Genomic DNA, 72,089 nt, shown 5'->3' with positions numbered 1-72,089 from the left:
CGCCGCCATCCCCGGACGCCGACCATCATCTAAGGAAGGAAAGGAACAAAGTTATAGAACTGTTCAAAAGACTCATTAGACTTACCTGTCGGACTCTGCCAGTGAAGTAACTAGGCAGCAACGAGCCCGCAACAATCAACGCGCCCCTGCGCTGAAAGCAGGAGTAAGTATGCAAATGTAAATACAAGTATCATGCCCTCCTCCCTATAATCACATGAAAGCTGGTGTTTAAATCAATTTTAATATCATGCATTATTCAGGAGTCATATGTATTTATCTGTCTCTTTGCCATAGTGGATTCTAAATAAACTCTGTTATAAACAATATATTCACATTGATGCCATAACTATCCACTTTCACTCTTGTTGTATGAACAGTCAAATCATTAAAATATACTTTTAGAGATGTTATGCTCAATTCATCATATTTCATGAAGCACTATCATTACATACAATGATTCATATTGAATATCCTATGATCTATTCTTCAGACCCATGTATTGTTTCAGCACAAATAGCTTATATCAAAATAGTACTTGGTTCACAATTATTTGTAATTATTTGTTACATTGTGTTCAGATCAATTTGTGAACAATCAACCTACATTCATTAGTTAATTATAGTTATCCACTGATTTATAATTGGAAAGTTGATAAGGTTACTTGTTAAGTCTATGTATAAGTATATGTTTCATAAGTGTGTTTCCTAGGTAAGATACTTGAGAAAGCAGTAGCCACGCAACTCCTCCAACACATCAAAGCCAACAACCTACTTTAGTCCTACCAATCTGGCTTCAAACCCAGATGCTGCACAGAAACGGCTAACATCAAGATGTTTGATGATGCCATTCAAATCCTTGATGATTGCCATCCTTTCCTCTAATGCTTCTTGACCTCTCAGCAGCATTCGACATAGTAGACCACCAGGCATTCACCGACAATCTACATTGCTTCATGGGGATCAGCACAATCATGCTCAGCTGGTTCAAATCATACCTTGCTAGTCGCCACCAGTTTGTATAAAGGGATTTCTCAAGATCACCAACCCTACCCATCATTTGGGGAGTCCTGCATCCTCTCTCTGTGATCTTCAATCTTTACATGGAACCTCCACATCCACCAATACACAGACGACATGCAGCTCTACCTCAAGGTGTTCTCCCTTGAAATCATTCACATGCTCAGAGCTTGCCCCTGATTGATCCAGCCATGGATGTGCAATGCTCACCTGAAGCTCAACCCATCAACAGTGAACTCCTACAGCTGACTAACAACAACAGACGTCCAGACCTGGCTCTCTGCTATGCACCTCAAGTGTTTCACACCGCAGCTGGTCACTGCTGCCAAGCACCTTGGGTTCAACATTAGCAGGCACCTGTCCTTCAAACCATGCATAGCAAGGAAGACAAAAACATTTCAGTACCAACTTTCTCTCCTGCTGAGAATAAAGCCCTTCATCACAGAAAACAACTTCAGATCTGTCCGTGTGTAAAACAAACTCACATTAAATAGAAATACAACTTTGATCTGAGTTTTTATACTTGGAGGCATACAGAGGTTTTACATTTCATGCCTTTATGCCTCTTATAGATATGAAAACAAACTCACATCAAAATGTCAGACATGTATCTGATGTGTGTTTTCATACTTACAGTATAGTGTACATGTAAGAAATGTGCATCGCCTATATATACGTGTACAGTTGGTATATAAGATACACATTAATTCTGCACATGTGTGATATTAAGGCACATCTCAGAATTGGCTAGCTTAAATTTCACAATTTTATCAGTGCACCAAATCCTGATTAGATGTTGGTGCATACCAAAAATCTCAAAAAATCCAAGTGTACAGTTTTAAGATATTTGGTCCAAAATTGTTTTAATTTCCCTATTGGGAAACCGCATGTTAAAGCTGCACAAACCACAACCAAAACAATATATATTTTCTTTTATGAAGCCATACTTGAAAACATTCTGAAATGGTCCATTTATGGGGTGATGCCTCACAAATTTGCTGTGGGAATTTTTCATGGAAGGGTTTGAAAGTTATTAAGAAATGTCACTTTTGGAAACTCAACAGACAACTTGTCTTAGCCTTAACTATATCATGTGCTAGCAGAATGTCATTTTAGAAATATCATTGGGTGGTGGTCGCTGCCCTATCGTTAAGATGAAGACTTTTTAGATAGACTATTCCCGAAATTCTAATGCTAATAACCTTTGACTCGCTATAGGGACTTTGATGCCATTTCTGAAAAACAAGATGGTCATGGTGCCCTGCAAACTAGACCTTTTGGGGTAAATTTATTAAAAGGTGTAAATGTTATGCAGAACACATAAATATGTTATCTTCAGCCAAGCCCCATACCCCCATTCATTTTGCCATAGCAAGAAAAGTGCTTTGATTGTAGTTAGAAGACTGTTGGATGGTTTTGCACCAAATAAGAAACAACATGGGTCCAAAGAGCTGTAGATGTGCCTTTTGGTGAGTGAACGGGGTGCTCCCTGCTCTTGAAAGACCTTTATATATCTCTCTTGCAGCAGAGCGACTGAGAGACTATTTCAGAAATGAAAAGTCACCTTTTTTTTGCTCGATGTGAGCTATTCCTGTGGGAATACAGAGAGAAGACCCCACAGATGTATTAAAAACCAAATTAAAAGCCTATCCCCTCACCTCTGAGTAACCCTCTTAAACTACCTCTCATCTGCCCGCTAGTCTCTAACCAGCCTCAGTGCCTCACTTCCTCTGCCTCCAGTCCAGCACTTCATGCTCTCATCCTGAGCACAGCTGGACGTACTGCCTACCAGCACTTATAAATGTCCAATGTTGGTTGTCCTTAATCTATGTAGGTCCACTTATGTGTTGCCCCTGCGGGTGACTGTTCCATTTACTCCCCTCCACAACCTGGTCAGAATGTCCCTCAAACTCACTCCATTGCAAGAAGCTCACTGTTTCAATAGGATCAAATAGGATTTCTAATCTATTGTACATTCTTTTGTGATCAAAAGAGAATTGTTCCTTTTGAAGATGGACCGTGAGGTAACGGTTCCCACTGGTGGTCCGACGTTGGATCAATATTTCCAAACGATCCAGATCGGATTCCATCAACCATGGATGAGGGATGCAGGGGGTGTGGGAGAGGGGTAAGGAGGTGACGGCGGGTGGGTTGGGGGACAGAATCTTCACTGAGACTTGTAAGGGTGCACGCACGGTTGATCGACATATCAATATGATGTTAATTATGGCTGAAGGCTCCTCTAAAATGTATGATGAAAAATGGCAGTTGATACACCCGGCCAAGAGAACCTTAGTACACAGGGAATTCTGCAGGGGAAAACTGGACATTTTCTTCCTACAGGTAACGAAATATGCTCAGGGAGAGGAATGGAAGCTCCTACTGGCGCAAACAGGGATGGAATTCTGGGAATCTGGACCTCAGAGACGAGGTGGAGTGGGGATACTCATCAGAAAGGGACTAGGCTTCACGATCTCCATGACATGGGGGGATGTGGAAGGGCAGGCCTTACTTGTTGCAGGCACTGTGAGAAAGGTAAGCATCATGCTTGCTACCATATAATGCCCCCGATATAGGTCAAGATAGATTCCTAGCCAAGACAGTACCCAAAATTATGTTAGAAGCCTCTGGACACGTCCTCCTAGGGGGCAACTTCAATCTGTGGGTGGACCCCAACTTGGATAGGAAAGTGGCTAAAATTGAAACGAGGGACCCACCGAAGGAGGCCCTGATGAGGTTGAAAATATGTTTGATATATATGGGTTGAGAGACACATGGCGGCAACTCCACCCAGAAGATTGTGGGTATACCTTCTACTCCGCCCCACACAATACCTTTACTAGGATTGATTACATATTCTTAACAGAGGAAATGCATAATGCTACTATAAGGTCGTACATCATCCCGGTCGGATCACGATATGGTCACGGCTGACATTGACTGGGATATCTTGCCTAGGAAAGGAGGCCATTGGGGGTGTATTGAGACACTATGGAAAGATCCCGTTTTTAAAACGTAGATAGAAACTGATTTACTCAATATATTATGTAAGAGGATTCAATTCAACACTACAGCTAAGTCAATGCCTAGGGCCTCATTACACGTTGTGCGGTAATGGAACACCGGTACTGGTAAGGTTTTACCGGTACCGTTAATTCCCTAAGCCAATCACGACCCGGACCCACCGCTATCTGCGCACCCGTTAATTACGGTGCCACTAATAGCGGCAAGGGCGCAGGCGCGCGACCCCCAGGCCGGAATTAGCACCATGGCGCTAATACCAGGCCATCACAAGCCATGCGGACATGGTATTAGCGGCATGTAAAACACCCAAAAACCCCTTACCGGCATGGCGCTAATAACAGCATCGAAAAGCACCCGTTAAGAGACCTGAGCAGTGTACCCATCAACTACAGGTGGACACAAACAGCACAGGTGCATGCAATGGAGACAGGCAGCACAAAAGAGCACACCACACCCCTACCCACACCCCTTCCCACACCAAGATGGCCCCAATAGCAGCAGCATGACATGACAGCCGTGACTACATGATAGCAGTGCAGCACCAACAACAACAGGCCACACCAGAGGTGACCCGTAACATGTACCCATTCCTCACACCATACAGGCAATGCCAGCGATCCACTGAGGAGGTGGCTCCCAACCCCTGCACGGAACCCACAGAACCAGCAGGAAGAGGACAACAATATTGCACATACGTACCTGCGTCGTGATAGAGCTGGCAGTCAGACTTCCAATGACAGTGCTCCGCTGCCTAAGCAGCCTGTGTGAGGCACTCCTGTACAGCCGTGTCAAAGTGGCAAAGATAACCAAGCCATGTGTAGAGCACCAAAAATGTGCAAATGACAGAATGTGCCAATGCCACCTGAAATTGACATGCAACCACCAGAAGAGCATGATGGGGATGTGGATGAGTACGGGTGGAATGCCCCGGCAGGACATGCAAGAGGCAATGCCAAGAGGGCACAACGATGTGCGTCAGCATCTGATTCTGAAATCCCATCAGGCACAAAGGTGAAAAAGCATGGACGGAGATGGATATTGTTGCCCTGGCGCATGTTTGGAGTACCATAAAGGAACCTGTCCGAGATAAATGACACATACGCAATGATGGAGACCACGCTTGGGTTTCAACTTCAGAACAACTGTGTATTGAACAGAAATTGATAATAAATGCAACACCCCATAACACCCAAATGCACCCTTACTCCCCTCCCCCCATAACACCCAAATGCACCCTTACTCCCCTCCCCCCCAAAACACCCAGGTGAGTCTCATGGTGTCTATGATGTTTCCTGCACCACATGTGCCACCTGCTCCTTGGTGGAGCTAAGAATCAGGGCCCCCACCGACATCGGGTTGCTGTGATGCGGGGCGCCTCAGGTTGCGCAGTGAGCGGCGAAGGGGGCTGGTCTGCTGGGAACTTGCTGAGGAGGAGGTTCCCGGTCGATCCTGTGTTGGGGGTTGGTGATGCTGCTCCATGATGTCCCCAATACGTAGAATGGCCTGGCGGAGTTGGCCCATCTCCTGGCATATCCTGTCAGTGCAGGCCTCCATGGCCTCCTTTGTTTGTCCGGCATATTTTTGTAGGTCATCCCTCAGACGGACTGTCTCCGCCACATGCTGGGTGACCAGCGCAGCCATGTCTTCCTGCCTCCGGCTGATGGTTGCAAGGTCTTCCAGGGTGGTAGATGCCGCTGGGCTGGAAGGCGCGCCTTGGTCCATGCACCCGGCATCCGGTGAGGACAGCTGAGGGCTCCATGCACCTTCTCTGGTGAGGGTGTCATGTGCTCCCTGGGTAGCAGATCCGGATGTTGCCCTCGGACTCCCCTCAATGGACCATGTTGGGCTGGGGTCATGGATGAGTTGTTGGACGTCGATTGCGTCCTCCTCGTCACTGGCCGGTGCGGTGGCTGCTGCCTCCCCAGTGGAGCTGGTGGCTGCGGAGTGCGTGCCCTCCGTGCTCATCTCAGCAGTGATGGGGCACACTTGCGTGGGTTCGGCTACAACAGGTGCCGTGCCCTCAGGCTGTGATGCAATGGTGCTCCTGCTGCCCTTGGCCCTCTGCAGATGGACTGTCCTCCCACTTCCACTGGAGGTGGTGGCGGTGTCACCCCTCTCATGCATTCTGGCTTTTTTGGCTGCTGGGGGGGTACGTACTGCGGTGCTTGTCTCTCCAGTGTCCGTCGGTGATCCTGTTGAGGACATGAATAGGGTACATCATCATTAATGGGTCTAGGTGCCTCATGCTAAATGTTCACTTCATGCTGCTCTATGCTTTGGGGCCTATTCATCAGTGATTCTTGTCATGGGGATGTCGGGTTGGTCATGCATAGATGGGTCAGTATTGCATGTGTATATGGTGATGCATGCATGCATGTATGTGTGTGGTAGGACCAATGGCCTAGTCATCGACACGTGTTTGGGGTACCCCCTCACCCTTCACTGTGCATTGTTTGACGTATTCACTCACCTCCATCCGATGAGATGGCCACACCATGCTCCATGTCTCCGACCCCCTCTATGGCTTCGACTCCGATGGTGGAGGCACATGTCTCCTCCCACTCCTTCATCTTCAGAGGTGATTCTGCGCCTCCTCCTGTGGCCATTGCAATGTTGCGGTTGACCGAAAGGATATTCCGCACACGTAGCCGGAGGTCGTCCCACCTCTTGCGGCAGTCCTTCACGCTGCGGGTGGTAGTGCCCACTGCACTTACTTTGCGGGCTACTTCGTCCCAGATGTCCTTTTTTTTGATGATCGCCGCACGGCGCATATCATTGGCGAATACGACCTCCGCATTGGCTGCAAGTGTGCTAGTGAGCATAATGAGCTCCTCTGGTGTGAATTTCTCTTTCCGCTGTCGGTCAGAGGATTTTTTCGGGGCCTTTGACATCTTCAGGCAGTCCTGGATGGTTTCTGGTCAGAGTTCTCCGGTAAGATGTCCTGGATGCAGAGGATGGCACTGGATTGTGTTTTTAAAGATGGCCGCCGTTCTCTTTCCCGTTCCTGTGCGATGACGCTATTTTCGGTTCCGCTTTTTAACGGTGTCCGCTAATAGCGGTGACCGCTACTAGCACGTTGCGTGAGGGAGGAGGTGCTATCAGCACTGTGGTCGAGGCCGGTAATGGGCATTTTGTGGACTTTTGCGGCATGGCGGTAATGACATTTACGGCATGGCGCTATGCTCGTGTCCGCAAACTCGTAATGGGCCACTATTAGCAGTCTTTGGCGAGGGCGGACGTGCTAATAGCGCCATGCCGTTAAATTCCGATTTTTACCGCACAACGTGTAATGAGGCCCCTAGTCTGGGATACTGAATGGAAACCCTTATTGATATATCTTTATGTCCAGTTCATGCGTTCTGGATGACTACCCCTATATAACACCCCTCCCTTGGAATCCCCCTGACCCCACTGAGCCAAGAAGTAGTTCTGTTTTGCAAGTTAAAAGGTTTATTTGATAATTTAAACAATAGATATATATATCACGCTTTATATTAAATTAATAATTGGACATCACACTTAATCCGATATGATAAAGATTAACAACGGAGAATCTGGCACTAGCACACTTGTGAATAGGAACGGAAGAATAAGGTGGTAGAGAATACTTTATATAAGTTCAGATGGATGCAATGTTGAATGAAAAATGCAATACAGAAAATACTCCATATGATTTCAACAAAACAATGTAATCACTTTTCTCTGGCAATCCCCTCCCCCCCTTTATGCAATGCAAGGAAATGGAAGGAAAGCACACAGTTCTCAGAAATGCAATCAAATGTAATTCAGTTCACCCCAGCAAGCTTAGAGTACAGATCGGAGTTTTAAACACAGGCCCAAAATGCTTTTATATGTGCTGGCAATGAAGTGAAAAATATGCTAAAATGCTTTTAATTCCCTCTAGGAGGTTCAGGGTGAGTGAAATATACTTGGGATGAGTTCAGGCTCACTTTAGCAAGAATCTAGGAGTAACTAGCAGGTTAAACGAATTTTTGGCAAATGAAAGCAAGAAAACTGCTGTTTTCACACGTTGAGAAATTTGCAAATCGCGGCAAAATTCACGAGTGCGCCGGGCGCGATGACAGAGGAACTACAAGGACAATCACTATCGTTTTGGGGTCCTAGGACAGGCTAGGATCTCAGCTTCCAGATGAAAGTTACTGCAAGTCTCTAGGACAAACGGTCACGGAGATATGAGCGATTAAATAAAGGTCGTTTTCAAATTTGAAATTTTAAAGTTCAAAAAGACAAGTGACAGCTAGCAACTAGAAAAGGACAAGCGACAGTTAGGAGGCAGTTCTACTTAGATTAAAATAGATTGAATTATATTATTTTAACTAAGAGATTGGTTCTGCACAGTCTTGCTAGGTACTCACACTATATTCTTGAATTACATCGGCCTCGCCACGGATCTGGTCAGGTTTTAGACTGGACTCTGGTCTGGTCTCTGCACTTCACAGTGATCTGGGTCAGCTCTCTCTGGTTCTGCTAACAGCGGTCTGATCTGGGTCTGCTCTCTCTCTGGATTCTGGAGATTGATGGATTTAAAGTCTGGATCTTTCTGCACAGCTTTCTCTAGAGATTGATGGAGGTAAAGTATGGATTTTCCGGCAGAGCGTCCCGCAGCAGATGGAAATGAATGTCCCTATCTGTCCTGTCTGTCTGCTTTTATGTGTTTTGAAAATGGGTGTGTGTGCAGCATCACTAAGCTCTACCCCTCTCCACTCGTCATTGCCCAAGCTTTCATTTCTCCCCTGATTGGGGGAGCTAAGTTGTGTCAGAGTGATGTCATTTTACAGCCTGCAGAAAGTCCACTCCTCCTGTCAACTTGCACACAAATCTAGATTTGAACCAAATACATATTTGCAGAGGTACATATTGTTTTAAAATTATATGCACCCATCATGCATTACAGGAGTTATACCCTGTCCAAATCTGCTCTTCCTGAGAGCTTGCATTCAGAAATGGCAATATTTTGCACTTTTTAACTGGTTTGCAATACCGGACATTACCCCAAATTCACACACATGTGCGCAAGGAGTATGGACATTAGTTGATGAAGTGTCAGATTTTTCACATGCACACATTTTGAGTAATATCCTCTTTTCCGCTAAAACCCCCCTGAACATACCACCGGGTCCTAACACGTCTTCAAATGTGCACCGAAAAATCACAAGAATTATGGCATCATTTAAATAATTATGACAAGTCCGTACTATGGGTTATTCATCTTTTTCTAAAACCATATTCTGGCTGGCAGGGGTGTGTCTTTTCAGGTCACATGGTACAGAAACCAGTCTTTCCAGTTTCTGCCAAGCTCAGAAACCCTGCCCCTCCCAGCTTCTGCCAAGAGGAAGCTGTTTTACGACCTCTGCAATAAACCATCTGCCTGGGTGAAGGGGGTTGCATTGTTCAGAGCTCCTGTATTCTGTGGGGGCTCCCCTTAATTCAATTATCAGAGAGATGGCATATCCTTAGTGTGGCCAGCAGGAAACAGCCAGGCCTGGGAAGTTACTTGTGAATCAAGTTTCACTCCTGATGGGGGTAGTTGCCAGGCAAAATTGGAATCTCTTTAAGCCAGTTTTTAGCCACATGTCATTTCTGTTCTCCAGTTTTCTGCATTCAAATGACTAACAATTTTTTACATATGCAGCTAGAATGCTGATTCTAAGTTTAAAACTATGACATTTAAACAATTGCAGCCTATGTGACACTCAAAAGTAGGTCACTCATTTCTTTTAAACATTTAGATTTTTAGTGTCTTTCAGTCCAAATTTACTTAAACTGCTGAAATCCACAGCTCAGCCAGTCTTGCTATAAACCTTCAAGTCACTTCAGAATATAACATTTCATCCTCTTTCCAGATTTTGTATGGCCACAAGACTTTATTCTGCCAGATGTCCGCTGGTGTTCAGTGAGATTTTTGGATGTGTTGCAAATAGGCATTTTGAGCTTGTATTCAGAGAAACAAAAGGTGATTTTAAAGTGCGGTTTTTCCTTTTCACCGGGGAAGTCTCCAAGCTAATAGTGTGGGAAGCGGGGAAAGCGACCTGACAAGGAGTCCTGATTAATGAAGGGGCTAGCAAGAAAAGGGAAAGAAACCTGCTCGAAAACCAACTCAGGAATGAGATTTGTCACCTAGACAGGGAAGCGAGGAAAGATGAAACTGGGAAAGCAGAAAAGATTTTGGAGGCAAAGAAAAAGAGGGAAGAACTTTGCCTTCTAGAACACAGACTGATAACACATAAACTACAGCTCCTAAAATAGAAGTTCTATGAGAAAGGGGACAAGGCAGATCCGCTGCTGGCGGCCAGGTTAAGTGCCCAAAGGATAGATCAGAAGGTACTGGGAATAGAAAACCAAGACACCTCCCACATCGCAACCAATGCAGACATCCCATAGGCCTTTGCCACATTTTACGAGGTCCTATATAGATTGGAAGCCCAACTCGGGCAGTCGGATACTGATCGATACTTGTCGTCTGTGAAAATTCTCCAGATAACTTTTGATGAAAACCGTGCATTAGAGGGTCCGATAATGGAAGAAGAGGTTATGAATGCGGTCAAGAGATTGTCATTAGGCAAATTCACCGGGGAAGACAGCTTCACGCTGGATTCTATAAATCCTTTCTCTCCTCCCTCCTCCCTCTTATGGTAGAACTCTTTAATGAGATCCTAGATACTGGAAGAGCCCCAGACTCTTTTGGTGAGCCCTTGTCTCGATGATCTCCAAGAAGGTCGGGATCCTAAGCAATGCAGCTCGTATTGCCCCATATCCCTACTAAACATTGATGCAAAAATATATACTAGAATCATGGCAGCCCAAATGGAGACACATATGACACGTCTAATACATTCTAATGAGGTCAGCTTCATACTGGTTAGACACGGAGCTGACACCATGAGGAAGACCCTACCTTTAATGAATGTGTCCCGAATCATGAGGAATAACCCAGCTCTCATCTCGGTCGACGCGGAGAAGGCCTTTGACAGGGTCGAATGTGTATTTTTGAAGGCAGTCCTCCGCAAAGTGGGAATAGGTCTGAAATTTAGGGGAGGGGTACAGGCAATATACACATCACCCAAGGCCTCAGTCTTTGTCAACAGTGAATATTCCCACTGGTTCAAACTAGGTAGTGGAACGCAACAGGGATGCCCTATCTCTGCAATACTATTTGCGCTCTCTGTGGAACCCCTAGCCGAGAAACTGAGAGACGACTCTCAGGATGAAGGACTCAGACTGGGAGCCACAGATTATAAAGTAGCTTTGTACGCGGACGACCTACTCTTGCACATTTTGAACCCCATGTTCTCCATCCCCATGCATCCAACTAATTAAAGAGTATGGTACCCTCTCGGGTTTCAAAATCAATGAGGCCAAATCAGTCTTATTTCCCCTGTATGAGACTACACAAGCAGATGTTGATAGACTCTCCTCTTTGGGCCTTATCCTGGAAAAGGTCAGGATTAAATACTTAGGCATACAGATCATGAGAGACATTACCAAACTCTATGAAGCCAATTTCCCAACCCTCCTCCTAAAGTTCCATGCGGACCTAGCCAAATGGAAGAAACTCACGATATCGTGGATGGGTAGACTTAATGCGATCAAAATGGTATGTCTCCCCTGCTTTCTTTATCCCTTCCAAATGCTCCCCATACGAATACTGAACACCTTCTTTGATGAGGCCAAAAGGGACATTGTGAAGTTCCTATGGGAGGGTAAATGAGTAAAAGTAGCTAATGACACTTTAACGTTGCCTAAAAATAAGGGAGGAACGGGACTACCAGACCTGAAGAAATATTATGAATCTGCCCAGCTTCGAATTGTGATTCCCCACCTCAGAAATTGTGAAGAACCTCAATGGGTCGCAATGGACAATCACTATCTGTCCCCGGAAACGGTCTCAAAATGGTTATGGGTCCCGAGAAAGAAACTAGTACGAGATTAAGGGACCACCCAATACTGGGAACCGTCTGGGAAATATGGAGAGAGAGAAGGGATAAGCAGGGAATACCTTCATGGCAGTCCCCCCTGAGTCATCTATGGGCTCCTGGCATTAGAGAGAATATTCCTAATTTAGACAGATTTCAATCTTGGTTTGAAGCAGGCCTGGAGAGGGTGGGTCAGGTCTGGAAGAATGGGTCTTTTATTACGATTTTGGAACTGGGGGAGAACCTCGGGCTGGGTCACCTCCCTGTCTTCCACTTCCTGCAGATCAAGGGATCTCTGTCAAGGAATGAATGGAAAGATAAAGTGGATAGAGAACTCACCTCCTTTGAGAAACTGCTGAACTCCAGAACAGAAATGAAAGGGTTAATATCCGCCATGTATAGAGAATTGGTTGAGGCAGGGACGGGTTCCACGTCGCACATGAAGAATAGATGGGAGAAGGATCTTGTAGAAGAGATTGACCCAAATATTTGGGCTAGGATATGCAGGGCTGCCCCTCAAGTCTCTATAGCTAGCCAATACAAACTTCATGTGATCAAATTGCTACACAGATGGCAATATGACCCCCTCAGGCTCTCTAGAATGTTCCAGTTACTAAACCCACTATGCTGGCATAAATGTAGTGGAATAGCTGACTACTGGCACATGTGGTGGGGCTGCCTGAGAATCAGGGTCTACTGGAATGAGGTCTTGGGGTGGATCAAGGATCTCAATGGAGTCCCGAGGTCTGCAGATCCCTTTTTGGTTCTCTTTGGATTCGACCAATGCGAAGACGAAAGAGTAAAAATCAAGGGCCTAGCAGCCCACCTTTTATTAGCTACACACGCCACTTTAGTCATCAAATGGAAGCCCGAACAAACACCGGGCAAGGGCGAAAGGATTAATGTAGCATCAAACATATGTGTTATGGAGAAAAATCACAGCAACCCTGCATGGAAAATCAACCCAATGTGACATGTTGTGGGAAGACTTTGGGCCTCATTACGAGTGCAGCGGTAGGGGGTTAATGGCATCGGTAAGGATGCTGGTGCCGTTAACCCCCTACTGCTGCATTCCGAGGTCCCTTAGCGGGTCCTGCTAAGGGCGGCTGGTAAAACCAGCCACCCTTAGCTGGACCCGCTAAGGGACCATGGAGGTAAAAATGGGCCTGCTATTTGCAGGCCTGTTATTAGTTCCTTCCACATTCCCATTGAGCCCTATGGGGGCTCAAATGGGAATGGGGAATGGTTTTCGGAATGGGGACTTACCAGGTCCTCCAAAGTTGGAATGACCCTGTAAGTACCCATTCCGAGAACCCGGACACGACTTTCTGCTAATAGCACCATGGCTGCCTCCAAAGTCGTAATGAGGCCCTTTGTCTGTAAGTACATGCCGGTAACTAATCAGTAAACTGTGCAGTGAAACTGAAAGGTGGTACCCTGCCCCCTGGGGATAACACTCTAATCTGTTTTGTTGGAAAAGACATATTATTATGGCCCAAGGATTCTATGTCCGAACAACTTATCGGATATGTTATATTGTGCACCAAACAAGTCTCTACTCTCTATTTCTTGAAGATATATTTCAATAAATTAAGAAAGGGGGAAACATAATTTGGGGAGGAGGAGGGCGGGAGGGAGAAAAAGTTTGTTTGATTAAAGTGGATGTTTTCCTCCTTGGGGGGCGAAAATGTTTCATACCGATATGATCCACTGGATCTGTTTATTGTAAACTGTTTTGTAATGCCCCTTTTCATACCTTGAAAATTTCAATTAATTCAAATAACAACAATAAATAAAAGAGCATTGTTCCTCCTGTATATAAGTAAAGAAACTAAAGAGGTAAACTGTTCTAGTTTCCCTATAGCCATGCCTGCCCGATGTCTGCCTGATGTCTCAAAGCTCTTTACATGTAGAAACAAATGTTTCTACCCTTGTAAACTTTTTATTTGATTCACAGGGCCTCATTACGAGGCTTGCACTCCCATAATAAAGGGTGCTGGTACGGGACCAGCACCGTCCATTGCGGGATGCCTGATTATGAGGTCCTCTAGCGGGACCCGGAACAGACGTCTGGTAAAAACAGGCGTCCTTTCCGGGTCCCGCGAGGGGACCAAGGAGCTAAGAACGGGCCCGTTATTAACTCCATCCCCATTCCCATTTGAGCCCTATGGGGGCTCAAATGGGAATGGGGAATGGTTTTGTGCATGAGAAATTACCGGGTCCTCCATGGTCGGAATGACCCAGTAATTCCTCATTCACAGAACCCGGTACTGGAACCCGGTATGGAGGCAGCCATGCCCTTATTAAGGGCATGGATGCTAAGGGCATGGCTGCCTCCATACTCGTAATGAGACCCACAGTGTTTGCTGACTTGAAACCTCAATATGAGTATGGTGTTAATGGCAAATCAGGTGGTACTTGAAAATGCTGCATGTTTTACCACTCCAGCTGATTATGTGTATGGACAACTATAGGTTAATGCAACAGTCTGCTTATAACTGAAAGCATTACCTCCTCTCATAATGGTGGTAATGGTTCAGGCGGTATTATGACATGAGTTAAAACTGCCACTCCTCAATGGTGTTCTATGGGACCTCAGAATGGGGAGTAACAAAAACCCCTAATGGTGCGATGAATTGTCACAGGCACTAACTCCCTTTAGCGGTATTAGCATTCCTAACTTGTAATACGACCGTTAATGATTTGGGTACATTTTATATTAGGTATTACTGCAGCAGAGGCTAAGGGCCTCATTACGACCCAGGCGGAATGGGTTTAACGGCGCCGTAAAGGTGCCGGTGCCGCTAAACCCCTTGCGCCCTATTACGAGATTCCCTTGCGGGACCCGCTCTGGACGTCTGGTCAGACCAGACGTCTTTTGCGGGTCCCGCGAGGGGACCAGTGAGCTAACAACGGGCCCGTTATTAACGGGCCCGTTATTAACTTGCTCCCCATTCCCATTGAGCCCTATGGGGGCTCAAATGGGAATGGGGATGTGTTCCCTGAATGGGGAAACACCAGGTCCTCCAAGGTTGGAATGGCCCTGTATTTCCCCATTCAGGGACCTCGGACCCGGACCCAAGTTTGGAGGCAGCTACCTCCAAACTCATAATTAGGCCCTGAGAGTCTAGGCATTTATGGTAGCGAGAGCATCTGAGGTGCATGCTGTATATAGAATGGCGCTTGAAGGCCTGTACAATCCACATTATACAATCCAGGCCATGGTGACAAGGAGAAACATATCCTCAGAACTGTTCCTAGACATCTCACGGCAGCTGCTTTAAAAATATTTGCAATTTAAGGCAAAGGAAGAAGAAGTGATGCGACTTGAATTGCAAATTCTTTGTGGTTAAGTGTCGAAGATGGGTGTACAAATTCCACAATATTTGACTTAGACACATTTGCTCAAAAGGTGAGAACCTTGCTCCTGAGATCTAACAAAGGCAAATAACCTGTTCTTTGTGATGGTGCCCACTCAAGAGGGTCTACAATCCCATTTATTGTCACCATGTGCACATAAGACTTGCCCTGCCCATAAGGACAGTCTGTCCAGCCAGGACCCGTCTTAGCTCTGGCAGTGCCCCCGGGTGAATCACATTTGGACTCCTCCCCAACTCCCATAGAAAAAAGAAAAAACGTGGTCTACTTTTCACGACAGAAGGATCATAGGGAAAAAAAAAGTTGGGTGAGAGGGCCAGTAGTAGTCATGTATGCCCTGTGCATCTGCCCGGGGGATCGCTCTTTCTCAGGACAATTCAGGCCCCATTCACCTCCAGAACGTCCCTTGGGAGTATACTGTGCCACACTATTGCCCTTGCGCGATCTGAATGACACCTGGCCTAGTAAGATCGTTGTCTCTGTCCACCCTCTGTTCCCCCTCCCTTGCCTCGTTGCGCCTTGAAACACTTGTCTATAGGCGTGTTACAAATGCCATATCATATCACATCAAAACCCCACTCACTGAAACCTAGCAATAAGGCCATGCAAATGCCATAGCCTCTGTGTGCGTTTGGAGGCACAGATCTTTAACAATTGCGAATGGTAGCACAGTTCTCCAAATTAGCAGTGCCACAAAAGGAAATCCACCTGCAGCCCAATTTGAGTGAGGAACTAGCCCAAAAGTAGCCCAACCACATACTTTTCAATGGGCTGAAATGTTCTGTTCAAAATCTCACAGAGATTATATCACTAATTGCATGGAGTATGTTCTGCCCAGCCGTCCAGACATGGAGGTGAGAGAATCGTAATATGAGCAAACATGCCAACATGTCCCATTCAATATGGGAGTTACTAGGCCCGTCTTTGCATTATGGCATGTGTCGCCCTTGGTTTGTAATGGGGGAAACCCAGGACTGCAAATCCCACAACGCAAAGTTAAATCCAAGACCACATTCGAATTTCCTGATTGAAATGGGTCAGGTTGGCATGTATGTAAGAGATATGTAAAAACATACCTACCTATAGGACAACCGGATACATAGAACAGGATTTATAAAGACTAAGATATTTAACCCACTAACTCAATGATATGATATGGCATTTATATCGCACCTATACACAAGTGTTTTGAGGCGCAACCAGGCAAGGGAGGGGAAACAGAGGGAAAACGGAGACAACAGTCTTACTAGGCCAGGTGACATTGAGATTTCTCAAGTGCAGGGAAGGGGGAAGGGGAGAAGTGCAGAGGGAACGGTAGGGGGCAGTGAGGTACATAGGATAACAGAAAGATAAATTGGACAAAAAATAAGGACAAAAATAAAAGTGCACACAGCTGGTGGCAAGTACAAGGGTAGGTGCAGACATCAGGTGTCAAGTGCTAGTAGGGACTGTAGGGATATAGAAACAGTCTGAGTGCAAGAGTTGCCAGGGGGCAGTGCAGGTGTGCAACTGGCGTGGGAGGGGACCTAAGCCCGAGATCAGAGGGTAGCCAGGTAACCAGTGCAATTTCAGATTCAGCCAGGAGATCAGCAGGGGAGAGGGGGGGAGAAAGCAGAAGCAAAGAGGAAGGTCTTGATGTGCTTTCAGAACTGGAGATGGTTCTCCTCAAGTTTCAGAGAGGCAGGGAGGATGTTCCAGAAGAAAGAGATCTACCACCAACTCGCTGCCTGGAGAAGCGACTAACCCTGAGGGAGCTGGAGGTGGATGACCGAAAAGCTCCAGAAGGAAGATATTTAGGAGGAGGGAGTTGAAGGTATTGAGGTCCCAGGCCCCAGAAGGCCTTGTGGACATTGCAGAGGGTTTTTAACTTAATCCTTGACGCAATTGGGTGCCAGTGCAGAGATTTCAGTATTGGAGGGATATGATCCCTGAGCTTGAGGCCAAGGACAAGTCTCGCAGTCCTGTTTTGGATGAGTTGCACAGGGCGGAGAGTAACGGCAGGCAGATTTAGAAAGAGGCTGTTGCAGTAGTCCAGCCTAGAGAGAACCAGAACTCTGGAGACATTGAGCTACTGGGGAAAGTAGTGGAAAGGAAGAATACCTCTGGGGAGGTGCAGCTGGTAGTGTGACTTCTTAGAGAGGTCAGAGATGTGAGGAGAGAATTAAAGTGTGGAGTCAAAGATGACCCCAAGGTTTTTAGCTTCACAGGTGGGAGCAGGAAGAGGGCCAACGGAGGCCGGCCAGGGCGTGACAGGAAAGGAGGGAGCAGGTGTGCTGATGAGAAGAATCTCTGTCTTACTGGAATTAAGGCAGAGATCATTGCCAGCACACCACTACTGCATGGCAGACAGTCAGAGATGAGAAAAGGAGAAGAGGTGGCTGAAGGGAGCCTGAAAATGAGTTGAGTGTCATCCGCATAGCACTGAAAGTAGGGGCAGGGAGCAGCAATGCGGTGGGCAAGAAGTGCCAGGTCTTGGTTGAACAGCTAGGGAGAGAGGTTAAACCCCTGGGGAACACCACATGTAGAGATAAAGATAGAAGAGAGGAAGGACCCGAGTTGGACGTGGGAGGGCCGATCGGAGAGAAAGGAGGTCAGCCAAGCAAGGGCCTGATCAGTGATACCCAGCTTATCACATAGACGGTTGAGCAGGATGTTATGGTTGACTGTGTCAAAGGCAGAAGAGAGATCAAGTTAGATGAGGACACAGGGGGTGTTGGCATCGAGGTTGGAGAGCAGGTCTTCACGGATGTTCAGGAGAGCAGTTTCCATTTCTGGTAGCTCTGAAGCCAGCCTGATGGCCATGGAGACAACCAACAGATTCAGAGTGAAGGTTAAGCTGAGAGATGGCCAGCTTTTCCAGGAGTTTGCCCATGAAAGGAGTGATGGAGATTGGACGATAGTTAGCAGGGCAGGAAGGGTCATCAGAGGGTTTCGTAAGAAGGGGGTGCACAAGGGAGTGCTTCAAGTGGGGAGAGGAAGACTCCTGTGGGGAAAATCAGTCAGGGCAGGAGGCAGGGTGTCAATGTGGTCTTTGATGGTTTTGGAGGAACAGGGGTGAACCTGTTTTGATGAAACTTTCATAGATCGGACTTGTCTAGAAAGCTTGTCTGAGGAGAACAAGGGAAAGGCAGAGAAGGAGGGAGGAGAGGTGGCCAAAGAAAGGCCAGAGGAAGAGGAAGGAGGAGAGGGAGGAAGGGGAGAGGAAGACAGGGAGGACAAGATGTCTTGGGCTTTAAAGATGAAGTGAGAAGCCAAAGCCGTGCAGAAGGCCTGGGAGGTGACAGGAGAGGTAGAGACTGTGGTAGGTTGGCCAGCTCCTTGTAGATTTTAAAGAGTTTGGCTGAGTTGTTAGATGCCGTGGAAACACGGACGTGGATGTGGGCTCTATTCTTGATGCAGGCAGAGAGCCGTTATTGCAGTTGGAGCAGGCGGCAGAACAGTTTGTCAGAGGATGTACTGGAAGCACATCATTTCCTCTCAGCCACCCTTCACTTGCTTTTAAGGGTGGTGAGGTCTGAGTCATACCAAGAGCTGCACTTGGCTTTGGGCTTCCAGTGGATCCTCATGACAGGGACAATAACATCAAGAGTATCAGATATAGCAGAGTGGAGCATGGAAGGAGCTGTGTCAGGGTGTGAGTCAGCCGAGGAGGGAGGTGGTGGGTTGAGAAAGTGGTTGCAAAAGCCTCAAATGACAACCGCTTCATGGGTCGGATAACCGAGAACTTAGGTGGCAGTGATGGGATTGGCTTGGCCTGATGGCTAGAGAGGGTGAGATGGGAGGTAACGAGAAAGTGATCACTCCAAGAGAGAGGAGTGGTGAGAGGGAGTGAAAGGGGAAGGTCTGAAGAGATCAGAACATCCAGAGTGTGCCCAGCAGAGTGAGTCGGGCCAGAAGGGAGAATCGAGAGTGAGAGAGAGTTGCAAAGGTCATGAAAGAGTCCAGTGGGAAGACAGGAAGCATCCAGGTGGATGTTGAAGTCTCCAAGAAGGAGGAGTTGCATGGTAGAGACCAGGAGGGAAGAGGAGAGGTCTGCCCACTTAGAGAGGAAGGAGGAGAACTAACCAGGAGGCCGATAGATGGTAGCCACAGTAAGGGGATGGCCAGGAGAGAGAGAGCCTGCAGACAAGGCATTTGAAAGAGGTGTAAACCTGCATCGGAATGACAGAGGCAGGAAACCACTCAGGGAAGATCAGGGCTACACCCGCTCCAGAACGGTTGGATCTGGGCGCAGAGAGGATCTTGTAGCCATATTGTAACCCAATGCTCAAATCTCTGCATACCTAATTCACATGAAAATCCACACAACCATCTTCTCGATCAGCAAACTGCACGCACTTCACCACACACAACAAACAAATAACACATAAACCACACCAATAGCACACAAGGTCTCAAATGGGTCCAATATTCACACCAAAGCTCAGCGCATGGCGAAAATCGAACTGAAGCTGCTAACAGCACACCACTTCTCTCACTTTCCTACTCCATCTTCACCCGACTAACCCACCCCACCTTCTTGTTTGCAGATTCGCTTGAGCGCCAGGGGACCAATTCCGTTGGTGACGGTGCGCGGTATAAATACCTTTAACATTAACATTAACATTTCCATATGGGGGCATGTTTGCATGTGTGTTAGAGATCTCCATATTGGAGGCATGTTGGCATGCGTGTAAGAGATCTCCATATAAGAAGCTCTTATGTGATTTCCTCACCTCTGTGTCTGTCCGGCCAGGGAGAACACATTGCATGCGATCAGTGATGAAGGTTTCACGGCAAGAGAACCTCATTGATTGTATGCCGTGTATTCTGACGAACTGCCTGATGGAGGTGTGGAAATTAGATAAAAGAGCTACCCAGAGTTCACAGTAGGTGACATCCACACCCAATGTTGGTTCTACTGCAGGCCCTCGATTACATGAACTTCTGGTGCACTGAATGGCTGGTGGGACTATATATCTTCCTGTCAAATCAAATGATATGGCAATGAGGGTGGATCAATGCAACAATAATGCAATTCTAGGTGGTTGCCATTGTGTGCTGATATCAGGGAGCATGAGGGGCAACATGATGACCCTAACATTACAAAATCTGTCTCATCGTTCGAACGTCTAATTTCATATAGTGTGAAATTAATCACTTACTAAGACTCCAATGTGTTTAGTTTATTCAGTGGGAGTTTACATTATTTGCACAGGGTCACACACTTTGCCAGCTAAACAGTGAATCAGGGATTTTAATACACTTTGCAAATTAAATGTTTGACCAACCACCTTCGTACCTTTACTTGATACAAATATTTAGGTTTTTGATTGAAAGGACTACAGTAATACTGTTTTATCAAGTTGACTAGCAAACTTCACACATTCAGCAGCCTGACAACATGTAAATCCTTTTCGAAACACGGGATGCTACAGGAGTATCACTATAGTTCCTCCCTCATGCAGGTGCGGCAGGTTCCAGCAGAGGAGCGGGGAGCATTTCACTGAATTAGGGCATCGCTACACCACCAATGCTGGGAAGATTTTTTACGGCTCTCCCATTCTGGCTCGGCAGTGGCACCCTATGTGAGAGAAAAGCTTGGCCGTGCCAGCAAGGGATCAAGGGAGTTGTTCACTTTAATAGGGATCTGCCACTGTGCCAGCTTGGGGAGCTTTTCAAAGGACCCCCCATGCTGATTTGGCGTCGGTGCCGTATTTAAGGAAAAAGATCCTCCTTGAGCTTCATGGGAGGGTTGAGATTTTTTTTCTTACATAGAGCGATGCCAAGGTGCCAGCTCAGGGAAGCTTTTAAAAGGTTCCCACATGCTGGTGCGGTGCGGTCCCGTGCACATGAAAATATCCCTCCACAGGAAGGAGTTTTTCACTGGCGTTCAATGCCGCTGCCACACCAGCATGGGGGAATCTTTATTTTACACAAAGAGCCACAGCTGCCTCTGCACCTGCACATCATTGTGCCCTCCTCTGCTGTAAAATTCAAACATAATATGACTGGGCGGATTGTACTTGTAGGCTGTGCCCTTGCAACAGTACACAGGTCGATGCTTTTGTTGTGGTGTGAGGATAGGCAAATGTGTGTGGATTAGCCCCACACATTTTCCTGAGGTTGGTCTACCGTCATTCCATTTTTTTTAAAAAGATTTCAAAAAAGCACAGGCGCACTCACGCCCACCATATAAATGAACTAGCATATCATATCATATGGATGGTCAAATTCTTCACATGCCCCCCAACCTGGACATGTGAACCACCACCCTACTGAGGCTCTGGTAGATCATGTAGACGAAAGTGCCAGTTTAGGCCATCTGTATTTCCATGCTGGGAGCCTGGCTTGTGTCAGAGGTCCATATCTAAATCCCTGTAGGGATGTGGCCCAACACAAAAGCTTAGCATTCTCCCCTCCGTGGCCATTAACCATCTAAGAGGCTGGTGGTCTGTTTGAACTGCAAAGTGAGACCCGAGGATGTAGGGTTTCAGCTTCTTCACTGCCCAAATGAGCGCATACACTTCTTTTTCATTGATGACCCAGTTCCTTTCCATTTTTGTTAATCACCTGCTAATGTAGGCGACTGGCTGCTCTACCAAAGAGAGTTTAGCTGCACTAAAACTACACCAATCCGAAAATCACAGGCGTCTGTCTGGATAATGAACTCCTGACTATAGTTTGCCACTTTCAGAACTGTAGCCCGGCACAATCCATCCTCCTAATCCTGAAAGGAGTTTTGACAGGCGTGGGTCCAAGTTACCTTTTTTGGCATCGTTTTTGAAGTTACATCCTTCACAGGCATGGCAATGGTCCTATATACCTTGAGGAATGACCGATAGTGCCAGGGGACCTAAGAAGGCTGTCACCTGTGTGTGTGTGTGTGTGGTCGGAATGTCTCAATCCTTTGAACCTGCACCTTGGCTTCAAGAGGTTGTTTCTTACATCCACCGACCAGGTGGCCTTGGCAATTCACTGTGCCCATCGTTATCTGACATTTCATGGCTTTGATATTCAGACCTGTATTGTGCAAAGCCTGAAACACTTGTTTCAGGTGGGATAAATGGTCTTCCTAGGTTTGCTGGACACAGCAATGTCAACAGAACTGGAAACACTGACATTTTCCAGACCAGACAAACCTGGTTAACCATCCTCTCAAAAATGACAAGAGCGTTCTTCAATTCAAAGGGCGTAACAGTGAACTCATAATTCCTTTGAGGGTGGAAAATGCTGACCTCTCTATTGCACCTGCCTGTACCCTGCCTTGAGGTCAACGGTACTAATGTACTTGGCAGTACGAAGCTTGTCAATGAGCTCATCTGCCCGAGGAATGGGGTGAGCATCTGTCTTCATGACAGAATGTTGCCCGTGTAGTCCACACTAAAGCAGACATCAGTCGTTCCACCACTGGTCTTTTTAGGGACCAGTACCACTGGGCTAGCCCAGGGGCTGTGGGATGGCTTGATCACCCCTAGGGCCAACATCTTGGAAACATCCTCCTTGATGGTGTCACTTACCTTATTGGATATCCGGTGCATTCTGCTTTTCACCGGCTTACTGTCTCTAGTGTCCACATCATGGGTGCACCAATCTACGCAACCTGGAGTCAGCTAAAACAGACTAGCAAACTGTCCCAGTAAACGGTAACAGTCTGTCAGTTGCTTTACTGACAGGTCATTGGCTAGGTTGACACCTTCAACTGACCATCTGTGGCGTCAGTGTATAGGAGGTCTGGGGGGGTTCAATCTCCCCCTCAATCTCTCCAACCAATGCCATGACCAAGTCATCCCTCTCTATAATGGATATTTAGCCGGTTGACATGAAATACCCTGCACATCTGTTTAGGTCCTTTCACGTTAATGTGATCATTTACCTCACTGACATATTCAAGTACACTGTAAGGCCCGGTCATCTTGTCCTGAAGGGCATTGGGTTTGACAGGTTCCATAATCATCAACCACTGGCCTGGAGCATGAACTGTCACTGTGGCCTTCTGGTGATGCCAGTGCTTCATCAGCTCCTGACTGGCCTTCAGATTTTTCGCAGACTGTTCCATGTACTTTGTTATTCTAGACCAAAGGCAAAGTATATAGTCCACCACATCTCGAGTGGGGGATGAGGGTTTGGTATCCCATTCCTCTCACACTAGAGTGAGGGGACCTTGTCCAGTGTGTCCAAACAGAATCTCAAATGGGCTAATCCCCACTCTGTTCTGTGGCACCTCCCTGTAGGTGAACAGAAGGCATAACAGGAGAATATCCCATTTTCTCATCAAGTACTCTTCCAAGCCACCTATCATGTTTTTTAGGGACTTGTTGAACCGTTCAAAAAGCCAGTTGGTTTTTTTGTGAAAGGCTGTGGAAAAACGTGTCAGAAATTACGTTCTTGGGTAAGCACCATGGGAAAATATCACAATCAGAGCCTTCACAACCAAAGGGCTTTCATGCTCCTCAGAGAAACATCCTCAGGGTACCTAGTGGTGTGGCCTACCACCATCATGATGTATCAGTTCCCTGAGCTGGCTTGGTGGTCCAAAGGACCCACAATGTCCATGCCTATTCTCTTTAAAGTCCACCTAACCACGGGCAGTAGAATTAAGTGGGCCGTCATGGCACTACCTGAGTTGCCAGAAGATTGACAAGTCATGCAGGACCGAACAAGTTCCTTAACTTTTCTGCCAAACCGGGGCCAGTAAAAGTGCAGAGACCACCGGTCAGATGTCTTAGTGACTCCCAAGTGACCCACTAAAGAAATCTGGGAGACAAATCCCAAAGGATCTGTCTGTGGCATTGGGGAATCACCAACCTTCTGGTGCCATCACCCTCAGAGTATTTGGCTCACTGTACAAGAGTCCATCCTCCCAGTACACTTTGAACAGTCTAGGGGCCTCTCCCTTAGCCTGATCCTCCTCCTGCTCAGCAGTTCCACCAGAGTAGGACACTTTTTAAGGCCTTTAAAGAAGCCATTCTGATCTGGTTCCCCAGCTGATGTAAACTCATCCAGCTTGGGCATGCGCTGCAGGTCTGAAACTACCTGGACCTCCACCTCAGGCTTTTGTGCTGCACCAGGTAATGATGAAGTAACTGAGTGCCTTGCTAACAAAGTAGTATTTTCAGTGGCTACTGACCCCTCTCCCGCGGGAGTAGGTGACTGTCATCCGCAACCGCTACCGCGGATGGCGGCTCCTTCCACGTTGGAGGCTCTCCGGCAGGTAGAGCCATTTAGTCCTTTCTTTGTATCTAGTACCTACCACCACCAATCACAGCACTGCCGGCAGTTTATCTGTCATCCAAGCCCGACAGTCGCTGCGTTTCAACCGTTGCTGGCGCTCTCTCCAGCGGCTCGTGTTTTTGCGCTCTCCAGCGTTGCCCTCTGCTAGCCTCGACTTGCAGCGGGTCTCCTTTGCTTGCTCACTCCTCATTTTTGGTATAGGAGTTCCTTTCCTCTTACCTATTTCGCTGTTTGATTACAGCGGCAGTTTTTTGCTTTTTGCAGCATTTTGTACTTGCCGATCCTTCGGCTCTTCTTCGTTTTTTCTCTTTCTAGACTCGCCGCTCCGGCGGCGGGCGTGCTATTTTTATCCTTTCGCTTTGCCGCTCTTTTTCTCTCGCGGCTCTCCAGTTTTCCTTTTTTCTCTGTCCATCAGTTTTCTTTTCTCTTTCTCTCACCGCTCCCAACTTATCCGTGGCCTGGTTCCTTCCACCATTCTTTGGAGCATTGGATATCCCTCCTGAGTTCTAACCAGTGGATCACGCATCAGCTTCCAGTTCGATTCGTCCCACTCCTCTTTACCAGAACTTCCTAAGGGTTTTTTCCCACTTGTGGGTTTTTCCCTTTCTTGTCCGGTCTGTTCCCGGTCAAGGGGTCCCAGGACGGCTGTCCAGTCAGCGGTCACTGTGGCTTCTCACCGAGACAGGCAAGTGCTACCTAAAAAACAACGGGATTACCTGAGCCGGCGAAACCTACAGAACACCGGTGACTCTGAGGACTCAGGTGAGGAGAGTGTGGAGGGAAGAAAAGAGAAAGGGGAGACACAGTTTTCACAGCCACGTAAATCACAGATTGAAACGCCATCTAGGACCAAGATGTCTGCCGAAGAACAAGTCCAAGAATTATGGAAGGCTTTTCAGGCCATGTCACTGGAATTACAGGGGGTAAAGTCGGAGAATGCCCTTCTAAAGCAAATGGTAGCGGTCCGGGAACCCTCACATCCTCCGGAATTGCCTCCTATGACTCTTTCGTCAGGAAGATTTGATGGCTCACCTAAAAGGGTGAAGGAATTCCTGGAAGCCTGCAATGTATATTTTACCTTCAGACCACACACCTTCTCTACAGATCAAGCCAGAGTAGTTTTCATGATCTCCAATATGACAGGGAATGCTTTAGCCTGGGCTACTCCGCTAGTTACGAGCAGCAATGCTATTCTACAGGATTGCTCAGGTTTCCAGAACCTATTGAAACAGACTTTCGAGCGACCTGAACTATCTTTTACTGCAGGTGAGGACCTGCTGGATGCACGACAGGGTGCACTGGATGTGCTGTCATATATTTCCTCTTTTAAGACACTGGCGGCAGGAGCAGGATGGTCCGAACAAGCACAATACGCTGTATTCCGAAGAGGGTTGAGAGAGGAGATCAAAGATGAGTTAGCCAGATCTCCACGCTCTCCCACATTTCCAGACTTACTTGCTGCCGCGCTCCACATTGAATACCGTCTCCAAGAGAGAAGGACAGAACGCAGGAAACAAAGAGGACCAGGAAATCTCATGAACCCTCCTTCACACTCTCCTTCTGGACGATTCACCTCTACTCCAAGCGAAGAACCGATGCAGATCGGAGCTACCAGAGCACCTCTATCGTCAGCGGAGAGAAGGCGAAGAAGAGAAAATGGGTTGTGCGCCTATTGTGGTTCCGATCAACATGTACTGAAGGACTGCTCTGAAGTACCGGAGAAGAAGGTGGGAAACGATTACCCTCGGCGCCAATAGGGACGGGCAGCCGGGGGTATTCAGATCTTTTTCAGCGTCCCTATGTCACACTTTCGGTATCAGCGTCAGAATCCCAAGAGGATTCCAGACTGATGGTACTATCTGTTACCTTGAATTTGAATGGAAGACTGGTAGAAACATTAGCCTTATTGGATTGTGGAGCGGCCGGAAACTTCGTGGACACTCTGTGGGCAGACAAGATGGGGCTCACACGGATAGTACGGAAGGTGGGTCAGAAGGTAGAAGGAGTGGACGGTACACCTTTGTCATCCGGATTAATCACTCATACCACTGAACAACTCTCCATGGTCATCAACCAACACACAGAAAACCTGCAGTTCGACATCATTAGAGCCGCACATTTCCCCATAATCTTAGGCATTCCCTGGCTGCGCAGGCATAATCCGTATATCGACTGGACGGAAAATCGACTAAGCTTTTGCTCTACTTACTGTTCGGTACACTGTTTTCCTCCCGATACCAGGGCGGATCAACAGTCTATCAGAGTTCTCTCCAAGGATCATATAGGTATTCACGCGCTTCCTAGTTTCTGTGCAAGATATTTCGGGGTATTTCAAGAGAACCTTCACGCTCAGCTACCTCCCCATAGACCAGAAGACTGTGCAATCGATCTCGAACCTAATGCACTGGTACCATTTGGGCGCATGTTCTCTCTCTCTCAGGCCGAGAAGAAGGCATTAAGAGTCTATCTAGATACCAACTTGGAGAACGGTCTTATTAGACCTTCGAAGTCGCCTGCTGGCGCCTCCCTGTTCTTCATTAAGAAAAAAGACTCGACTGATCTTCGACCCTGTATCGATTACCGGGGCCTCAATAAGGTTACAATCCGTGACCGGTATCCCATGCCACTCATAACCGACATTATTGAGGCAGTACAAGGGGCTCGAATATTTACAAAATTGGATCTCCGAAATGCGTATCATTTGCTTCGCATCACCGAGGGGGACGAATGGAAGACGGCTTTTCGAACTCCATTCGGTTTGTTTGAGTACAGAGTAATGCCGTTCGGCCTAGTGAATGCACCGGCTATATTCCAAAGGTTCATGGACAGGCTATTCTCTGATCTGCTGTCAGTCTCAGTCATCATCTACCTCGATGACATTCTGGTTTTCTCCCCTACCCAGGAGGAACACGTTCAACATGTCACACAAGTACTGTCTCGCCTTCAGAAAAATCAGTTGCTAGTCAAGAGCGGGAAGTGTAAATTTGCAGTATCCTCAGTTCACTATCTCGGATTCATTCTTTCAGAGGAAGGGGTGGCCATGGACCAAACCAAGGTGGATGCGATTCTGGATTGGCCAGCTCCTACTTCAGTCCGAGAAGTCCAGAGATTCCTAGGACTAGCCAACTACTACCGCAGATTCATTTCAGACTTTTCAGAGGTAGTATACCCGATTACGCGCTTACTCAAGAAGGAGGCTATTCCTTTTTTTTGGTCTGAGGAAGCAGAGAAAAGCTTCAACTTTCTCAAAAGATTGTTCTGTACTGCTCCCATTCTCCAGCATCCGGATCAATCAAAACCTTTTGTTCTGGAAACGGACGCGTCTGCGGTAGCTGTAGGAGCGGTACTTCTCCAGTTTATCCAAGGAGCGGAACACCCCGTAGCCTACATGTCAAAGACCCTTTCTCCCAGCCAGCTCAACTATTCGGTACTGGAGAAAGAACTTCTGGCCATGAAACTAGCCTGCGAAGAGTGGCGCCATCTCCTGCTAGGAGCCAGACATCCTTTTCTGATTAGGACCGATCACAAGAACCTCAAGGTATTACAAGAATTGGAATGTTCAAATTCCAGACAGGCCAGGTGGGCACATCACTTCGCACAGTTTGAATTCCAAGTCTCGTATATCCCGGGATCCCAGAACAGTCTGGCGGATGCCTTATCCCGCAAAGACTCTACCAAGGAACACTTGGAAGTAAAGAGGGAATCCATGTTCAAACGCAACCAAATTCTGGCCTTGGTTGGTTCTTTCCTCAAAGAAGTGAAGACTGCCCTCACTCAGGAAAGACTTCAAATACCCCTACGTAACACCTCTCCTTTTCAACAAAGAGGTGACTGGTTATTCTACAAACAGAAATTTTACATCCCCACGGGTCCTCTTCGTTCGAGAATTCTAAAGTGGAGTCACGACTCTCGCTCGGCCGGCCATAGAGGACCTGAGAGTACTTTGGAACTTCTCTCTAGAACATTTCTTTGGCCAAATGCTAGAAAGGAGACATACGAGTATGTCAACACTTGTCCAATTTGTGCCAGAGCCAAGTATCGCCTAGGAAAACCATTGGGTCTGCTCACTCAGGTCAAACTTCCAACGCGCCCTTGGGGTCTTATATCGACCGATTTCATAGTTGATTTGCCTGTTTCGGAATCCTGTACCTGCATCATGGTCACAGTAGACGCTTTTTCAAAGTTGGCTCATTTTTCTCCCCTTCCTGGTCTGCCCACTGCTGCTAAGATGGCGGAGGTTTTCTCTCGAGATATATTCAAGCTACATGGTCTTCCCGATAAGATAATCTCGGATCGGGGAAGTCAGTATATCTCAAAGTTTTGGACCGCCTTCTGCCACCGTTTGGGCATTGAAAGAGCTCTGTCTTCAGGTTTTCACCCAGAGACCAATGGTCAGACGGAACGCCTTAATGCAACACTGGAACAATACTTAAGGTGTTATATTTCTCAACATCAGGACAACTGGGTATCGCTGCTTCCCACAGCGGAATTCTCATACAACAATACTAGACATTCCTCGACAGAACTCTCTCCTTTCTACTGCACTTACGGGGTTCACCCTCGTGCAGTATTTCCGGAGGTTCCCAGTTATACTAACTCCCCTACAGTGGAAGAGGTATTAGGAAATATCAAGGAGGCCCAAACCTCTGCTATGCGGAGTTTAGAGATTAGCAGAAGACGGACTAAATCCAGTGCCGATCAACATCGGAAAGAATGTCCTGTTTGGAAGCCAGGGGATCAGGTGTGGTTATCCACCAAGTTTCTACCTAGATGGACAAGGCCTTCTAAACTGTCTCCTCGTTTTCTGGGACCTTTCACTATTCTCTCTAAAGTTAATCCTGTAGCTTTCCGCCTTCGGCTTCCTTCCTCTCTTCACCGCATTCACCCGGTCTTTCATTCCTCTCTTCTCAAACCTTACCATCCCGATCTTCACCAGAGAACTATCCCCAGATCTATACTAGCAAAGTCCTCGGAGCCTGAGGAATATGAGGTATCTAAGATCCGTGATTCCAGGTATTATCGTGGACGTCTTGAGTACCTTCTGTCCTGGAAGGGATACCCGGAGTCGGAGGACTCATGGGAACCGGCTTCTCAGGTTCATGCACCAAGGTTATTGGCTACTTTTCACCGCCGCTATCCGGGGAAGCCTGGGGCGGTTAGGTGGGGAGGGGGTCATACTGTCATCCGCAACCGCTACCGCGGATGGCGGCTCCTTCCACGTTGGAGGCTCTCCGGCAGGTAGAGCCATTTAGTCCTTTCTTTGTATCTAGTACCTACCACCACCAATCACAGCACTGCCGGCAGTTTATCTGTCATCCAAGCCCGACAGTCGCTGCGTTTCAACCGTTGCTGGCGCTCTCTCCAGCGGCTCGTGTTTTTGCGCTCTCCAGCGTTGCCCTCTGCTAGCCTCGACTTGCAGCGGGTCTCCTTTGCTTGCTCACTCCTCATTTTTGGTATAGGAGTTCCTTTCCTCTTACCTATTTCGCTGTTTGATTACAGCGGCAGTTTTTTGCTTTTTGCAGCATTTTGTACTTGCCGATCCTTCGGCTCTTCTTCGTTTTTTCTCTTTCTAGACTCGCCGCTCCGGCGGCGGGCGTGCTATTTTTATCCTTTCGCTTTGCCGCTCTTTTTCTCTCGCGGCTCTCCAGTTTTCCTTTTTTCTCTGTCCATCAGTTTTCTTTTCTCTTTCTCTCACCGCTCCCAACTTATCCGTGGCCTGGTTCCTTCCACCATTCTTTGGAGCATTGGATATCCCTCCTGAGTTCTAACCAGTGGATCACGCATCAGCTTCCAGTTCGATTCGTCCCACTCCTCTTTACCAGAACTTCCTAAGGGTTTTTTCCCACTTGTGGGTTTTTCCCTTTCTTGTCCGGTCTGTTCCCGGTCAAGGGGTCCCAGGACGGCTGTCCAGTCAGCGGTCACTGTGGCTTCTCACCGAGACAGGCAAGTGCTACCTAAAAAACAACGGGATTACCTGAGCCGGCGAAACCTACAGAACACCGGTGACTCTGAGGACTCAGGTGAGGAGAGTGTGGAGGGAAGAAAAGAGAAAGGGGAGACACAGTTTTCACAGCCACGTAAATCACAGTGACACAGCAGTCTGTGGAACTGGTGCAGGATCTACTGGCAATGCCTGTCTCTCACACAAGCCCTCTGGAAGCATTCCAACCCCTAAGGCTCTGGGATTGTTCAATCTGGCGGCCTCCTTGGCCTTCAATATGGTGACTGACACAAATATCTTGGGGTATGGAAGATCATTACCCAACAGACATGGGGCAGGGAGTGAGTCTTTCAGCACCTTCCAGCGCTGGGTAGTAACATTCCGCCAAATGAACTCTTCTATCACAAAGGGGCATTTACTCTGTCCATCAAGCCCATTGACTTTACAATCAGGCCCAGCAACATACTGTTCTGGCTGTGCCCACCACCGAGTGACAGCAGTGATGCTAGCGGCAGTGTCTCTGACCGCTGGAGTTTTGTGTCCATTGATATACACTTGACCTAAGAAAAGTTGAGCATTGTTGAGAACTGAGACCTCTGTTGGAGATCAGGTGCTGTTTCCACTCAGTGCAACCAGTCCACATTCATCCACTCCTTGGGCTGGTGGGTAATCCTCCTCTTGGAGGCCCACACTATTGATGCTCTCCTTCATGAGTCCAACATTCACGGTGGCCTGCTTAGGTAAGCCCTTGCAGGCAAGATCACCCTTCTTATCGCCAAGCCCCTTAAACACACACAAAAACTTTGGGTTGTGAGAACACAGATGTCCCAGGGATAGAGGTGACGGCACTCTGCTTTTCTTGGTGCATGGCTGAACTAGAGATGTGGGGTTTCTCTTGCTTTTGAGGGCCAGACTTAGAAGAGGAGTTGGTTGGACCATTGTCCTTCCCATCCTTGTTAACTTTCTTGTCCGAGTATTTCTCTTCTGGTTTGGGTGTGCTCGCCTGAGCCTTTTTCTGAACTTGAGTACTGACAAACCTGTCGGCAGCTTTTGCAAGCTCTCTAGAGTCTGTAATTGTCTTGTCCAAAAGATGCTGGTGTAGGTCGACCTCACAATTCTTCAAGACATGCTCACACACAATCATATTGTACATCCCTTTAAATGCATCAACTTTGTTACCAGACAACCACCTGCTCAGATATTTCCATGAGAAGTGTGTTAACGATTCAAATGTCTGCCCATTTTTCTTTCTGAGCTATCTGAAGTTCATAAATTGCTGTTTAGGGGTTTACAGACTGTCCTGAGAATGGCCACCTTCATGCTCTCATAGATGGACCTTTCCTCAGCATTTAACATAGCATTGCATTAGTCCACTGGGTCGGTAAGCGACTCATCAGGCTGCCTCTCACAGTACCTCCTCCACCTACTGTACCTGAAAATCTAGCTTGAGCACTTTAAACCAATCAAAAATGTCCTTCTCCACTTCATTATCCTGCACTAAATATTTGGGGATTTGACACCTGGGCTCGTCTCCTGCCCCTTGATTTGGGCCACTACCACTGCCCTTGCTAGAGGTGGATCTGCTGGCCTCCTTCTTCTCAAGTGCCAACTTGCACAGCTCTATGGTGACCTTGTCCTGCTCTATGGTGACAGTGTCCAACTGTTTTTGTTTCTCTAGCGCTAGTCTCATCTCCTCCAACAGGAGCTTTAGCCAGAACGATTACTGGGCCTCTTAGAGACTGTGCCCAGGCTTGGGATGTGCTGGATGCCGATCTAGTCCCTGACCTGGCTAACACTCTAGAGTGCTGAGATACCAAACTTGCCTCCCTGAGGGGTAGTTGTTGAGAAACACTATTTAGGTTGATTTCCTGACCATCTTCCACCAGCCCTTCTGGAAGGTTGTCTCTCTTTGAGTACAGAGAGCCTAGCTGTCCCCTGGGATCACTTCCCCAGCCACCCCGGCTTCTACCCAAGCTTGGAGGCTGATCAGCAGCTCAGGTTTATTAATGATGGTGCTGTGGGAAGTCCCCCCGATTGACATAGGATGCATAGGATATCTTGGCTCATGCCTTTCACAGTCTCTATGTCAAGATCCATGATTATTAAAAGATACCTGGCAGTGTTCTAAATGTTGACTGAAAGAGTAGTTTATCATTGGTTGACTGAGCTGTGTGCAAGACTCCAACTAGATACTACCATCTGCCTCCAAAGTGACAAATCAAATTCCGGCACACCAGTGGTCCAGGGGTTGATGACAGTTTCTAAACCATGAATCAGCCCCACACCTCTAATACACCGGAATGGATCTGGGCAGATTGGATTAAACAAGCATACAATTAAAATTATAAACCTCCTTGTCCAATTTTGGTAACATGGATGGAACGGCAGGCTTATCTCCTTTAATGGTCGTGGATTATTGGCTATTTGCAACACAGCAATTATAACATTATTACCCAATGATAAAAGGAGTGTCCAGTCAAGGTTGAATAAAAATGTTGAATAAAAATATCTACGTCATGATTATCACCACAGACAATCTAATAACACTACTAAATACAACCCACCCTGTAAAGGAAAGGAATGCGGAGAACAGACAGTCTCTAAGAAGGAAAAGCGATGCACTCTGGATACTGACCGGAAAGTAGTTGGTATGGTTAATAACCACAATAGTCTGTCAAGGCTACTTGGCTTCAGCAGAAGGGAAGAAAATGGGTCTTAAAATGTCTCTAGCGGCCTTCTGGGAAGGACGGGGGGACAGAACCACAATGTACCTTTTGCTGTAGGTGTTCTTGGTGCTCAACAGTGTTGAGTCGGCTAGAGGGCGCTTTGCAGGATTCTGCAACAGGGTTTGAGACGGGAGCAAAGCTTTATGAGGGACTGCAGGCTGGTATTTTTGGCAACTCAGGGTCAGTAATCATTGCCTCAATGCTGATCAGGGGTTCAGAAGCACTGGTCGAGGCGTTTCAGGTTTATTTCAGTGACTGCGGCTTGATGGCTGTAGCCCGAGCTTTGACAGCGGTCAGCGTTGCAGTCAGTTGCGGATCAAGGATCTCGACAGGCTCATAATGTCCTTTTTAGCAGATAGTGGTAGATTCTTGTTGTTGCACTTATCCAAGCTTCTTCAATGGGCTTGCTTCGTCCTTTAAGGTGGACGGCCTTATCCTTGGTTTCGGGGTTCAGAGACCTTCTGACACTCCCTGTCTTGCTGCAGATACAAGGAGGGCACACTGTGTGCTGGCTGGAAATGGTTCCATGTGTTAAAATCGCAGCAAAAATGCCAGTGGACATAAAATATCGCAGCAAAACGGCTGTTGTTTTGCCGCCGCAATCCATGTAAAGGATTCAGGGGACACTCCTGCAACCCCCGGACCCATTATACCATTTTTTGTACAGGTGACATTTTTGCCGCAATTTTATCACTGCATACCCTGGTTACAGCGTCTGAAGTGGCTGGAGGGTCATCTGAGTTGTTTTCTTGCTCTGTGCCTTGGGAGAAATTAAAGGTAGGGATCTTGCTTCCCTCTTTGATTGTTCCTGACCTTCTTTCACTGGCATAAGCTGTAAGACAGACTGTACCTTCAGACACAGACCAAGAATGAGTTCTTCTTCGTGCTTCAAGTGAAGTCTTCAGATCATCTGCCTAAAGAAGGTCTCAAGACCTTTTTTAAAGCCAAGTGGGCCACAGTAATTAGTCAAGAATGAGCCTAACCTAGTGAACCAATTTTGGGGTCCATACCAACAATTTACTATAAGCATGAGGTCATAACCAGAGTGGTTTAACACAGGAAAAACGTAAGTGGTGAAACAGCAACCAGGGGTGTCCCACAACCAAGATGCTGGAAACCTCCGCTGAACAGAAAGAGTTCTGGGCTCACTCCCGTCTGTTACTAGATCCCAACTATCTTCCTGTCTGCTGTGTTCAAAGAGTATCTCTGGTTCCTGGATCTCCCTGTGGTTCCTTATTAAAGTGGCAGGTCTCCCTTGAAGATGCTGAGAGACAAGACACACTGGCTTCTGCAAACTACATTCTGGCACCTTATGAATGGGGTCCCCCGAGCGGGGGTGGCCTACTGCAAAAAAAAGACCCAGACAAATAAGTTCACTGTCATTGATACTGAGGGCAGGAGCAGGCTTCAGGTTGACACAGTTACATATTTACACAGTTATTGTGCTTCCTATCTCCTTTGTTATTATCTTAAGCCGCCTTTTGGATTTTCCTATTCCTTCACATGGGCCTCCGTGAGACTGCTCTTGGACTCTTTTCTGCAAAACCAGAAAGAGTGAGGAATCTTTAACAGTGAACATGGTTGTTCTGTGGAAATCTCCTCCAACGTCAATCTGAAAAACTGACTTTCATCAGAGCTTTCACAACTTGAAAACATGCCTCGATACTGAATATTCAGATTCCTTGAACAGTTCAATTTAAAATTCTTTACTAGATCTTTGAGGCCACAGATGGTAATGAAGTGCTCTCTGGATGAGTATCATAAGGTATCCTACATTGACATAACTTAGCAGTGTGGGTGTAGAGATACGAATAGGAGCCCTCATTCCGTGGGTCGTCAGCTGTTCCGGACTACAACTTGCATCAACCATAGCCAGCCCAGTCAATAGTGGGAGATCTAGGGCTTCATTGACACAAATGTCTGGAGGGCCACAGGTTGCACCCACTTTACTACAGGAAACAAAATGGTCTCTCTTTCACATGCTCAGTGGCAGATTTAGAACCATGAGAACCTCTGGCTAATGGCACATTGTTATTTTGTTCTTGGGACAATATGGACTTTGGCATTTTTTTCCACTATAAATAGCTGGCAGTTTAGGCGAATGCACCATTGGCCCTTTGATGAGAGCTTGTGAACTTGTAAGTTTGATGTTTGTGTCCTAGCTGGGTCTTTAATACCATAGGAATAACTATCACTTGGTTTGTAAACTAATAAAAACTAGCCCTTATCTGGCAACAATAATTCATTTGTGCAGTGAGTAAAAGGTATGTATTGTGGATATTATTTAAAAACACAATAGTGCATTGTGACATATTTAGAACATACAGCATTTTAAGCTTTAAGTCCTTTGATGAGGGTCTTTGAGGTGTATAGTGCTATGGAGAAGACCATTCATGCCAGATGTAGAGTAAATCAAATTCCACACTTTTCATCCCGCAGGTTGGTGTGCTCTAAACACTTGTGCTTAAGTGTAATGCTGCTCTTCAATATTGCTCATCTTACTTTCTTTGTATAGTGAACCATATACTGCTATTATTATTACATTTGCCTGCAAATTTTCAATTATTGCTAGCATATCCCACCTCTGACACCAGTAATCAATACACTCTCTTCAGCAAATCAGCCACTCATTTTACCAAGAGCAACAATAATCAAACTGGCAGCCTTCTGGCCCCATAGACAGTCATTAGCCCTTAGTTAGAGGAGCAGCTCCTCTCTATGTGTAGCCATGGTTGCATTGCCACATATCTCCTTCAAAATTGAAGGTTGTGAACACTGTTTCTCTCACTGGTAATGTATCCCAAGTGTTTGCATTTGGATGGCTGACAGCACGTCTCATGTACCCACATCCTTTATAATTGCACTGCTAAGATCCTGAGTAAAGATTCTATGTTTTGCAAAAGCTCTATCACCCAGTTTCGAAATTAGGCAACGGGCATGAATCTGGAAACCTTCGCAATAATACTCTCACTGACCTAGAGAAGACGTTCCTGAAGCTATGGCATTCATGATAGGATCAACTTTCGAATTTCCATTAATTCTTTTCTCTACTTAAACGTGCTATATGAGGAATGTTACAATGCTTTGGCAGTAGGAATTAAACCAGTTGTTTTAAGTAAACACACACACACATTCATTGTGCATCAAAAGGACTGTTTATTGCATGAGCAAGAAGAAGGAACATCATCCTAAACTATAAATCAAGAAGATTTTAACCAGCACTATCCTCCCCCCAGAGTCAGAAACAATTCTTCATGTCGGCCTCCTGCTACTTCCTTTGTCTATATCAAGGAATCAGTTAAGATAAGGGGGGGGCAGCAGCATTCAGACTTTGTCTCCATCTGCCAGTCCATTGATTCATAGATGAGGAATGTTCTCTTCTTTGGGGCCCTGCTCTTCATGGTTGTGTTGTGGATCTTGGCATTGTACGGGGCTCCCCTTTTCTGCTTCTGTCCTGCGCCACTCAGTGAATCGGCTCCTTGGAGGATGAAACTACATTGCCGTCGACAAGCTCCTCCGTGTAGGTCACCACCACCCTGGATCTATTTGGTTCTGCAAGACAGGACAGACACATCAATTCATGGTTGGGTAAATGGCCTCGCAGTGTTTTAAATGAAGCATGCACAGCTTTAAGACTAAATTCCACTCTTGGAAAAGCAGAACGATCCTTCCTTTACACAAGGTGAGTATGCGGCAGTCTTTAGCATCTAAGTGTATTTCAGAGCTAGGATAGTGACATTTTGTAATAGACGCTTCACATGCCCCCTATTCCTTCCCATTCGTAATTATCTACATTTCCCAGCAGGTTAGACCCTCATCTCCTCTTGTAACCCTCTTAATCTTCAAAACCCTAGAATTCTTTTCACAAATGAGTGATAAGTATGAGTTTTAAAAGGGTAAACACAGATGCACCTAGTAATTTTATTTTTCTAATTGTATTTTATCAGGTAAGGTCCACCTTTACTAAACAAAGTTCATTGAATAGAAATGGAAAGATAATTCGTGCAAATGAAAATTTGGCATATTTTGGTCCGAAATTTGCTTCACGGCTAAACTACAAAGCAAGACAAATTTGCCAAAGAAATGCTCCACACCTTGTATTGTTTCCAAAAAACGGATTTCGGTTGATAAAAAAAGCAATATTTACCAAAAGTCAATAGACTTTCATTTTTTAAAAAAATGGTTACATTACAAAAAATAAATGGATTGTATACAGTAAAAAATACCAATACTCCCAATTTGCTCTGGAAGTTAGAAGCATATGTTTTCTGACTTTTAAAATGATTTGGTATTCATGACAAGAGGAAAGAAAACCTTTTGCATCTTTTTGGAACCAGAGAGGGATTGATGTTACTCCCCATAACATGGATTATGGACCTTCTCAGTGGTAAACTTCAGGAGCCTCCAAACTAGACACACATAAGTGCAAATCCGCCGGTGGAGGGACTCCTTTGTCCTTTGTTCTCAAAACACCCCGACAATGGCAGGGCCCCACCAAACCCATGTACCCTCCCCTCACACCAGCAGGTGTCAGATGCCGTGATCTTTTTCTGATGGCCTCAGGAGTCACCCGCTCCCACAGCTCCACGGATCAGACACCCGTATTGTGCGTGATACACACTCACCTTTGCTAGAACTCGTGGAGTGTGCAGGGGATCTGCCCGAGCCTCCTCCCGCCCCTGAACCTGAGATTGCTGTTGATGATGATGACGATGATGAAGACACTCTGTTGGAAAAGACAAACCAATCATCTAGCCATACCAGAGCAGTCATAGGAGCGTATGCTCTATTGGCAGGGGTTGACTGGTCTACAGGTTACTCTGGAGATTTCCTAGTATGCCTCTGCGCTCTGGGCCCCTTTTGTGTGGTGTTTCCAAATGTTCCCACAGGAAAAGGGTTGGGTTTGCACAACATGTGTAATATGGGGCCACTTTGAAAATTATTTCCAGGGCCTCTTTTGGTTCCCAGACCACCCCTGTCTATTGGCATTGACTATTTCTTCCCCAATGCCTTGCTCTCTCTTTGATGTGGATGCCTGGTCTATACTGGCCTCCTGCAGTGGTGGAGACCATCTGAAATGGTGCCAGCTCCCTGCAGACATCAATGTGTGCTGCCCTGTCTGGAGAGCCCAGTTTTGTCTTTCTGGAAAGGCTCCAATGTCTTTGAAAGGGAATTGTTTAGTTTGAATTCATGAACTTTGGAATTTTAATTACCCATCAGCCCCGTGGCTAAAATATCGCAGAATCCTGGTTCTTTCTAGGAGAAATTAACTGTTCTGCTAACTCTGGCCAATGGGTATCAAGCACCTGCTTTGTCACTCTTTCCTTCTGACGCGGGCACAGAAAATTCACTGACCTGATGTGGCTGAGAGCTGAAGGAAGATCTTGCCTGGGATGCAGGCCAGGCCACAGACTTAGGCTTTGCGACATTGTCGCACAGTGAAAGTGATACCCCCCCAATGACCAACTTTGAGAAAGAAGATCTTACCCTCCTTCGCCATCCAGCAGTCGCCGATAGGTCTGGATTTCCTGCTCCAGTCGTGTCTTGATGTCCAGGAGCATCTGATATTCCGAGCTCTGGTTTTCCATGTCCATGCGGATCTGGTTGAGTTGCTCCTCCAAGCCAGAGATGGTGATCTGGATCTTATTTAGCTGGGAGCAGTACCGCCCCTCCGTCTCCGCCAAGGTCTCCTCAAGGGATCGTTTCTAGGGTGACATCAAACAGGGGATGCTTAGGAAAAATTAACAAGCCTTCTTGAACAGCTCACACCGAATGATAGAGGGATGCATGCATTGTGCAAAACAGAAAAGGGACTATGAGATTATTCTGCGTGAGTGTAATCCCAGGGAACGTGTCATTCTAATGGTAACACTTTTTATTCCCAATGGATTAGTGATTACTATCCGCATTAAAATGGAAAAAAGCACCCCTTCTGCATTCCAGACAAGGAAATAGATTGGAATTCCAGTGGTTAAAATAGGGTGTCGTGGGTAGACCACTATGATTATCTGGGAATGATGCCAATGTACACTAGGAGCAGCCCAGAGCTATTCCTTTTTTTGTGTCCATGAATACAATTGATGTTGGCCCTTAAAGGGGCGAAGGGATCAAGGGTGCGGATGGGGAAAAGTGTCATCTGGTTTAATGTACAGAATAACATGGGTATGTGCGGAGGTTATCACATGTTATTATGTGACTTCAGAATACAAGGGGGTGCGATTCAGGATTATTGCCATGCAATAGTGGCAGCATTCAGTGTGTAGCAGGTATTGCAGGCTTCCGGGAAACACCAGCCACCAGGGTGAACCAACAGAGCTAGGGAACTGCTGGTGGAGTGAAGAGACATTTGGTCATTATCAATAACAAAGGGAAAGGTGGGAGACTGAACAGAAATCAGGGAGGCTGGTATTAAATATCAAATGCAGGAGGCAAACCATGGTTGTTGGGAGACTGCTGTCAGCCCAGGGACACTTATACTCAGTAACATTGATGGATTAGGGAAGGGGTCAGGAATGTAGTGTGGAGAACTATGTTAAGGTCAGGGCCACCGGGGCGGGCGGAGAGGCGGGATGAGATCAGAGTGTCAGATATGTGAATCAGCTTTGCCATACCATGGCGAGTTGGGACTGCAGCTCTATCTCCAGAGCCTGCATGGACCGCCTCAGGTCGCTGATCTCAGTCTTGGTAGACTGCACCTGCTCCACTCCTTTGGACACCTCTTTCTTCAGTTCTTTGCTCTGAAATGGCAGGCAAGGAAGAAAAACACACATTTAATTTGCTGGAAATCTGCCGCCCCGTATACTGACAACCTGATCAGCAGAACCCGCGACCACCGCACATCCCCACGACGTAAAGGTGAGAAATACTATCTGCCAACCATTCCGTATGCCAAAAGGTCTTAAGGCAGCTACCAATATTACTAACAATAGTGACCAAACCCTTCGCCTAGGCCCAAGTTGGCAAAATTCCTAGAAGATTGTACGTCTCCTATCAGCTTTGATGAGTACACACAACCTTGGATGCCACCAACCTCAACAATACACCCAGGAACACATGCTACAGCTGCCATAGACTTTGATGGCATGACCTTGATGACTGCCAACCTCAATATGGATTTCAGATGATTCTGCGTATGCAACCATTAATGATGACCAATCTCATGGATACCTTGATCACCGCCCATGCTAATGATGTTCCTTAGACATTTCCTGGGCTGCCAGCATCACAGATGAAAATGACTGACTATTAATTGGCACCGATAGAATCTTCGACCTTGATGACATGACTGGCTGAAATCTAGGCCAGCACCCGCGTCAGTGTCGTACTTTGAAGATCCTACTGCTGGTATCCATATCAATGTCTTGACTGTCAACTTTCTTGGTTGCCACCGTTATCAAGGATATGCCCGGAGACAGTTGTGGCTGACACAAACTTTACCATCTTGACTGGGAGGTACAATCCTCCCACCCACCTTGGTGAAGTGGCTGAGGTAGTGAAACAAAGTTGCAGCAAATCGGCCACCTCCCAACATAACACATTTTGCACAAGTCCACATATGTAGAGATTGGTGAACTTGTTAATGGTCATCTGAGATGGCTTCCAACAGAGGCATCCTTTGTACAATCCGGACAAATGCAGTGTACATGGGAATGCTCTGGGGCAAACACATCCCTGTGGGGCTCAGTGACAGCCACCCCTTGTAGGTCCCTGGGTCATTGCCATCTACTGCTACACCAAAAAAAAAAGAAACCCAAGCAAACACACGTCTTAAGTTTCTATCACACTCCCTTTGGTTTTTAGGAAAATGAAGGCAAGTGTGCCCCTCCTCAACCTACTCTGCAACTTGTGCACACGTCAGCTGTGCCACCGCCCCTTCTCCCTTCTGCCAGGATCCCATGATTGAAGGAACATGACATGTTCTCAAGACCTTCATTTCCGAAGCCTGAGGTGGTCATGGCCAAACAGTAAATGCTTAAAGATGTTGGTGCTGCTGGAAGAGCAGCATGTGTCTACCCAAGTACATGATGGTGGGTATGACCCATGTATCCGTTTCTTTCAACATCAATACCCAACTGCAAGGTATTGTGGATGCACCCTAACCATAAAACTGGACATCAGTAAGTAGTCTGAACCCCGGGTAGGAATAAACCACGAAGACAATCCATATAACGAGACCCTTCAAGTGATCACCTGCTCCTGGAAGCGGGCCTCTGCCTCGCTGCGGTTCTTTTCGGCGATGGCTTCATATTGTCCTCTCATGTCATTCAGCGCTTTGAGAAGGTCAGTGGTCGGAGCAGCGTTCATCTCAACGGTTACCTCTCCTGTGGCTCCGCCGGAAAGGGATTTCATCTCCTGGCAAAAAGGAACAAGACATCAAACATGTTACAGGCACTGAAGATCAACGCATTGCCCAATGTGCTGGAATTGTGACATTTACACTAGACTGCCTCACAGCTGATCATTTCATTGTTTGCTTCAAATTCCTTAAAGACAATGCGTGAAAGCATGCTCTCCCCGCCCTTCACTTTCTATGTTTATAAACCTTCAGCTTCCTCCTTGATAGAGGAAGTCATAAAACTATCTTCTCAAAAATCTGAAGCACTCCTTTTTTTGAATGTTCAAATGGTTCCATGAGTATGTACAACTAAATCTGCCCTGTAATCTCAGTTAGGTTACATTCTTGGCAGAATCATACTGCCCAAAGGACACAAAAAGAGGACAGGACAGCCAATCAGATTGGTACGGGTGAGGATCTGTGCACAGGTAGTGGATCAAGGGTGTCAGGGAGTTGTTTAGGAGGAAGGCGGGCGCCGGCACGCTGCAGAACACTACACAGGCTCCATAGCTTGAAGCTCCATTCCAGACACCCTGCAGTTTAAGAAACTCGGCAATGTCCTGATGCTATTTTTCAGAGATGTTGGTCTATCCTTAAAAACATCAGGAAGTTTTATGAGCTATTTCCATCAGGTCATTACACGCCCTTTCTGTTAAATCATGCAAAAGTTTCCTCATTTTTCTTTCCCTTGTATTGCCCCATACACAATGACCAGCAAATCTTCACTGGTCGCTGATTTAAAGATTTGGTGACCAGCAAATATTTGTGGTCACTTTTGGGTCAATCAAACTAGCCAACGCCTGACCTGCAAAACATCCCTATCTTACCTACCCAAGCTGCATCCACTGCCCACCTCACCGCCCAGTAAAGGTAGAACAAAGTGTCTTACGCCCCACTGCCCTGCAATGGCATTCCAAGCACCAAATTGAACTGCACCTGTTAAATGAACATGTGAGGGAAGGCAGAAGGCTACTCTCACCCCTAGAATCCTAACTGTTGGCTCCTGGGTAAACCCCAAACCTTCCTGGCTGAATCTCTGGAAATGTACAAACCTTCATGGGGCATTCAAGTGGTTTGAGATATCAGCAAACCAATGTGCCCAGGCCTATTACCAGTGCACTCTGTCACTCTGTGAAAGCCCATTGGCCTCCATGGGTTCTTTTTTACATTGTGAACCTTTCCTCCATTCGCTATGCCTGTTAGCTTGTGTGATTTGACCTGTATGCTCCCCTTTTCCATGCAAAGTTGCCTTATGCTCTCTCTCTCTCTCATCTGTATGATCCTTCTCTTGTTTGGGCTCTCCTGTACCTAAGAGCTTCATTCCATCTTTAGCATACTGCACCCTGCTCGATTTGTTCGCCAGCTGTGAAGCTGAGAGATGTTTTATGCCCTCAGATCTAGGCCTCGCACTAAGCACTTCTGAATTAAATTCGAAATCAAATATTGATGACAGGGGAATGCTTGTTTACAGATGGCTGTATAGAATGCTCACATTTTGGCTACTCTGATCACTCCGGCGACCACTCAGCAAGCTCCCCTTCCTTTTCCTGCTCCTGTTTATCTCCCTCTTGTCTCCCCCTATAACTTCTTGGCAGTGAGAAGCGACTCCAACTTGGCATTTAGCACTAAACAAATCACGTGATCTCTTTTACTGTTTGAAAAGTCTCTCACCTGCATTTGCTCTCTTTTTCTATGTGTTACACTTCCAAATTGCCATGTACTCTCTTTGCTGTGTGTTTCACTTCCAAACTGCCATGTACTTCCTTGCCTGTGTGTTACACTTCCAAATTGCCATGTACTCCCTTGTCTGTGTGTTACACTTCCAAATTGCCATGTACTCCCTTTTCTGTGTGTTACACTTCCAAACTGCCATGTACTCTCTTTTACCGTTTACAACATTTTTCACCTCCACGCCCTCTCTTCTAACATTTGCAAAATGCTTTACCTCCATGTGCTCTCTTTTAATTTTGCTAAATCCCTCACCTACATTTACCTATTTTTTTTTTATTTTGTTTACCCATTTGCAAAGCTTTTCAACTGTATGCGCTCTTTTACCCTTCACAACATCTGTCACCTATCGTTTATCCTTTGCCGGCATGTGCTCCACATTCCCTCGTGCAAGTCTGCCCGTGTAATCCTGCCTGCATGTGCTGCCTTCCACAGTGTGCTCGTCACTTCCGCTCATGTGATTCTCGCTAGAGCGTCCATATCCTGTCACGTGCATGTGTTCTCCATTGCTGCGTGCAGGTTCGAGCGTCCCTGTCCTTGTGCTTGGTTATCCTGCACAGTGTCCCTCCACATCATCTCGCGTTTGCTTTCCCTTCCTTCTTAATCTCCTTGACAACTTTGGAAAATGACTACACCTGTACCCTCTGCATTATATGACAGGGCACCTTTCCTCTCTGCCCTTCTGATAAGTCTGCAAATGCCAGGGCAGCCCTGTCGTTTCCTCCCATTGTGCCATTCTCTCTTTCTTCCCTGTGTCTTTCGTTCATGTGGACACATACCTACATGTTCCATTTGATGTCTGTTAAATGATGCAGGCTCCTACTTCTTAGATTGCCCTCTGTTGCAATGTGCAATTCCTTTCATACCATGTTTCTTCTGTAAGCGGCACCTTCCTTAACCCCCTGAGTCTTCTGTTACCATGTACACTCTTATTCCCTTCTGTGGTCCTTCCGCTAAACCAGAGGTCTGCAACCTGTTGCTCGCTAGATGCTGTGAACTACAACTCCCATGATGCCTCACCAATTACCATGCTGGCTAAGGCTAATGGGAGTTGTGTTCCAAAACATCTGGAGAGCCAAAGGTTGCAGACCCCTGCGCTAAACACTGCAAGGTCCTTCATCACGCGGGGCTCTCTCTGCCACATAGTGCGGGCCACCTCACCTCCCTGCGCCACTCAGAGTCTTACCTTGGGCACTTAGTACTTACTTCCAAAAACATGGCAGATATGCACTTGCTGGACCTACCTCTTCATGGTTCTTCTTGAGGTAGGCGAGTTCCTCAGTTAGGCTTTCGAGCTGGATCTCAAGGTCAGACTTGCACATGGTCAGCTCATCGAAGACCCTGCGTAGTCCGTTGATGTCGGCCTCCACATTCTGGCGCATGCAAAGCTCATTCTCATACCTAAAAAAGACCCCCCAAAACACCCACATTTATTTTTAAAAAGAGGGAGCCATGAAATAACACGTTTTTGAAGGTCTCGAGCCTCTAAAGTTGTGAGCTTGCATGCCATGCCACACAGTGTTCATTGGAATCCCAACATGGTCGACTGGTGTATTACTTTGCTTGTTGTTAGTGTCATTTCCTGATTAGTGTGTTTCCTTTAATCCCTGGCGGTTGCAATCCATGCGTGGTGGGTTGGCAACAATTCTGCATATCTTGTGGCAATAATACCAGTATGATGTGCCGTGCCAACTCCTGCATGGTGTGTATGAATAAGTATAAGGCGCCTATACAGCAAATGGTGTTTCCAGTCGCACGGAGCAAAAAGGGGGGCGGGCAAAGGGGAACTAATACAACAATAAAGGTCCAGTAGGACCTTCCAAAGTTGTCAAGGAGATTAAGAAGGAAGGGAAAGCAAACGCGAGATGATGTGGAGGGACACTGTGCAGGATAACCGAGCACAAGGACAGGGACGCTCGAACCTGCACGCAGCAATGGAGAACACATCCACGTGACAGGATATGGACGCTCTAGCGAGAATCACATGAGCGGAAGTGACGAGCACACTGTGGAAGGCAGCACATGCAGGCAGGATTACACGGGCAGACTTGCACGAGGGAATGTGGAGCACATGCCGGCAAAGGATAAACGATAGGTGACAGATGTTGTGAAGGGTAAAAGAGCGCATACAGTTGAAAAGCTTTTCAAATGGGTAAACAAAATTAAAAAAGAATAGGTAAATGTAGGTGAGGGATTTAGCAAAATTAAAAGAGAGCACATGGAGGTAAAGCATTTTGCAAAGGTTAGAAGAGAGGGCGTGGAGGTGAAAAATGTTGTAGACCTTGTGACATTTGGATCGTGCAAGTGCAGTAAAGAGAAGTGCAAAAGAGGAGGGGTAAGGGGAGGTGGATCTGCACACTGTGCAGACGGGGGTTAGGGTGGCCCAGGAGCTAAGAATTGCTCATGGGAGCTCAGGGGGGAGCTCAGGGATTGGAAGAGGTGTGCTTCAACGACTAGGTGCAAGGACTGGAGAGGACCAGACTCCGGAGGGTACTGGTCAGGGAGGGGAGCCCAGGAGAGCAGGCGACAGACCAGTTTTTCAGTGGACGTGCCCGAAGTCTGCCACTTCCATTCAGCAGCTCTGCACTTACGATTCAGTGAGGCCAGGTCGGAATCATACCAGCTGTTACACTTGGAGGCAGGCTTCATGCAGATCCTCATGACAGGGCCAATGGTGTCAAGGGTGTTGGAGATGGAGAGGTGAAGGTTAGCAAGGGCTGTGTCAATTAGTGAGTCAAAAGCAGGAGTAGGTGGGTGATGAAGGTGGCGACACTTGCTTTATCGGTCAAATGACGGTGAAGGAGGCTGGCAGTACGGGAAGAGGTCAGCCGGAGAGCCCTCCAGTTCAACGTGAGAAGAGAGAAGAGAGAAGAGCATGGCCAGACCAGTAGAGGGGAGTAGTGACAGGGTTAGAAAAAGGGATGTCTGATGACAGTATCCAGGGTGTGTCTCGCAGAGTAATTCGGACCCGAGAGCAGAATGGTAAGTGACAGAGAGTGTCAGAGGTCGCGGAAGAGTGCAGTTGGCACTTCAGGAGAGTCAAGGTGGATGTCAAAGTCTCCGAGAAGGAGAAGCTTGGTGGTAGAAGTTGGTAGAGAGGCGGTGAGATCTTCCCATTCAGAAAGTAAGATGGAGATCGGGTCAGGGGGCCTGTAGATGGTGGCAAGATTGAGCAAGAGGGAAGGAGAGACACAAAGCCTGCAGATGAGGCATTCAAAAGAAGAGTAGGATATGGTATGATAGTAGCAGGGACTCATTCAGGGAAGATAAGGGCCACTCCGCCTCCAGACTGGTTGGGCCTGGGCGTGGAAAGGATCTTATAACCCTCTGGAAGAAGAGTGTGAAGAGTAGTGACAGAGCTGACAGCGAACAACGCCTCTGTAGGTGCAAGGATGTCGAGGTCCAAGTCTTCAAGAAGGTGACAGATAGAGGAGTATTTAACAGCAGAGCCAGCATTCAGGGTATCTAAGTGAAGCTTGGAAGCTAGCCCCCCTCTGCCGATCTTGTCTGGTTGAACAGAGGTGTGATGAGGCGAGGTGTGATATGCACAAACGCCGTCAGCATGGCAGCAGCCATGCAGACAGCATTAGGGTGGGTGAAGCTAATTGTAGCATTGAGGACTAGCATCCCAGTCCAGGCACCCGCACTCTGGATCGAGCTCCCACCCCATAAGCGAGACAAACCATCCTACAAATCCGTTTAATCTGACATTGCCCCCTTCCATGCCAGCCTCTTACCCTCTATCTATAATTGTTTCTCCTCTTTGTAAAAAGCGCCTAGATGCCCATGGGCTTTGCACTGTGCATATAAATGTATAAATACAATAAAGAAGTTGAGTGCTATTTTCAAGGTGGGTGGGGTCTTGCATGGGTGTTGAAGTCTGTATCTTCACCCCCACAGTTACCCCCCAGACGAGACGGTCCAATGAGCTCCTAGTTCAACCCTACCAATGCGTGTTCTTGACGAACGCTGTGCACGCGCACCCTCTGCACGGTGATGCAAACGCACATGGCCTAATTGGTTGTGTGCATGCTTTGGTAACAGAAAGTTTGGCCCCTGCTGTCTAATGGATATGTGCACCCAGCAGGGTAAAAGGCACTATGCGCCACATGAGCAAGGGATGCAGGTTAGGCAATGATATCCCAGGTGTTGTGATATTTAGCCCCAAAAGCTCAATGTAGCACGGATTTCAGGGAGCAGCAAAATAAGAATTGATAACTACACTATCCTCCACTAAAAAGCAATTAGCACCCTCCCGGGTGTTGTGCACGCGCAAGGTCTGACTGCGCGCACTGATGCTTTGGTAATAGGCTGCAGATGGCGAATACGCCTTCCTCCTTTGCTTGCAGCACCACTACGGGAAAACGCAACAGTGTGCCTGTGTACCCAGAATGCACAATTGGTATTGCAACCCAGGGTGTTTTTGTTCTGAGCCCAGGGTAACTACAGCTTCCAGAGAGAGGTGGATGAGAAAAGAGAGTGTCTAACACCCATCCATGAAAACCCATGGGCAGTCTCTAATGCCCTCATGAAAGGTAAAATAAAGACCCATAGTTGGTTTTCATACTCAAGATGACACTAAGGTCCCGATTCATGGAAGTGTTTTATAATAACGTAATCCCATAGGAAAACGTTCTGTGAATAAATTCCAACAGCTACCAACCATTCGCATAGGGAAACGTGTCCCAGTGCTGCTGTAAGTAGACAGCATTCCATGCATCCCATGTCAATAACAGAGTCAGTGTCTGTATAGGGAGCACCTTCAGCCCAGTGGGCCATATTGGTGTTGACAACAGATCTACATTGTTACCCAACTCAATGGTACTCATTGTATAGACCTGAGTGGACCTGCCAGGATTAAAGCACGCTACTATTAAGGTCAATCACAGATACCTGGACTGGATGCCTAAGTCCTTTGAGACACACTTTCTATTACAGAGTGTTGTCCCCTTTCGTATTTTGCCTCACTAATTCAATATAAAATGAGCATTGGCGATGCCAAGCTTTTGGGCTTTTGTGTAGTCATGGGATAGGCATTTGTCAGGATCTGCCATAATGGTACTAACTTGCCATCATTGGTAGCCACTGCAGAATTGTGAGTACCTGGCCATAAAACAGTAGTTCCTGGGAAATGCTTATTAAATGACTATGCGTCAGCCAAATCTGTTGGATTTGCCAATGCTTGCTTTTAACAGGACTTCATTAAAGGGCACTCATACTGCTTATAAATCAAATGGCTGAAGGCAGGCTGGGTTAAGGCATTTCTATTGCAATAGTTTCACTTTACAGCTCAGAATAAGCCGTTGACTTGCAGAAGACTGCTTTGAAATAAAACGGACATGATTGATGTTACTTCTTGATAAAGCTCCACATAGGAGGATATGTTATGGACAGAGAGAGAGGGGGTAAAAAGTGGGTGGGGATGGCCATAGGGTTAGCTTGGTCACGGGCAGTCAATGGGTGGGTAAAAGATCAAGCAACATCTACAAGCTTTGTGTCTCTCCTCATACCCCACCCTCCCCTCAGCTGTAATCCAATGTAATAGTTTTGACTTATAGCTTGTGCTCTAGCAATACCTAATAGCCAAAACGAATGGTTCTTTGTAATATTCTCACATGGGAAAAACTCACCAGGAAGGTGATTTTGTTTTCCTTCACCCCTCAGAGCCTTTCCCAACTTATTTTAGGACTGGTATTATTTGCTATTATAACCTCCACCCCTAGAATATTTGGGTAAAGTGTTTGATTTTCTCGGGAGTGCAATTTGGGGAAATATCACCTCTGGCAACCTTTTCCTCTGCAAATGTATCACTGAATACCAACTGATTATGTGAACTCTCAGGAGTGTACCTAACCACCACTATCCCTCCCTCCCTTCCATCCCTCCCTCCCTTAAATGGTGCTGTAATTTTTATGGGCTTTGGGTGGCAGGTCTGGCCTTAGGGGAGGGGGGGCGGGCGACCACCCGGGGTGCCGCGCTCCCCAGTGCGCCATTAGCCCCCATGCCACGCCAGCTTGGGGGTCTTTCAAGGGCTCCCCCGAGCTGGCATAGCGGAAGAAGGCGCAGCAGGCGGGCGTATTCAATGTCAATCAGGTGCTCAGCACCCGATTGTCACCAAATGCGCCCCTCCGTCGCAGGGGCCTTCACCAACAAAAGGCACCATTAGCCCCCCGCCAGGCCAGCTCGGGGGGGGGGGGTCTTTCAAGGGCTCCCCGAGCTGGTATATTGGTGGCAGGCGCCTCATTGTTAGTCAATGCACCCGCGGCAGGAACAATAAGCTAATGCACCCTATTCATAGAATGACCTCCTCGCTGGAGCGAAGAGGTCTAAAAAAAAAAAGAAAGTGTCTCCGTGGCCACATCGCCTGTTGACCAGGGGCGCGCGGGGAAAGGGGGGGCGCCACTTCGCCAGGGCGCTGCTGCCGCTAAGGCCCTGCTGGGTGGCTTACGTTAGAGGGTGCTCTGGTCTCCTACTAGTGCCCCGGGGACGCTCTGTGTGGCCTTGACTCATGGGGTAAAGATAAAAGGCGTGCACCTTTCTTGCCTGAGGATTAGAACACATCCTTGCATGTTTGAGCTGTGCAAGAATTGGCAGCTACATAGAGTGACTAATAAGCCCCGCCCTCTCTCTGCAAACGGAATAAAGTCGAGTGCCCCGGGCAACAGGCTACTCAAACTATTGAAGTTGCTGAGCTATTTCCTTATTTCGCCACTAAAGATAAATTCAGCAATATACTTTTCATCAGTTTTAATTCATGAAAATGTACCAATGCATGGTGTCTTGCGCTGGTTCACTCACGCACATACTGTATTACACCCACGCTACTCCTCACTCACTCACACTTTTCTTCACTCACTCATGCACGCCACATATTCCGATACTCTAGGGTCGGACTGGGGCCACAATTTGTCTCGGCCACCAATGGAAAAAGTGGCCCACAGTTGCAAATGGCAAGTCATTCCTTTGAAATAGTACTGAAGGAGGAGTTTTTGTTTATCAAATGTGATGCAAATTGTACATTTAAAGAATATGTATTCAGCAACACTGGGCAAAACTACCAGCCGCATCAAACTGGCCCACATCGGCAAAAAAAGTAGCCCACTTTGACCCACACTAAAATGGGTTTGGGCATTGCCATATAGGCCAGTCCGAGCCTGCTTACTCGCACACTCACTCTGCGACTCATTCACTCACCCCCCTGGCTCGCTCCATATAAGCTGCACTCATTCACTCCAAGCCCAGCGTCATTCTTAAGGCTGGACGCATGGTCCAGTCAGCTGCTTCACTCACTTGAGCTTGAAGTCATCGGCCGCCAGCCTGGCGTTGTCAATCTGGAGCATACACTTGGCGTTCTCCAAGGTGGCCGCTATGATCTGTGGAGGAGACAGGGCAGAGCTGTAGACACACCGGTCTGTAGAGAAATGCAGCGCCGCACGCTGTCTGTCTTGGCAAGTTAAGGAATTGAAGATGGGGTACGCATCGAATCATCACGTCTGCTTTATGTGTATAACATTGTCCTTTTTGATTCAAAAAGAGGTGCTTTGGGGATGGGTTGGAAAGGGACCTTACGAAAATGGAGGGGCTACTCAGGGTCCCCTTCCTCCCCCTGAAACGTTCATATAAGGTACATGGTTTCAAAGTAGGGGCAACGGCAGTGTTAGAGTTGGCCCTTAGCTTCACATGGTAAAGCAGTAAAAATGACCTAGGCCTGAGCGGGCAAGGCCCACCCAAAATCTGTAAATACCCACCCAGCAGCACTGTGTTCACATTTACAGATGTTAATGTCAATGCAGTGGGCTCAACTACCTGCGCTTCAGGCGCCACTTGTTGGACAGTCCTGGCTACTCCTCTGCTCTACACACATAAGTATGAGCCCAAGGAGCTGGGATTTAGATTTGTGTGGGATGTTGCTTCCACTCAGTCCAGGGTCCACAGACTCTGGCTCTCCAGATGTTTTGCACCAGAACACCCATCAGTCTAAGCCATCAGACGGAAAGGCAGCTGGATATGGGAGTTGTGGTCCTAAACATCTGGCGAGGTGCAGGTTGCAGACAGCGGTCCAAGTGTACAAAAAGAAGTTGTGGAACTATGTTCCTTACTGGCCTGCACCTGCTCCCCACAAACCCCATCACCACGCACCCTCCCACGCACAATCCAAACCCCCACACACATAAGCCTGCTGTTTAAGGGAACGTTCAGTGAGGTGCACTCAAGTGCAAGTTTAAGCTTCTTCCCACACTTAATATTTGAAAACAAAACCACTCTTTTTACAATAAAAGTATAGGAACGGTAAAACTTAATTAAAAAAAGTAGAGGAGCACCGCTGCCAACCGCTCCCGCCCACTTCGACCACTGGTTGCAGAACCCTGCTCTAAGATCTAACCTGGTAGGACGAGTATACTCGTCCTGTTTGCATAGACATGCACAATAGCCCAGCAGTTAACGTTAAAATAGTGCTTTCTCTGCACCTTAATTGTACTCACAAGGTACTCCACGTGGCTCATTATATTTTACAACCTCACCATCCTACTTCTCTTTTGAAGCAACCGCTGCGCTTATTTAATTATCACTTCAAACCATCTGATCATTCCTAACTTTTTTTCCCTGGATTCTTCCCAATTTTCTTGGCCAAACAAACAGTCGCTCCTTTCCCAGCCTCTAGATCCCACATGATAAGCCCTTCCTTTTGAAGGCACTGTCCACTTTTCAAGGATTCATCCCGACCTCTTTGAGAAACTTTGCTCCTGCACGTCTACACAGTTATGGGCCAATCTCGTCCATGCAGATGGTGCACACTTTTGTTTCCTCACCTTTTTTTTCAGATCTTCAATGATGGGGTAATATTTGCTGTAGTCACGGCCTGGGTCTCCGGAAGCAGACCCGGGTCGGTGCTTCTCGTACCAATCCCGGATCTTCTTCTCCAGCTCGCCGTTGCCATCCTCCAAGGCCTTCACTTTGTCCAGGTAGGATGCCAAGCGGTCATTGAGGTTCTGCATGGTCTGCTTTTCATTGCCGCCAGAGAGCAGGCCCCCGTCGCCACCTCCAAAACCACCGCCACCATAACCAACACCACCAAAGCCAGCGCCTCCAGTGCCAAAGCCAGCACCACCACCAAAACCACCACCGCCAAATCCAGCACCTCCACCGCCAAAGCCCACACTGCCACCACCATAGCCGCCTCCTAAGCTACCGCCACCCCCGATGCCAAAGCCGACTCCATAACCATTGGCAATCTCCAGATCCCTATCATCAAAATTGCCATATCCACCTCCATCCATGCCACCCCCAAATCCTGCATCGTAGCCCCCACCAATTCCACCCCCAAAGCTCCCGCCTCCCCCGCCAGCGCTGCTATACTGGCGAGATTGCACCGATTTTCGGATAGAGACACTGCCTCCCCCCAGGCTGGATGCACCCCCCACCGATCGAGCTCGATGTAAGGAACTCATTGTAACCAAGCAAATAAGAAGGAGGCGGCACTTGCAACCACAGCAAGAGTGGGAAATGAGCAATGATGGGTCTTATCAGCACCCTTATATACAGAATTCTTTGGGCCGTGCATCCCTTGCTGCCACCTCTTTTTTTTCCATAACAAGCAGCTTTCTGTGCCAACTCAGCATACCAACCCAAAATTAAGTAATTTATGCGTTCATTTCGGCACTAGCGTGCTGCCCTGAGGGTGCACGTATTATGTGAAGACAGGGAACTGGGTGGGGTGCAATTCATCTTTCATTAATTGGACATCTGTGGAAATCGTCTGATTCCTCATTAATGGAGGGAGGGACTTTTTGCCACCTGCTCACCCCCTTCACTATCCTTGGAAGAGGGATGGGTGGAGTTTGACTGCAATTTTACGGGCAACCACTTGTCCCAGGGGAAGGACTAATGTGGATTTTTGTTTCAGTGCCAGGGATGTCTCACCAGTGTCTCATGCTTGGATAAGACTCTTTCTGATCTGTGCTTTGGCTCAGCCCCATGCTACGCAAAACCAGCCCTTTATGCGTGGGACAGTCGTCTTCGACACTCTGCAAAATTGTGTTAAGGCCGGTTTAGGTGAAAGTAGTTGTAATTGTAATTGGTTATTTATAACGTGCTTAATACCCAGAGGTTTCTAAGCGCGGACCCGGGGATCGAACCTGTGTTCCTCTGTGTCGTCTTGCTTCCAAGGAGAAAGTAGGAGTTAAGTAGCTCTTACAGAACTTGGCAATTCCTTGGAATAGCTATATAGAATAACATCAGGGAGAGGGGTCTGTCTCCAGCAAAGTTGCATCTAAAATGATTCAACATTTTCACCAAGCACCCACAATTTCCATCCAAGTCACCAATGCAAAATACCCTCCCTTCCCCCCTCACAGAGAGAGGAAGACCTTGGCGGGGGAAGAAACATCCAAGCATAAATAACTCAACGTCTCATGCAACCACATGGTCGAGTCCATGTCACACAACCAGGGCTAGAGCAAATCCATTTCCACCCCTCAAAACAAGAATACAATGCTGTCTCCAAAACCACACCAAACCATAACAACTAACTTGATCTCATCACAGTGACGTGCTCATCATAGCCCACAAGAGCAAAAAACATTCCCTGTGTATTTATAAACACTTGCCCAACATCTCCACGTCAATCCCAAAACAGTGAAATAAACTACAGGATAAAACAGCTGGAAAACAGACCCATAGATCCCACTGCAATTCAGCTTATGCAAGCTTACCAGGGACACCTACATGCTGTGTCAACAGTGCACACTGTTTCCCGTCAGCCTCAGCTGCTTAACAGAACCTGAGCGACACCGGCATATTCCATAACACCCAAGAGGTAAATGAAGGCGGCATGGAAAATCAACCAATGACCACCCTCCCATCCACAATAACACTAGCACACTTACATGCATCCACATACACTACTCATAACTTGGACCCCACAATAAGACAAGGGATTTGTCCGCTGACACCTGTTTACTGTCAACCTTCTATATACAGTCCTTTCTTGACCCCCACGCTGTCAAAACAAATCCTGCACCGGAGGGCATGCACTGAATGCCCTTACATCAAGACTCTGGAACTGCCTTCCTCTTCAGATCAAGAACTCTTCTGATCCCATATCATTTCACCAAGGTGGCAACCCCTCGCTCTTCAGACAAAGGTGACTCCACTCTCCTCATCGGGATCATCAGTGGCAAGAAACCACCCTGGCGACAAACGTTGCACTCTACAAATCCTAACAATAAATATATGCTGTGTGGCAAAAATGGTAGTTGCGATTTCTTCATGATGCCCTTTACTTTACATGACCCAGTTTCCTGAACAAATGCCTCAAATTGACTCTAAGTTTGCAACTGCTATCTAAAAAGAAATGTATATTAAGGAACCTGAATCCCGATAAATACAAACGAGCATGATCGGGATCCAATCACCAACTTGTTTCACAGAGTTCTTCCAACTCTTTAAATCACCCATCCACAGAGCTGGTCAATCACCGGACCTGTTAATCAAATCACTCTTGGAGTAAGAGGACCTGGAGGCATTACCACAATTCTGATCCGATCAATGAATATTCTGCTTCCCAGAATTGGCCACAGACATAATCGAACCAGTGACTATTAACTGAGCTAGAGTTATTCAGACCACTCAACAATTTTTGAACGAGAACTTACCTCCATCCAATACAAACAACTTCCAATGCTTCTCCAACCAACCCTACAAATTAAGAGATTTGAGCTCAAATTCCACATTGAGTTGTACTGGACATGATATTTGTTAGCACTAGTTAATCAAAGGCAAGCCACCCGAGAGAGCGCTGCTCCAAACAAGTCACACAATAAAGAACCAGCAAAGTGGATAAGCAAATGATTTGAAAGCTGCAAGGACATATCTGTTCTTGATCAATACAAACTTGACTGCAAACTCCATAGCAAGGTTCATTAGAAGAAAAAAAATATAGTAAATACATTGAATTACTGTGTTTCTATAATGGGGAAATGGATAAGATCTCTGAGCTGGTTGAAATGTGAGAGGGAACCATTCTGCTTTATAAGCATGACATCGTTACATTAACTTTCAACACCAACATATCTACAGCCATTGGACTGAATTGTAAGGGATAGGGAGATCACATTCTGGCAGAATTTGTCAAATTCCAATTTATCGGATTTCTTTAGACACATTTTGTCACAGATATATTACATAGAACCTATTATAAGGAAGGCATTCATTAGTGTTGAACAAAATGTGTTGAGTTTATGCATGTTTTCTGGGGTTAACTTGTAACACCTAATTCCCTAACAATTGACTAGGGGACCAGGGACTAGTCCGCCATGGGTCATCGAGCAATATGCCACTGACTTTCTCCTGTTCTGAAAGGCTTCTTCAGACATGCTCTTCAAGAAGGTCTAGTGATTGCATCTTTTAAGCATGGCACAATTCATTAAGCTGTGCCTGTTGAGTATCTGTTGCTCATTCATGTCCAAGAGTCTCCGGTGTGGTGGGGTAAGACGTCAGTCACACCAACAGTTCATTTTGTGATGAGTTTTTAGTGTCAGTTTTTTGCTGAGAAAACTAATGAAAAAATATGGGGGAGGGGTAAGCGGATATAAGTTGGGGGGGTAGGGAGTATATAATAGGGGAGAATGGCTTCCAGGGAACCTGCCCAAAAATAAAAACACTACATTCTTCGTTGAGCTATTGGGCAAAGAACTGTCGGCAAAAAAACTCATTGAAAAATGAACTGTCAATGTAGGGACATAGAACCGTGAGGAGGGAACATGCATGCTGCCATTATCCTTCTCCTTTTCCTGTTCACTCTCACTTGCCTGCTCGGTTGTTACGCCTGGTATGGGTATCAGCTGGGGTGCCAGGTTGCAGCCCACTGCAAACTGCAGCTTGCAAAGAGAATGCATCAAGTGGCCTGTGTTTTGTGGGCCCAGCACTTTCAGGTATCAGGAGCCTGCAAGATGATAGATATGGCAATATTGCGATTTGATATCACTATTGAATCAATTATAAATTCTGGGAGCTACAAGTATGAACTTATACTTGTAGTGCAGCAGCGACTTTCTCAGCACAACAGCCACAGCTACCGCCGGTACCTATTTGATATGAAGTCTGTGTGTTTTGGAATATGTATAAAGGAGCTTTAGGACACATGTAGAAGACATTTAAATTGAAATGGCTCCTAGATAATTGACACAATGTTAGACTGTACCCCAGCTGGGAGTTTGGACCTCATCTCATTATGCACTAGCTCCTTGTTCCCCAATGGGAGCTTCTGCTTGCTTGGGGCTCCCTTATACCCGCCATGTGCTCCTAGATCACGTGTAAGTCACAGGAATATAGTTTTAACGGGGGCACAGCTGTGGATCCATAAAATGATTCATCAAGTCTGAGTCTGACTTTCTCTATATAACCTGTATGCCTTTGACTGCCACTGTGGTTCAGTGCGTGGCAACATATTTGTGCATGTGGGCAATCCATTAAGTGAACCAGCATATCGCCAGGACCTTCCTCGGTGCCTCCATGTCAAACAATACAGTTACCGGCTCCAGCAGACTGGTTCCGTCCTTTTGCTGGACCACACAGTGACGCCATACAGCAGCTAATAGACGGGTTTCATCCTGGTACATACGCTTGCCCTACATACGCTTGCTATCAAACAGTGAATTGAGCCCACCCAGTTTACGACCGTCACAAGCAACCCCTCGGTCTGAGTTCTAGTTGCAGTTGGCACCAGCTCTCCCCCACCATCTTCCAACCGCTTTGTCCTGATGAAGCTAGTCCACGATTCTTCTTGAGGACCCTATGTTCAAGCCAAAACTCGAGTCGATGATGACACTGGACACCTCTATTTTTGTGAACCAAGATGATTGTAGTATAGGACTGATGGTCTCACTGTCTGTTATACAATTATAACGCATAGTGCAAATCTAAAGTAATTGCAGATAATTATCCTTTGTGTATCTCTCTGCTTTATTTTTTTATTTCAATTGTGTCTGTAGTTATGCGTGTGCATGGTATAAATGTGATTAGGAATGCCAATGGATGGTGCATTGATATTGAGTATTGTGTGGGAGTAGAGTTTTGATGTGTTAGGATACAAATCTTTTCTTTGTAACCAGCTCAATTAGATGACTGATTTACTCTCTGTCTTGCTTTGGAAACATTATGTAAACTAATAGTACAGACAATTTCAACACGAATCAAAGGTTGTTTGAATTAATTTGATGTACATTGCTATAGGGCACTTTTTTCTTGTGTTTGTGTGCCCGTGTTTTTCATAGTCCCTTAGCCCCACATAAGCTTTAGCTTCACCCCTTTCGATGTCTTTAACCTGTATGAAGTGGTCGAAGTGGGCATGTGCGGGTGGGAGCGGTGCTCGTTTACTTTTTTAAATTAAGTTTTACTGTTCCTATACTTTTATTTTAATAAGAAACGGTTCCGGAATGGTTTCTTTTTTAAAATAAAAGTGTAGGAAGAAGTTGAAACTTGCACTTTTAGTGCACTGCACTAAACATGCCCTTAAATAGCAGGGACATGTGTTTGTATTGCGCTTGGGAGGTGGTGTGGCAATTGGGTTTGTGGGGAGTGAGATTAGGCCAGTTGGGAACATAATTCCACTACTTCGTTTTGTACACTTCGACCACTGCCTGTAGGCCTTGCCTGCACCCATTGGTGTCCTTACGCTCCAGGTCCTTCCATGCGTACGCTGAAAATTCTCTACTTCTGTCTATTGTACTACACAACACCTCTATTCCTTGGTTGCACAGGGCTCTTCTGTTTCTCGGCTAGATTTCATGCTCATCAAATCTTTATATTGATCCCTGCCATTGGCTGCAGATTTACTGAAATGTTGTCCTATGGATGGAATTTTCTCCAGCTCTTTTTTCCAGGACATGTATACTGCTATGGTCATAATTAGAAGGTGTGGGTCTCACTACGAGTTTGGCGGTGTGGTAAAAAACAGTGGTAAACTGCCGCATTACCACACAGCTGAACTACAGGTTTGGAGGTAAGGCAGAGGAAACACCTCCAGCAGAATGCTGGAGGAAAATCCTCCGCTTTACCACACCAGAAAAGTGAGTACTGCAAGTGGTAATACCGCCCAAATCCCCATGGATTCCTATGAACTCCAATTAATGGGGACTGACACCACCTACCACCACTTTATATCTGGTTGCAATACTGCTGGTGGTAATAAGCATTTGACAGGCTTTCAGCAACTCTGGAAAACAGGTGCCAGAAAATAGACAATTGTTTTTTATCTGAGTTGACAGGATCAAATCATCCCGATTAGATTTCCTCGTCACGGTCAGACAGGGTCATAGAATTGTGTCGGGCACCAATGAAAAAGTGGCCCACCGTTGGAAATGGCAATTCATACCTCTTGTGTGACAGACTGTTTGAATAGTACCCATGGATATTTGATACATTGAGATACAAACTCTGCAATTTAAAGAACATTTATTCAGGAATACTGGCCAAAACGACTAGCAGCATGGTAAAATATCCCAATAAGTGATAAGGGAAAGGTGGGCTCTAAGGTAGAACGCTCCTGGTCTGAGCTCAATTTTTGTTCTGATTGCCTAATGGTTCAGCGCAAGGTCACAGGTGTGAGAAGGTGAACCCAACACCTTTCGTAGTGTAAAAGTAGAAATTCCTGGATACTTTGCCGCGGCTAATTTTAATAGGGTCTTGTGATTACAAGAATGTACACATTGGATGCAGTTCTGAGGGTGTGTTTATTATTACATATAGGGCCTCATCACGACCTCGGCGGTAACCCTTAAATCCAGCGGTAGCGCTATTACCGCCGGATTTAAGGGTCCGCCGAATCAGGGCCTCTCCGGATTTCAACCCAGCTCTGAGCTGGTGTGAAATCCGCCGAGAATTTGCGCTCATACCGCCGGCGGGAATTCCGCCGGCGGTATAAGCGCGAAATTTCCCCATTGAGCCCAATGGGGAATTGGGCATTCCCGATTGGGCTCAATGGGGAATGGGGACTTCCAAGTCCGCCCAACTCGTGATCCCGAACTATTAGAGCCGGGTGCTATGGCGGTCGCGCTAATAGCCCCCACGCTAATACCTCCGGCGTTACCGCCAAGGTCGTGATGAGGCCCATAGAGTAGACACATAGGGCCTCATCACGCTTTGGGCTGTGGCCCTTAAATGCGGTGGTAACGGTATTAGCACTGCATTTAAGGGCTGGCTCTATCACGAGTTGGGCGCTAAATCGGCTGTTTTACCTCCAGCTTTTTTCTGGTGTTGAAAATCCCTGTTTTCGGTGGTATTACAGCCGGCTGTATTAGCCTGCAGTATTAGCACCGAAATTCCCCACTGGATCCAATGGAACCAATCAGGAATGGGGATTTACCGTTAAGGCCCAACCCGTGATCCGGTGGCAATACTACCGGATCGGTCGGTGCTAGGGCTATTACAGTCAGCGGTATTACAGCCGGGAATACAGCCCAACTCGTGATGAGGCCCTAAAGAGTGGTCAGCCGACACATGTTTCGAACCCGAAGTTTCCTTCTCAAGGCAGGTGTGATGGTCATAGGTAGTTTTACAATGAAGGTTGATTCCTAGTTACCGTATGGTAAAGTTTTCTGGGTTGCTTAGATTTCAAGGCTAGTTCCTGGGCGTCTGTCCGTGATTGCTAGTACGAATGAGGAGCTCCTCAACCACCGCACCTGCCATGAGAAGCAACCTTCAGGTTCAAAACAAGTGTTGGCTGCCCACTCTTAAGACTATAGGGGTCATTACAAGTTTGTGGGTAGCCATGGCGCTATTAGCGCCATGGGTGCCTCCAAACCAGGGTCCGGATCAGGTCTGACCGAATGGAGACTTACCAGGTCATTCCAACCTTTGAGGACCCGGTAAGTCCCCATTCTGTAGACCATTCCCCATTCCCATTTGAGCCCCGATAGGGCTCAAATGGGAATGGGGAAGGCACTAATTACGGCCCCGCAAATAGCGGGCCCGTTATCAGCGCCCTGGTCCCTTAGCGGGACCCGCAAATGACGTGTGGTCAGACCACACGTCCTTTGCGGTTCCCGCTAAGGGTCCTCGGAATTGGGCGGTAAGGTTTTACCAGCACCGGCATCATTACCGGTGACCGTTATCCCTTACCGCCCAACTCAGAATGAGGCCCTATGTGTCTACTCTATGTATAATAAAAAAACACATCCTCAGAAACTGCATCCAATGTGTACATTCTTGTAATCACAAGACCCTATTGAAATTAGCCGCGGCAAGGTATCCTGGAATTCCTACTATCTCAACAACTGGTCAACAAGGCCCAAACAAGTGGCCCACTTTCACCCAAAATACTGGCCCACACTAACATTTTGTATTTTTGGTTCGGGCATTGCCCTATTGCCCTATAGGCCAGTCTGGCCCTGATCCACGTCGTGGGTCTCAAGACTAGAAAGAGAGCACAACATGTGACTTTTACTTTTGGAAGTAAATGGCCATTTCATGCTATTGAACAGACTCCTATCGCTCTACAAAACCCACCTGTTCTCCAATGAGCAAACGAAATTCACAAATATGAAGTCACACCAGGTGGTTTGCACAGGGCAACATCTTGTAAATCGCACCCTTTTCTGGTGCTTCTCTGATATTTCCTGGCGCCTCCTCAATGTGTTATGCGTGTGTAGATGTGCCAATATATGCATTGTGTCTTGTTTGTTTTTCAGGGAAGGTGATCCGTAAATTGCCTGAATCCCTGGGGTGTAGGTGTGCTTCTCTAAGTCAGAAATGATTCAGAGCCCGACTGGGAAAGCTCTGCAAGCCCAGGGCACGTCTGCAAGGCCCCATCTCAGCCAAATGCATGTTTTTGTTACTCTGCGTTCATAACTGATCCTAACTCTTAATTATTTAAACATCAAAAGCCAGACCCGATTGTGTACTTCCTGAAGTTGGATCACCATTCAAGTATCTCAAGACATGACACTAGTCTTAGCCTCAGCACACTATCCACAGCCAATCACTCACTCAAACACATGTACACTGACACTGTACCTCAAATATCCAAATACTGTAGTTCAAAAGAAACAAATATTATGGTTCAAACCCTCACATACAGTAGGTACATTTATAGACACACACATTTTAGTTCAAACAGGCAGCATTTATACCTTTAAAGAAACACATGCTCTAGAACATACACATTCATATGTGTGTATTTATTTGAAAGTAGTGAAGCGCTTGTATTGTATTGTATTGTATTGTATTGTATATTTATATAGCGCTATTTCCCCACTTGTGTGGCCTCAATGCACTTTTTCCTTGGTTGAACGCCCTTGGTGACTGTAATGAATGTGGTTGTAAGGCTCTTGGGGGTTTAATTTAGGAGGTGCATGTGTGAATGTTGCTTTTCTATGACTTGTGTTGCTGGCAAGGCACGACTAAGCAGCCTAAGGGAGGTCAGACAAGTGGGTAGGTGTTGGTGAGGGTAGAGATAGCTTGCTATTGTTGAGAGAGTCTATGTGAGGCCAGCTATACCAAATTCCTTTCAGGTGGTGGTCGCTGCATGCTAGTGGAAGAGGTGTTGAGGTACGTCAGATGTTTCAGTCTGGATGGCTATGTGTGCACTAGATCGGATGTGCTTAGCCGTAGGAGTGTTCTATCATGCATGGATGCTTGGCCGTGCCTGAGGTCCATTTCCACGCTAGTGGTGTGAGATATATGTACCTTAGGCTGCGATGTTGCTCCAGATCTATACCAGGGGGTTCTGGCTTTCATACTGTAGCAGGTATCTGCATATATTAAGCTGAGACAGGAGCTACATGCTCTATAGTGGGAGAGAGGCCTACACCTAATAGTACAGTGTGAGTAAAAAGGCTAAGCACTTCCAGATATTAGAGTCCTGTCTAGTGGAAGAGAGGCCTACACCCAGCAGTGCATATTTGGATACAGGCAAAGGACAGCTAGAGTTGAGAGTCCCGCATGGAGGGTAGAGTTGAGAGTCCCGCATGGAGGGTGGGAGGCCCACTCCCAACGATTCAATTTGAATACCCCGCCTTGAGAATCCACAGCAGGAACTGAGAATCCTGTACAATTGGAGGGAGGCCCACACCTAAAATGTGCAGCCTGGATAAGAGAGAAGGCACAGCCAAATTCGAGCATCCTGAACAGTGGGAAAGGGTCTATGCCTGGCAATGCAATTTGGGTGAATCACTAGACACAGCCACAACTGAGAGTCCTGCCCAGTGTGAGGAAGGGCTGAACCTGTCAACGCGACCAGAGTACAGGACTAAACAGAGCTGGTACTCATAACTAGTTGACAACGCAAATGAGAGTACACGACTAGCCAGAGCCAGACCCTAATCCTGACAGTGCTATTTGTGTACAGGACCAAGCACGACTGGAACCTAAACCTAACAGTGCAAATATAAGTACAAGACCAAACAAAGCTAGAGCCTACACTCAAAAGTGCAAATTGAGTACCCGTCCAAGGACAGCTAGATTCGAGAGTCTTGCACAGTGAGAGAGAGGACCGCACACCAAGAAAGCAACCTGAGCACACGACTCAACTCATATAATAGCAAGAGATGGAGGCTACATCTAGAGTTGGGAGTCCTGCGGAGTGGCTGTGATGCTGGCACCTGTTCACAATTCTGACCACGTGTGGCACATAACAATATTCACTGTTACTTCAAAGTGCGGCACATACCGACATTCACAACTCTGTTTAAGCGCTGCACCTACCAGTACTCCCAACTCAGTCTGAGTGAGGCACACACTCATATTCACAATTATGACCATGAGCAGCACCTACTAGTTTTTACTGTCACATCTAGATGTGACGCAGGATGGTGCACACAATCGTACGACCTTAGAGAGTAGGGACCAACATTCATAATTCTTGTGCTAATGTGGGACAAGCTAGTAGTCCCAGTTCCGGGGCAGGGCAGTGTAGAGTGGCAGGGGTTGCCGGAGCTGAGTAACCGCTCCACACTGTAACCATGCTCCCCCCCATTTGTTGGTTGCTGCGGGTTGATGAATAAATGGAGGGGGCAACCCCTACGTTTGTGTAGGTGCAGGGGCTATGCTAGATTTGCTGTGGGTTTCAGCCTATTGTATAGTAGGTATCCGTAATGTCACAATCATCGATGGTTTGTTGAGTCTGGCTTTCGGAAATAGGTTTGTGGAGGGCCACTTATTTCATAGTCATATGTCTCTCGTGTGGTCTGGTGGGCAGGGTCGGGAAGAGTAGGATGTAAGTGCAGCCACAGCGAAGGCTGCTGGCTTAGTACGGATGCTTGATGGGTTGGAATGTTGTTGTGGATGGGGTGATGGTGGATCAAGAGTGCCACAATGAAAGCTGCTGGCATACCTGCAGTTCTAGTAGGCAGGCAGTGTTGTTGAGTGTTAGGTAGAGGTGTGTCAGGTGAAACTGCTGCGAGAGTTGCCGGCCCCTGAAATATGATTGAAAGCAATGGATTTTATTGATGGTGTATTCACGGGCTGGAGTGGGTTAGGAGAGTATTGCGAAGAGACAAGTTTTAAGGGCCTTCCTGAATTTCAGGTGGTTTTCGAAGTTGCAAATGTGTAGGGGGGTGGAATTTTAGATGATTGGCGCTTGGACAGAGAAGGAGGAGCCGCCAAGTCCTGTTGAGTTGTGCAGTGGGAACACTAGGCAAAATGCGTTGGGAGATCTGAGGTTCCAGAAAGGCCAGTAAGGGACAATTTTGTCTTGCAGGAATACAGGGCCCGTGTTGTGATTGCGCGATGGGTGATGGACATGGCTTTGAAGGTGGTGCGTCGAGCAATAGGGAGCCAGTGGAGGACTCTCAGGTTAGGGTTGATGTGCTCCCTGGCGGGTAGGTTAATGAGAAGGCGTGCTGCAGCATTTTGGATTCTTTGGAGTTTCCGTAATTGGGATGCAGGGGCTCCTAGGTAGAGGCAGTTTGCGTAGTCAAGGCGGGAGAGGATGATGGAGTTGATGGCGAGAAAAGGTGGGGATATGTGAGTTAGGGGAAAATCCTCCTGAGGATGCGTAAGGGAAAGAAACAGGTTTTGGATACACTGGTAGTGTGTTGGGTGAGGGATAGATCTGAATCTAGTTGGTATCCAAGATTTTTAACCACGTTAGAGGTTGCTGGTGCTTGAACTAGTGAATCGAGCCATCAGATTGGTTGGGGAATGAGAGATGTTTTCCCACAAAGTAGGATTTCAGTTTTCCCAGGGTTGAGGATGAGATGGTTGGTCGTCATCCAGTGATCAATATCGGAGAGGCATGATGATAGGTCCAGGCCGCCGGGTCCTTCAGGATTTTGGATTTTGAGGATTATCTGGGTATCATCTGCATAGTTGTAGCAGGTAAGGTTGTACAAATGGATGATTCCGGGGATGGGTTGTATGTAGAAATTGAAAATTAGCGGTGACGTGGTTGCTCCTTGGGGAACTCCTTTGCAAATTGGACGTGATATGGATGTGAATTGGTCAAGGTGCATGATTTGGGACCAGTTAGAAATGAAGGAGCAGATCCACGAGAGGGCTGTGCTTGTGATTCCTATTGTTTGTAATCTGTCTAAGAGAATTATGTGATATATGGTATCGAAAACTGCAGAGACAGCTAGAAGGATGAGAACTGCGCAACTGTCTGCATCAGCTGTTCTTTTTAGGTCAACCCAGATGAAGAATAGGGAGGCTTCTGTTCCCCTTAGTGGTCGGAAACCTGATTGTGCTGGGTCTAGGAGGTTATTAGATTCCGCAAATTGTCCGAGCTGTTTGTAGGCAGCGCGGTCAATCAGTTTGGCGATGAAATGCATATTGGAGATGGGTCAGTAGTTTTGGGGAACAAGTGGGTTAAGCGTCGATTTTTTGAGGATGGGTTTGGTGTAGGATGTTTTGTAGGGCTTTTGGGAAGGATCCTGAGGTGAGTGAGTGGTTAAGGATTGCACGGGCAACGTTACCTGCACAGTTGGAGGTTAGTGTTTTCTTGAGCAATGTGGGTGGGCATGGGTCTTCTGGAGTGCCTGATGGGTGGCTGGCCGCTACCAGCAACAGGAATTCTTGGTGTGTGATGGCAAAGAAGGAGTCAAAAGAAGAATGTGATCAGGGTGGGGTTTGTACAGTGTGCTTAGGGCGGGCGGGCGGTGGTGCTAGGGTTTTTAGTTTGGCGATGATGGCATTGTGTCTTTCGTTGGCGCCTTTGTAGAAGTGGAGCGAGAGGGTGTCGCATACGGCTTGGGAACTAGGGGTAATCAGGCGAGAACATGAGGGTGATTTGAATTCTGCTATGCTTTTATGTAGCTCCTTACATGGGTTGAGGGCATTTAGGATTTGGTTCCCATAGAATGATTTCTTGCCTTTCCTGATTTCTGATCTTTAGGCTCTCGTTGTCCTTGCTAGGATGGTTTTGTTTTGGGCTGAAGGGTTGGCTCTTCAGGCCCGTTCCAGACGGTGCTTGAGAGTTTTGAGGTGTTTGAGATTGGCGGAGAACCACTTCGGCGATAGTCCATTACCGAGGCAGAGATGAGGGTGGGGGTGACGGAGGATGAAATCAAGGCCCTGAAAACTGATGTCCCCTCACTTACAAAGCAAGTACTGGCCATAAGCAGGAAAAATGACTATCTCAAATCCCACTCACAGTGCAATAATCTACAGATTATAGGTGTCCCTGAGGACAGCACCAAAGGGTCTATTGAAGACTTTGTAGAACAAACTCTCCTTACATTGCTTGATGCCCCTAAATTGTCCCCACAATTTACAATTGAACGAGCCCATTGAGCATTGATTCCTAAGCCCAAACCAGGAGGACCACGCCACCCTATAATCACTTGCCTGCTTAATTACTGAGACAGAGATGCTATACTTCGTACAGCAAGTGCCAAGGACGAGCTTCTGCTTTAATCCAGCAAGTTTCACATATATCCAGATTTTTTTGAGATAGCGCTATAGTAGGAGCAAAGATCCTTAATGGCTGTGAAATGGCACCTCCGTGAATAGGGCAAGAGATATGCCATGCTGTACCCAGCTAAATTGAGAGTGGAACACTATGACAAAGTATACGTTTTCAACATACCACAAGGGGCTATGACATTTCTCGACAAAAACTCATATAGCTAGCCTGTTGGATGCTCCCTTCATTTCCCTGAGGCTGGTGCTCGTAGTTTATCCAGTGTCTTGGTGCATGACTGAGTCGTTCCCTTAGGCAGTCAACACTTGTGGTTGATATGATAAATGTGTTTGACTTGAGCGTTTTTGATACATTTCATGACTTACTGTTCACTCGTCAATACTTCACCCTGATATTTTAAACCAGATGATGCTGTGTCATTGTTCTGAGAAGCCTGGATTGTTACTGATGTATGACCCCCCCCATGCTAACTTGCATGTTTAGTTGGTTGGGAAGGTTTTGGTTTTGCATTCCACTGGTTTGGAGAGGAATGAGGGTAGGGCGTGTTTGGAGGGGGGATTCAAATTCGAAATGTGCTTGAAATACATGCTCTCTTCATTTTTTAGCATATTTGCTTAGCGGATCTAATGCTAAATGTGTACTCATTTATTCTTGTCAATTACATGTTAGTCATATTTGATTGTCACAATGTGATTGGGTAAGATTCCATGCGTAAATTGGAATGTGAGAGGGTTAGGGAACCCAGTTAAGATGCAGAGGGTGCAACTATATCTGGAGAGACATGAAGCACGGGTACTATTCCCCTAAGAAACACATGCAGTGATGGCTGGCTGTGAAAGGTACGCTTGTAACTGGGGTATGCAAAGGTTGTACACAGTATATTCCATGCAGTGCAGGGGAGTATTGGCAGTAATACATAAGTCAGTATGTTATGTGAATGAGAAAGCACATATTGATGCCCTTGGAAGATTAGTGCTGCCGTATGGATCATTGGCTGATAAAGAGGTGGTCTTGTTAAATATGTATGGCCCAAATATAGATGACCGAGACTTTTACATTGCATGTATAAGAAAAGAGATAGATATTCTAAACTTAGTACAAAAATCTCTCATAGAAGGTGATGTGCCTCAGTCTCTCTCAATATCGATAGTCCTGAACAAATTGACATAGTACTCCTAAAAGGTATACATTTCCAAATTGATTCAATGTATTAATTCATATATCAAAGAATACATTTTTTTTAAAACAACACCCATGAAATCAGAACACAGATGAGGACTCAATACAATTTCACATCAACAAGGTAAAAAATAACAACATAAAACAATACACCAGACACAATTGACAATAATGTAAACTTTGACACTCATAAAGTGTCTCTACCCTGGACTTCCAACATGTTTCTGTTCCTATCATCACGTTGGTTGAACATTCATCAGGGGAAATTCATCAGATTAAAATGTCTTCAACACTTGTGTTTCGGGTAATTTGCATTACAAATATAATGTAGATTTAAAACCTGTAAATGCCACTTTTTATCCACAGCGTCAAACAAATCAGTTTCTTTGCCCAGTTCCAAATAAATAGTGACTGTTCACACTGTGTGTTGCTCTTACGTAGCATATAAGCTCTTCGGGAACTTGCATAGCCAAATCTGGGAATGGATTAACAGTACACTTTAATCCAACAGGACGAATAGTCAGACCAATCTTAATCTCTTTTGACAAAAAAAAAAAATCCAGATCGTACAATTTAGGAGTCTTTTTGGTGCATCAATCACTTTCTTCAGAAGCTTTCTTCAAAAATGTGTTCCAAAATGTCCCTCGGCGTGAGCCTTTGTGTTCCCACAGTGTGTCTCCCAGAATGGCAGGTCTCTAAGCGGACTTTTACACTGACATTTTGAGCCATCTGGCTCTGTATCCACTAGTTACTGTTCTTTGGGGTGGTGATTTTAATATGATTTTAGACATTGGGCTCAATAGGTCCAGGCATAGACCCAGACAATGTATTAAGGCTGCCCAGATGGTAAGCAATGATATGGCTGATCTGAGACTTGCTGATGCCTGCATTGTGTTTAATCCATCGTCACGTGCCTACACCTTCTACTCCTCCGTGCGCGATTCACATTCTTGCATTGATATATGACTAGTTTTTTAAACATTGGTGGGTGCTGTGTGTGATACTGATATATTCCCTAGAACTGTCTCCGATCATTCATCCATTATGCTGACATTAGATATGGAAGACATTTTAGGTGCCAGGCCACCGTGGAGATGTAAGCCTCAATCATTATTAGATCTAACTTTTCAATGGATCTGGAAACACACATTGCCCTATTTGTTAAGAACAATGTAGGTACTGCAGACTCCTGTGCTATGGTATGGTAAGCCTTCAAAGCTTATATTCATGGCATTGAAATGGCAACAGAATTAGGGATCCTTAAATTGATTTGATGTGAAATTAAGGCTACTGAGGCTGCCGTGGGTCTATTGGAGCAGTTATACTCGACCTCGCTCCAAACTGAAGTTCTTGGCGATATCAAATCAGCATTAGACAATTTTAGGGAGCTTGCCGATAGAGAATTTAAATTTTTCGATTCCCCAAGGGCAGCTCGTAAAAATGCCGAGGGCAAACGTCCTGGCAGACTACTGACTAGAGTTATATGGCAGGCCGGTGGTAGCCAGCACATTTTGGGTATGAGAAACAAAGCTTTATATGTCAAATTCTACACGAATAACAATAGATGTCCCTCCTTACATATTGAGTCATTTTTCGGTGACCTCCCTTTGTCTGAACTCTTGAATGACGCTAGAGAAGGGTTAGATTTGCCTATGATGGTGGTTGAAATCTCCCACACCATTAAAGCCCTCCCCACTGTGAAGGCCCCTGGACCAGACAGCTTGTCAATGGATTTTTAAAAACAACTGATTTGGCAAAGGATTTTTACAGTTTAAGCAACACCTGGTCCCTAGGTTGCTTGAGGTATGGGATGACCAATGTGATTCTTACCGACCACGTTCGTTGATAAATACAGAAGTGACGATTTTTTCAAAGGTTATGCCCACTAGGCTGGCACCCTATATGAGGTACATAATTCATCCTTCTTAAACAGATTTTCTTCCCTGGCACTCTACAACGCAGAATTTGAGGCATTTCTTTTAATATACTTGCCCATATTGACCCACAAGCTCATACTGTTGTTGCAAAGCTCGATATCCATAAGGTGTTCGATTCAGTCTCCTGGAGTTTATGTGGGTGGGTGGTTGTTTATAAATGTAACTTTGGACCAAGGTTTCTGTCATGGGTTCAACTTCTTTATTCATCCCCGTCCGCAAGAATCCGGACCAATGTCAGCATTCGTTCCCCATTGATATTGGCAGAGGAACCAAGCAGGGGTGCCCATTGTCACCCGTTCTGTTTGCCATTGTGATTGAACCAATGGCAAACTTAATCCGCTACAGACTTGACCAAATAGGGGTCAGGTTAACAGGGGATGTGTACATTATATCACTATATCCTGATGATGCAATTCTTTATGTACGAAACCCACAAAGTAATTTGGCCCCGATCATGCGTGATGCTGTACATTTGGCGAGCTATCATGTCTTCGTGGACTGTATCAGGTTAGTATAACCTACTGCAAAGTAATGCAGCGGGTCCTCTGATCAGGGCGCAAGACAAATGGGCAGGGGATCTCAACATAGATGTTACGGATGATATGTGGAAAGATATGGGTCTGAAAACACAGAGGATATCCTTCAATTCAAAATGTTGTCTAATACAATTTAAGGTGCTCCACCGGTACTACTTTACCCCCTCAGGCGAACTCTGCGCTCTGCCCCAGATGTAGTACATATGGTGCGGACTATCTCCATATGTTGTGGAACTGCTCGAATTAAGGGATTTTTGGGGTGGATGTGTGATGTAATGTCTAATATGTTTGGCTGCACTATTAATGCCACATCAATGCCATGTTTATTCCATAGATTTGATAGGCTGAAAGGATGCTTTAATAAATTAGCGAGTTTATGCATGCTTCTGGCAGTGCACTGTATATTGTTATTATGGTTGATACCAACTTGCCCTTCGGTCACGCCGAGGTTCCGAGCCGTGACATGGGCTGCAGATTAAGAGGAACAATGGTCCCTACTGCAGCCAGTTGGATGTCGTCCGATTAGCATCTGGCTCCCCTTCAAATCCTACCTTCTGCGACAGAATTGTAATGCGCCAGCCAATTAAATCTCTACTAGCTAACTATATACTCCCTTCCTGGCGGCAGGAAAAAGTGAACATTCCTCTTTGTCTAGCTAAAATATGACATGGTGTTGTCTCCCCGATGTTGGTACAGAGTTTCAGTGTGTTCAAAGGTACAGTTACAGATTGCTGCTATTACGATGTTGCTTTGTATGAAAGCGCTTATTTGCTGTTTCCTGCTTTCTTGTACATTATCTCTTGAAGCCGACGTTGTATTCTTTTTATGTATATAAAATGTAAATAAATAAAAAAACTAAGTTTTTTTTATTTAACTTAAAGGACAAAGTACGTTAACCTTGTGGAAATAAATATAATTGACAAAAAGAGGATCCGAGTAGAATAAAACTGTAAACACTGACCTGTACAGCACAACTTTTTTAACCGCTGGTAGTTGGAAATGGAAGGTGGTCCGTCCTGGACAGGATACAAGCTCCTGGGAGTGTGCAGGACTTCTCATGTGGACTAAACTGAGAGGTTCAGAGCCACCGAAGAGCCGTTGATGAAGTGCACTCAAGTATGTTGGTGACAGCCAGGGGAGCTGTAGCCCACAGGCCAGTGGGCATAAACATAGAAGAGGGAACAATGATATGTACTAAGCTGAAGTCTGTTAAGTGAAATGCACAATGGTCCATTGGACAATTAAGTAGGTCTGTGTTTAATGTGGCTCTTTGCTGGAGGCCTACATGGTGGTCAGAAGCACTTAACGTCAGGATGTGACATTATCAATAACATTTCAAACTTTGAAATTCACCTAGAGGTAAAATATTAATGGCCCTGCCGTGACTCCCGAACTTGTCCCTTGAACATGTCCCAATGTCCTATCAGCACTAAGAGGCTCCCTCAGGTCAGTGAGGCATGTAAAACACCTTTTTTCTACCAGAGATGCACCCGAAGAACCAATCTATCATCCTGAGCGACCTAAGAAAATGACACCAAACGAAAATCCGCCCGAGACTAAGGTATGTTTAACTCGCACCACGTCTGTGGACACATGCTGCATGCATGGCTCCCCATCCCTGCACTCTACCATGCAGCTATGTCTACGCAAATTGGGTCTAGCAGCTTGCATAGCCGTCCACACTGACACCCCTGACATATCTCAACACCTGTTCCATTAGTATACAGCGGCAGTCTACATAGAAAATGCAGTCTAGCTGGGCACACATCAAATCTTCTGCACTAGCATTCTATCCTAATCCACCAACAGCACCCACCCACGTGCCTGACTTCAGGGCAGCTTACTGGGGCCCAGCCAAACCTCCTAAGTCCTAACCTGGCTTAATGCACACAAGCATCTTACTCCCATACATGGACTTCGGTTACCAAGCGAGGTCCAACCACAAAGTGCATTGAGGCCATACAAATGGGGAAAGGGCACTATATAAATGATGATTACAATTACAATTACAATTTCCAGGGCTTTTACTCTGCAGATAGCAAAACTCTTTTTTTCTCGCTCATTGAGGTGCTGTGGGAGTATGAAGAAAATGGGAACCGTTTTTGTATTGGAATGTGTTGAAGTTGAGAGGTTGTATAAAAAAGGATCCTGTGCTTTTCCATTTCCCAGTTGTCTACTCGAGGTTGAGGCATACCTGCCTAGTCTCTGGGTTTACCATGGAGACCCTGGGTTTTCACGCTCTTCTCTGGGGAAGAGCGTGGAGTCTACGGGTTTCACGCAATCC

General features: G+C 46.5%; 1 protein-coding gene across 2 annotated transcripts; it reads right to left on the bottom strand.

The window, feature by feature from the left end:
• Positions 1–36,368: 36,368 nt before the first annotated feature.
• Positions 36,369–52,810, bottom strand: LOC138521595 (keratin, type I cytoskeletal 47 kDa-like). 2 transcript variants are annotated; one of them, XM_069634542.1, is made up of 8 exons: positions 52,106–52,810; positions 50,586–50,668; positions 44,540–44,696; positions 41,423–41,584; positions 39,844–39,969; positions 38,720–38,937; positions 37,858–37,958; positions 36,369–36,784 (listed from the first exon to the last, which is right to left on the bottom strand). In XM_069634542.1, the coding sequence occupies exons 1-8, from the start codon at positions 52,742–52,744 to the stop codon at positions 36,696–36,698; spliced, it is 1,575 nt and encodes a 524-aa protein (XP_069490643.1). In that variant the 5' UTR covers positions 52,745–52,810; the 3' UTR covers positions 36,369–36,695. The 2 variants fall into 2 exon arrangements, with proteins under 2 accessions (XP_069490643.1, XP_069490644.1); XM_069634543.1 differs by lacking the exon at positions 37,858–37,958 and having other exon boundaries at positions 52,106–52,799.
• Between the last annotated feature and the right edge of the window lie 19,279 nt (positions 52,811–72,089).

The sequence above is a fragment of the Ambystoma mexicanum genome, chromosome 13 (genome assembly GCF_040938575.1).
Source record: "Ambystoma mexicanum isolate Mex_15411 chromosome 13, UKY_AmexF1_1, whole genome shotgun sequence".
Lineage (NCBI taxonomy): Eukaryota > Metazoa > Chordata > Amphibia > Caudata > Ambystomatidae > Ambystoma > Ambystoma mexicanum.
Note: the sequence above shows the minus strand (reverse complement) of the source record. Positions and strands in the feature narration are given on the sequence as shown.

Excerpts from the sequence above, each read along its gene's own strand:
- LOC138521595 (XM_069634542.1), bottom strand. The coding sequence starts at position 52,744 with ATGAGTTCCTTACATCGAGCTCGATCGGTGGGGGGTGCATCCAGCCTG. Across the intron at positions 50,669-52,105 it reads TTGAAGATCTGAAAAAAAAG|ATCATAGCGGCCACCTTGGA; the intron begins GTGAGGAAACAA and ends TCTCCTCCACAG. Across the intron at positions 36,785-37,857 it reads CTCCACGAGTTCTAGCAAAG|AACCAAATAGATCCAGGGTG; the intron begins GTGAGTGTGTAT and ends CCTGTCTTGCAG.